The following is a 60,413-nucleotide window of genomic DNA, read 5'->3' on the forward strand; positions in this document are numbered from 1 at the left end:
CTCATTCACTTCGTTGTACGACAGAAACTAACACAGCATTGTGAAGCAATTATACTCCAATAAAGATGTATATAAATAAAAACAAAACAAAACAAAACAAAACAACGGAAGCATCAACTCTGTGTTTAATTATTTTGATGAAATAATTCACCAAGTAAGGATTATTTGAAATCTGCCTTTTCCTTAATTTCTGTTCACTATTTAATGCTGGAACATAGGGGTGGGAGTTACATATAAAGCATGACCCTTGCTCTCAGTGAGCTTGCAGTCCAGACAATATAGGACACGGGTTGCATAAGGACTGACGTTCTAGTTCTGGGGATGGAATTGGAAGCAGGGTCTTTTTTTCTCTAAATTGGAGTGGATCTTTACGCAGCCCCACGAGGTGCAGGTAAAACACCAATAAGCTTCAATGCCATCTCCAGCCCTTCTGGGAAGAGCAAAGCTTGTTGTCAAAGGAAAGGAAGAAGGACTAGTTCTGACAGCCTGGAGTCTCCGGGTGGTACCCAGTACACCACCCAGGGCACATCCTATTGCCTTGGGCTACCCTGCAGAGAAAGTCAGAGGGCCCTCTGTTTACTGCAGTCAGTGATGGAGGCCTGACCGTATCAAGAGAGGCCAGCTTTCAGGGCCTGGGCTGTGCAGCCACCATAGCCCACTAGTCCTATAAAAATACATGGCTGAAAGTCCCACGCTTACATTTCAAACATAATATTGGGGCCTACATTTAAGCTGCTATTTAGCAATCGAGTTTCATCAGCCAGCTTTTTGTCTCAATACATTTGGAGAACAGTCTGATGACTAAAGAAAGCAAATCTGAAGTCTTGTAACATGGTGTTTTAGGGAAGCTCCTGAAGGAGACAATCCAGGGACCGCTGCCAAGACACAGCCGGGTCAGAAAAACCATGCGGTGCAAGGCAGAGTGGAGTAAAGGCTAAAGAGAATTATAAGGTATGCGTTTGGGGAACACAGAGAGAGAAACGAGGAAGGTTGATTCTGGAACAATGAGAAGAGGCTTCATAAAGAGGGGAGCAGCTTTTGAGGTGGGTTCTGAAGGGTGGGTGGGATATTCACAGGCAAGTAATGGAGAAACATGATTCTTGCACTCGGGAACAGCCAGAGATGGAATAAAATGATACTAGGAGGAGGCAATTAGCCAAATCCGGACTGTAGGTCACTCTGCAGGAAATTTACCCTGTGTCTTCAGCGAGTCAAGGGTATGGAAAGAGGTGGTAGTGGAGTGAGGATTCATCTAGATTTAAAAAGACCTACTGCACCTCATTATAGCAGAATTCTCTGCCTTCCCTTCTTTCTTCTGCCTCCCCCTTCCTCCCTCCTCCCTTCATCCCCTCGTTCATGTATTTGACAAATATTCATTCAGCACTCACTATGCGACAGGCACTGGGTTAGTCAATCAACTCTGTGGATCCTACCCTCATGATGTCTCTCCAGTTGGTCCTTTCAGTTCCTCTCCCGCCAATCTTCTATCAATACCTTTTCCACAACCTGTAAAGCTAAGGTCAAAATTGATTTGGAATCAACAAATCCCACAGAGCCTGGACAGAGGCCATCTGCCCAGGGGAGGGCAGATGGCGTGGGACTTCACGGAAAGGGCTCCATAGAAGAGAGCTCACAGACAAAAATCATAAGACGTGGGGAAGTCACATGGCAAGAAAGACAAATAGAATGTTATACACCCCAGAGTAATATAAGCCCCTTTTTGAGAGAAATAGGGAACAAAAAAATTAAGTCTCTTTAAGAAAGGAAAATATTTTAATTTTTGTGAATTGTGAAAGACAATTTGTCTTTTCACAATTCACAATTTGTGAATTGTGAAAGACAATTCCTGTCCTGAGAGGAAAGGAAAGTCCCTGAAGACTTTTTTTTTTTTTTTTTTTTTTGCGGTACGCGGGCCTCTCACTGCTGTGGCCTCTCCCATTGCGGAGCACAGGTTCCGGACGCGCAGGCTCAGTGGCCACAGCTCACGGGCCCAGCCGCCCCGTGGCACGTGGGACCCTCCCGGACCGGGGCACGAACCCGTGTCCCCCGCATCGGCAGGTGGACTCTCAACCACTGCGCCAACAGGGAAGCCCTTTTGCCTATTTTTAAATCAGGATGTTTGTTGTTTTATTGTTGAGTTATAAGAGTTTTTTATATATTGTTGATACAAGTCCTTTATCAGATGTGTTTAAAATTTTTTCTCTCAAAAAAAGGGAACTGTGAGCAGATGCTCTTGCACCTAAATGTACATTTGTTTAATTGGGCATCATATGCAAATAATACCTTTGTTGAAAAGAGAAGGTGTTGCCACCAGTACATATTTGCTAAATGATAGGGTTGAGACAAAGTCTCAGGTGAGTGAGACTGCGATCTCTGGTGATAATTGTTTTTGGCTGTTTCCCAGCCATTCAGTGTAAAGCCATCAGAACTCTCTTGTTATCAGACTGTTTTATGATAAAAGCTTCTTTTGACCCACGTGAAATGTAAACCTGTATTGTTCATTTGGATGTCAATAATCATGAAACAGATTTTAGAGAAGTTTAAAAAGTCACAAAATACAGGTAAGAGATAGTAAATAGAAAAAAATGGTACTTGTTAATGACTGCAAATGTAAATAAACTTAAAACAAGTTATGTTTTCTCCTTTCTCTACTAAAAGCTGTTTCTGTTTCTACTAATACTTTAGGAAGTACATTATAATTTCTGGTATTTGAAACAGTAGCATGGTAAAGATAAGGCTTTCAACAATCTCAAAACCTAAACACAACAGGAAGCTTTGTTTATGTTTCAACCCCAATAAATCAAAACAAAGATAACAAAATAAATCAAAATCAAACTGATTGCTATCTGAGTAGCAATCAGTAATGGGATATGTACAAACACAGCTGCCGAACACCGCAATGTTAAACCTTATTAGTCATCCAGTAGCCTTATTATCTGTGTTAATATTAACATTTTTACTTTAGACTTATTTTGTGTGGAAGGATAAAACAAGTAGTTATATTATTTGATTTTAAGTTATAAATAAAGCTATGACAGCAAATTGTGAAAGAAAAGGAGTTAAAATTAAAGTTAGGAAGAGAAGCTACAAGTTTTAGCAGGTATGTCACAGAGCAAATGTAAAACTAAACCTTAAAAGTGTTCATGTGAACTCATGTATACAAAGGAGACCTTTCCTAACTCTGCCCTTAAATAGCCCAGCTACAGTTATCCCAATACTACACTCAACACAGATAATCTATTCTCCATCCTTATGCCTAATTTTCATATGCTAGTATAGTATATTCCTTCGTGTTCTGGTCAACTACATAACAGACCACCCTAAAACTTAGTGGCTTAAAGCAACAATCTATTGATACTATTATCTCTCACATTTCTGGAGGTTGACAGGTTCGGCTGAGTTGTTCTGACTTTGGGTCTTATAGGATGCAGTCAGGTGTGGCCTGTGGCTGAAGTATATATATCTTTGTTTTATATATATATATATATATATATTTTTTTTTTTTTTTTAATTTGTCTGTGCCACGAGGCTTGCAGGATCTCAGTTCCCCCTCCAGGGATTGAACCCGGGCCACAGCAGTGAAAGCGCTGAGTCCTAACAACTAGACCACCAGGGAACTCCGTGAAGTCATCATCTTTAAATATCTGACATCCGATGGGGAGTCTGGAACAGTGGGGAGCTGGTTGGGCATCTCTCTCGCCATACGGCTAGCTTGAGCTTCCTTACAGTATGGTGGCCTTAGGGTAACTGAACTTCTCATGTGGTAGCTGGCTTCACCCAGAGCGAGCATTCCAAGGCACCCAGGCAGAAGCTGCAAAAGTTCTTATGACAATCTTGGAAGTCCTACAGTGTCGCTTCTGCTGTACTCTATTGGTTAAAGCAGTCACAGGTCAGCTCAGATTCCAGGAGGTGGGAGACTAGTCTCCACCTCTCAATGTACCCTGCATATACAAAGAGAGAAGAAATGGATGGTTTCACAAAGCATGTTTCTACCATATGAATTAGTTCATGTGCAATTAAAGAATGATGTCAGTCTAACCTAGAAGTCAAGTTTGATCATATCAGATTTTTTCTAGGCAAGGGGAGCCAGAAGAGGAGGAGTAGAATTGGAACCTTCAGCAGGAAAGAAAACAATCCCACAATTCAGTGCTGTACTGGGAGTAGGAATCCTTTAGCTGTGTTTTGTGAACATTGAAAATGAGCACCTGCATCGGGCTCTCTGGGGAGGCCCAGAGAGGTGCACCCCAGCCTTGTGCCACTTTTGGCTCCTGTGCCTGGGAAGTTCCTGGCTTGGAGATGGTTTGGGCTGGATTGTCCCAGCACCCCCACCCCCACCCCCAAGCTCTGCTCTAACTAAACTGTGGCCAGCATTGCCACTCAATGTTTATGTGAATTTTTAATGTCTACTGTTGTAGCCTCTAGGCATGTCTAGCTGCCTGCCTGGGTGGTCCAAGGTGATTTCCAAGGTACCAGTGATTGTTTTTCTTAGTCCTTTGGTTACAAGGTTGCCTATTTTGAGTGGTCTCCCCAACTTTATTATTTTTAAATTTATTTATTTTATTTAATTTTGGCTGTGTTGGGTCTTCATTGCTGTGCGCGGGCTTTCTCTAGTTGCGATGAACAGGGGCTACTCTGTTGCAGTGCGCAGGCTTCTTATTGCGGTGGCTTCTCTTGTGGCGGAGCGGAGCACGGGCTCTAGGCACGCGGGCTTCAGTAGTTGTGGCTTGTGGGCTCTAGAGTGCAGGCTCAGTAGTTGTGGCTCACGGGCTTAGTTGATCCACGGCATGTGGGATCTTCCCGGACCAGGGCTCGAACCCGTGTCCCCTGCATTGGCAGGCGGATTCTTAACCACTGCGCCACCAGGGAAGCCCTCCCCAACTTTATTTATCCCATAAGCCCCATGACTTTTAATGTGCCATTTTGTAGAATGTGAGGTTTTTCAGTAATGCACATTTCACCTTATAGCAGACAAACCAGAACTATTTATTCTCCACTAAATGAAGGCAGGTCTCCTTGGAGAGAAGCTAATTTCATTCTTGGGGTAATAGTCTAGGCTGACTTGGAACATTTATAGCCAGAAAGTAATGATGCTTTAGAAATTCAGAAGAAGGACACAGAAACCAGCTTAAAGGGGGATGCATTGACCAAATTGCAACAATTTGAGTATCAAAAAATAAAAATAAAACAAAAAAATTATGGTAATTACAACATATTGAGTCATGAAAAGCCAGAGTCAATAACGAAATTCAAAGAAAAATAATGAGAATTTTCTTTTCAAGTAACGTGTTATATTTATTCAAAGGAGCGAAGATGTTATTATGTTTAAGCGTACGAATTGCCTCAGGATTGCAGATACATAGACACACAAAGGCAGACGAAATACTCGTCGGCAAAAGACTGAAAAGATTTCTAGCCCAGGTTCGGGATGTCCTTGTTCATTCTGGCAACCGAAGTACATTTGTTATATGTGAAATTATAGAGTCCACAGAGCCTTAAAACTCATTAACACTTTCATTGCCCACATCACCTAGAATTTTCAGATAGCAGTAGAACATTTGAAAAATATAAACTGGCTGACGTTTATGCAGAAACCATGTTCAGATAGCCACAGTTCTTGCCCTCAAGTTCTCATGAATATAAGATTTTTCAGGCAACAGAAAGATGGCACTCTCTCCCCTTTACTTATTAGTGGATAGGCTCGTGAGCCCTCCTGCTGTTAAGTCTGTGGCCTGCCACTTACTTTATTTGATGACATGGTAATCTAGTATAAAGCACTAGTGAAATTCACAGGCTATAGGAACCCCTTCTTCCCCTCTCACCTGCATCTCCCTTGGGTCTGAAGGTACTTCAAAGAAAACTTGTAGCTTTGAGTTGAATGGATTTTGTCTTTCAAATAGACTGGAAATATGGCGATATCTCTTAGCTTGCATTTATTTGCCGTTTGGTGGTTCTAGCGGTTATTCCTGGTTGTTACTCCCTGGATTTTCTCCTTTGCCCTGCATGGCCACTGAAAAGAACTGGATGAATCTTTCCTGAGGAGTGAGGGAGAGGCCTGAGGCCTTACACATTGAACCATTCTAGAGGGTTAGAGGAAAATTTTGTCAACATGAACCAAAACTGACTTTATTGAACCTGAAGGGTAGAAGATAACATTAAAAAGACAATTAAATGTGGCACTAGTTGCTCTTCAAAAAAGAAAAGATTTTAATGTTTCATACGTTGGGTTTGCAGCCATTAGTCTAAGTTGTATTTAATAGTTTTAGCAACATGTAAAGGTAAATTATGCCAGGGATTTTTTGAATGTTTCTTAGATGAAAATATGCTATTATGGAATTGTTAGGCTGATAAAAAATTGAGTTACTCTGCTAAAGAAATGCAAAAAGACTTATCTTAATGAAAAGTGTGATGTTTCAAAGGTCATTTGTGTAAAAATAGAACTAGAGACATAATCCAAATAAGTGAAACTACAACAGAGGGGGAAATTGGGGTAAAGGAGATCTATGGAACTTAGGTAGTTTAAAGTCTGAGTCAATTTGGGGGCAGACCCCAAAGGTGAGACATTTTGGAAATCTGGAAGTAGCAGGCCTCAAATCTCACTCCCATCAAGCCGTGTTAGCCAAGCCTACAGCAAGGCGTAGTGAGAGGGGTTTTAAAGTTTTGTTTTTACCAGTGCTTGCTGAGACACAGAGCTACTAAACTGCGATGCCTGTGATGTTGATGCCACATTACCAGAAGCTTTTGTTTTGGAAGTGTGAACAAAAACAAACAAAAATAGTCAAAACTGTATATACTTTTTTCTCAGTGCTGCTGAAATAGGCATTTTTCACTGTATAAAGTAACTGCTAACTCTGAGATGATATTTCGGCTTCGTAGACTCTATGCGGGCACTGAACTTCACCCAGAAGTTGGATGTTGGCCCATAGAAGAGTCTCTAGTAGATCTCAATCAAACCACGTGAAACTTCGTTTTCTCCAGAATGCACAGCAGTGCAGTGGGGGCCGAAGGAAGGAAGGAAGTGGTCTGTTCTACTTGGGAGGAATAAGCCAAGAAAGGCTCATGGAGGAGGTGACCTTAAACAGTGTCTCGAAAACAGCAGAGATATTTGCCAGGCAGATGAGGCAGGGCTTAGCAGAGAGGCCAGATGTGCCCCCAGATGTGAGGAGCAGGTGGGCAAGGCGTGGTGGGGTGACATAGTCTGGTGTGTCTGTAACTGTGGCTTTCAGGAAGGAGGTAGGGCACAGAGAGATAAATGCCACATGGAAAGTTGAATGGAAAGCTGGGCCGGGTCACTGACATCCTTGTGTATCACACTAAAGAGTTTGTTTTCATTCATTTATTTAATAAATCCATCTATCGAGAACCTAATAAATGCCAGGCCTTTAGGAGACAAGACACATTTTTGTTGTTGTCGCTCTCACAGAAGTAGGGGTACAGAAGGGGCAGACAGACATTAAATCAATAATCACACAAGCAATTATTTAACCTTGCTTGTGATAAGCTCTCCTCTGAGAAGGACAATGCCTGTGTAAGGAAAGAGTGTGCAACAGGGAAGTCTAACTTAGTCTAGGGGGTCTGGGAAGGTTTCCGTGAGGAAGTGACAGTTAAGGCTGGGACCCAGGTAGGATCTACTGAGCTAAAGGGGGGCTTGTTTGGGTGGGCTTGTTGGGTGGGGTTGTTAAGAGCATTTCAGGCAGATGTGAAGTGGGCAAAGGTCTGGAGACAGGGAGTTATGCGGTGTCTAGAAAAACAGAAAAGCCTGCAGCCATGTAGACCCTACTCAGGGGAGCCACGTCATCATACTTGGGTTTTAGGAACCACCCCCCTGGCTGTAGCTTGGGGATAATAAAGGCACGTAGGACTGGAGGTAAAGAGACCAGTTGGTGTGTTGTCGTCACAGATCTGGGGGGAGTGTCGAGGTGAGACTGAAGCTGGGGCTGTGTGGACCAAGAGGATGGAATGGACTTGACAGATGTTGAGGGGCCAGAAGTGGCTGCACTCAGTGCAGTGAAGAGAGGAAGACTCCTGGGTTTCTGGATGGAGCAGATAGTGAAATGGAACTCGGGGGATCAGACTGGGTGGATGGAGAGGATTAGGGGTTGCTGCTGAGTTGCACTGTAGGCATAGGCATTGCTTGGTTAGAAGTGCCCACGGGGATATCCAACAGGGAGCTGGATGTGAGTGTAAAGCTCCAGAAAGATTTCAGAGCCGGAGATACGGAAGCAGGAAACAGCAGCAATTAGGTGATGGTGGAAAAGCCATGACAAGTGACACCTCACATGGGGAAAGGACATTGAGTGAGGAGACAAGGATGTCCAGGACCAAACCCTGGGAAACGTAGATATTTACCAGGCAAACACAGAAAGAGGAGGTAGAAGGAGCCTGAGAGTGACCAGAATCGTAGAAGAATCAAAAGCAAGTACGTGCTGTATGGTCCCTATTTGCCCAAATCTCTTCTCCAAATTGACTTTCTCCCCCTCTCTGTCCTGCTCTGTGGCCTGGAAGGCTGACCGCTGTGGACTGCCCTCTGGCTTGCAGAGGTCAGCCACTGGGAGGCTGGAGGGTGAGGAGAGAGTTCAGGTGGTGATTCTCGTGGCTTCCTCCTACTGGACAATCGATTCCTGGTGGCTGTGTTCCTCTACCAAAGGCCACAGCTCCTGCTGTGCACCCGGAGCTGCAATTCCCCTTGTCTCTTCAGGCCTAAGTGTGGGGAAGGCTTCCCCCTATATATTACTAGCCTTTAGGTCCTTCACCTTCCCTTACTAATTTCCCTTCATCCTGTCCGGTTCTTTCCAAATGGTTCTTTCACTAAACTCTCTCTAGTCATCCCTGTGTCTTGCCGTCTGGGTCCTGCTGGGATCCTCACCTTTACAGAGTTGTGTCACAAAACTACAGAGAAAGAATGTCAAGTTGGGAGTGGCCGACAGTGTCCAAAGCTGCAGAGGTTTTACCTGATGAGACCGAAGAGTCCATGCATGTCCCATGGGAGGTTGTTGGTGACCTTTACTGGCATGGGTTAAAGGAACGGTGAGCTGAAACCTGACCACGGTGTGCTGGTGTGTCAACAGACAGTTGCTGACTATTCCTTGGAGAAGCCTAGCTATAAAGGAGAAAAGAAGGTGATATTCTGAGGGAGCAGCAGGGTGGTGTTTCCGTTCTTCAATGTGAATGTTGAAGGGACTTGAACATGCTTATAGACAGCCAACAACCATCAGGTTTCTCTGGGTCTGCATTTGAGTATAAAAATTAGAATCATCTTTTCCTAACTGCAACATCATCAGTGTTAAGTTTTAATGTAAAATTTATTAATTGGAACCTTTGATGTTCAAATATCTCAGTGCTTTCCTACCTAAATGATCTATGTCTTGTGAACGGTAGTTTTATATTAGAATTAACTAAACATAGGGAAGAATTTAGAGAATCAAATTCACTGATTCGGCTCTGAATGTTGAACCCAGTCTCTGTCACTGAAGTGCTCCCGTGTTCTTAGTGAACTGGTTTCATTTGGAAGCATCTGTAATAGTGGTACCTGGCTCTTGACACCATCTTCAAAATACCCCTCCCACCACCCCACCCCCTTTCACACTGAAGATCTGGTTCGTCACCAGAGGAGTGTAATAACTGTGTTTGGCTTATAACCTTTCTGGAATCACTGTCCTCAAGGGGACACACGAACCCCTCATCAGTGCCCATTCATGTTGTCCTCTTCAGAAACTTGTCGTGAGGGTCTTAAGTTTTTCCCCACAGCGATCTTGGAAGGAATATTGCTTTGAGCTGTGTCTACTCCCTGAACGTAAGGTTCATATTTACAAATGTCTGCATCTCCTTCACCACAGGCACTCTCATCAGGATCTGAGGGGACTTCAGCAGAACATGTTGGCGTTTGTGGTAAAACATCTACATTTGAAAACTCCAAGTCTCTAAGTGAGCATTGCCACTCTGCTGCCTTGGATTGAAGAGCTGTGACATAGTCGTCAATGGACATGCCTGGGATCTCATCACTGCAAGGACTGTTGCCCGGTGACCTGGGCAAGGTCAACGGATCCTCAAATATATTGGTGTTAGAGCCACTTTCCGGATGAGTCGCGTCCAAACCGTAGTCTGGATCAGAAATGAGAGTTTTTCCAGAATGATGTTCCTGATTCTCACATTTCCCCAGAATCTTCTGGAAGGCGATGCTGTCCTCAAGACTCTCTAATGACACGACATTGTCCCTCCTCTCCCCCGAGTCCTCATCCCCCAGGGGCTCGTTGGCTCTGCAGTTCTCCTCACCATGTGCCTCTGCGTCAGCCACACTTCTCCAGTCTTCTGAACTTGTTGAACTTAGAGTAAATAAAGACCCTTCGTCAGAATCGGTGTCCAGCTCGCACTGAGCGTCAGGCGTGTCCTTTTGTGCTAGTTCCTTGCTAGCAGGAGTCACATGCAGGTCATGACCCCACCCCGGAGCGAAGACGGGTGGGGACGGGTCCGTGGCTCCTGGGTCATTGAGCGTGGCCGCTCCGTAGTGGGCGAGGGGCTCTTCCTCGTCACCGGCGCCCTCGAGCCTTTGCTGCTGTGCGCTTAGCACATTCTCCTTAGAAAACTCCGAAGGGCAGTGTGGACTGCCCCCTCTCCCCTCCTTCTCTCCAGTCCTCAGAGCTTTCGTACGAGCCACCATTTGGGAGAGAGGCGTGGTCATTTCCCTGGGGATGGGTGGGCCTAATTCGTTGGAATCCTCACAGATTGAGCCAGGGCTTGTCTGTAACCTGGCAGCCACGGCAGGGATGCCCACTGATCGCTCACCGAGGGAAGCTTCCCCGGCCACAGTGTCATAATTTACTTCTCCAGGAATATCATACCTGTAGATGCAGTCCTGTCCCGCCGGCATTAGTTGGGTGTCATCAGCATTCGGCCATCCGCGGAGAACGGGCCGGGCTGCACCGTGATTTGGGAGCGCGTAATCCTTCCCGCTTCCTGCCCCGGTGTGGTCCCCGCATCGTTCTCCGCCCTGCCCGCCGCCAGCCTCCTTTCTGCTCGGCGCCAGCGTTCTCGCAGGAGTGACAGCCGCGGGTGGGGCTTGGTTCTCACAGAGGTTTGGATCGTGGAAAGTTTGGCGCAGATCCATCCTTGGCCGCTCCATGTTCCCTACAGCTTTGATCTCATCGTAGAAGCCCTGGTTTGAATACACGTTCCCTGAACCTGGACTTTTTTTCCGGCATCTCTGTTGCCACAGTCTGTCCACATAAGGCCTCGCAAAAGCCCCCAGGCAGAAAGCCACGAAGAACGTGATGGACACTGACAGACAGACGGCCAGGACCAGGTCCTGGGAAGCGTCCTCCCTTCTGCCAGCAGCTTGCACATCCCCGGTGCTCCTAACCCTTCCTGGCAGCCGCCTCTCCCTGTCACTGGTGTCAGAGCCCGCAGGGTCCTTCTTGCGCAGAGTGGAAAAGCGCACTTCCCAGGGCCTCTCAGCTGTGCTCGTCGCGAGGCTTCTCGTATGATTCAGATTAGTGCGAGGAAGGTGGGTCTCTCTGGACACGCGCCTTGTGGGCGTCCACCAGTATGCCTCCTCCTTCCCTGAGAGTGGGGGTAAAAGCACACGCTGAGTCGACACGGGAATGAGATTCCAGTGGTTTAAAAAGCATCTGTGGGCTTCCCTGGTGGTGCAGTGGTTGAGAGTCCGCCTGCCGATGCAGGGGACAAGGGTTCGTGCCCCGGTCCGGGAAGATCCCACATGCCGCGGAGCGGCTGGGCCCGTGAGCCATGGCCTCTGAGCCTGCGCGTCCGGAGCCTGTGCTCCGCAACGGGAGAGGCCACAAAAGTGAGAGGCCCGCGTACCGCAAAAAAAAAGCATAAATAAAAAAAAAAAACCATAAATAAATAAATAAAAATAATCTGTGAGTCCTCAGTCCTCGTCTAGCTAGATTTAAAGTGGGTATTACACGATTAGCAGCTTTACTGACTGATTGCTTCATCGGTTGTCGATGCCAACAGCATGTGGCAGGCTCTGTGCACGCTTACGTGAGGCTCTCAGGCTCGGGTCTGCTGCTCCCAGGCCCGGGAGACTGTGTTTCTTAGGCTTCCTGACTGACTGCTGCCCACAGGAGAAAGGAAGCCAGTCTGTAGGGACAGCCACATTGCTCCTCCTTTCTCCACAGCCTTCCCTTACTTACTGCACATTTACGAGAACATTCCACCAACCCTCTGCAAAAATCGGCCTTGGCCACACCTGTGTTTGCTATATCACTTCCTCACCATTCCTCGGTGCTGGCAAACGGCAAAAATATTCGGGTTTCTCTGCTGGCTCCTGACATTCTGCCCTCCACACTCGGAATGCCCGTGTGGCTCTCACAGGGCGATGAACCAAGTGTGGCTGACACCATTAAGACTTCTCTCTAATCTTCATGGATTTCTCCTAAACCTGGTAAGCGTGGCCATGTCTCTACTGAATAGCAGTCCTGAATAGAACAGAGGCCAGGACTCACTTTTTAAAAAATGACTCTTTTTTTTCCCCCCCCAGTTAAGAGTTTGAGAATTAGCCAAGATAGTTAATAGTGTGCGTGTGGTGGGGGAAGCTTTCCAAAATATTCAGTTGCAGTAACATATTCTAGCAGTTTGGGAGAGTGGCAGGGAACAAATCAAAGAAAAATATACTTTTGAAATATGTGTGTTTTGTGTATGTGTAGGATTATACTTTCAGAGGGTTAGCCAGCATTTTAAATAATTATGTTTCAAGTTTTAGAAGTCCTTTCTTTGATCAGTTATTTTATTAATATTTGGGATAAAAAATATGACATTTGGGGGCTTTAGGGAAAAATTCTCTCTTTGTGAAATTTCTGGTTTTGACCAAAGCCAGTGATTTCTGAGCTAGCTGAACTAGGTTTCTCTGACCACGTGAAGAAACTCGTTCATGAACTGAGGAGAACAGTTAGGTACCAATGATTTTTCTGTGATACAGCCCAAGGATGATTAATGCCATAGGTCAGCACTCTTGCTTCTGGGGGGACTGTCATTGTTTCAAATGAGACTAAATTTTTCATGTCTCTTTTCTGTTTAAATGGAACCATTTCTGAGAGAAGAGGCACTACTGACTTACCAACAGACTTGTTGCAAATTGCATTCCACTTTTTTCTCCAGGATTCAGAAATAACATTTTGGAAGACTTCCACGCTATAGTCACACTGCCACTGGTTAACAGCCAAGTCAGCCTCCAGGTGGGGAAGTTCCAGAGCCACGATCATCATCGGCAGAATGGCGGTCAGAGCATTGTTGCTGAGGTCTACAACCTGCTTGAGAAGAAACAAATTGAGGACAGTCTGTGAATAAAGACATGTGGAGACAAAATAAACTAGTTACAGATACTGTCTATATCTCTATGGAAGCCATACGAATTTAGCACTGATTTCAGAGTCAGAATACTGGGTTTAATTCTCTGCTCTGCCCCTAAGGACTCTGTGAGACTTGGCAAATTGTTGACTCTCAAGGAGCCTACCTCCCAGGGTTGTTCTGAGGATTAAATGTATGTGAAAACTTTAAGTATGGTGCCTGTATTAGATGCCCCATCACTTTCCCTTCCTTCTTTCCTATGAACTGTGATTTGTACTGTTCAATATAACCTAGACTCCCCGTTGTTGTCAAGGTCTGGAATTAGAGATCAGGTCTCGAATGTCTAGAAGCACTGTGATCTTGAACGTGGCAGGAGATACTGGATGATGAGGACAGAGAGCCCAGAAGAACTGTGGTTGACTAAAAGTGGCAAAGAGAGCTCTTTTGCATCAAGTATTATCTTAAAGGTAATAGTACATTTCTCTGCATCCATGGCTATTCAGTATAAGCAAAATGACTAATTTTCCTAGTCTCATCAGAAATGAAGGGGAAACTGGGGAACAAAAAGGACTCAGTGACTCTAAAAACACAGAGTAGGATCTGTGAAGCTGGATATGGCGGTGGTGTGATGTGGCCAGGACAGCATAGTTAGGTGTAGCTCTAGCTACCATTTGCAGAGCGTTGCTGTGTACCAGGCATCCTCCTGGGTGCTTTACATGCATTATGTCTATTCCTCCCAACAACTTTGTCATTTCCTCCTTTTTACAGAGGAGGAAACTGGGCTAGGTCACAGTATATCCCATATAATCCCTACTCCTGAGGCTTGGTACCAGGTGCGCAGAAAATAATGGAGGAACGAACGAATGAATGAATGAATGAGTGAATGGCAGAGCTGAGATCTGATCTGGCTCCGTAGCTGTGTGCCTTCCACTCCAGAACACAGCCTCTCGGAGCCTGAGCTCCCACTGCACTGGAGTGAAGGGATGCACAGAGGAGGCCCGGAGCGTGAGCCACCAGAGTGGGGTCATGGGGTTTGGGAGAAAATCATAAACGCAAACCTTGCTGAAAAGTAACAAAGAGGGCCATGGATGAAAACCATGGAGGCTGAATGTGATTCAGGTCAATTGTTTAATAAACATCAGGGAAAAAGCAGCACTGGAATCTTGGGTTATATAAATTCCTGAAAAGAGCTTTTACTCAGACAAATACTCAAACAGCACCATAACCAAGACTCAGTAGTGAGGGGGACCTTTGCACTGTTGAGTAACCAAGCACTCTTGACTCCCAAGGGAAGGCTGTCAAAAATAGGAAGTAGGAGACTGGGACCAGGAAGGAAAAAGAAACCCCCACAAAACTTTGCTTTGGCCTGGCCTTGACTAGGATCAATAGTTTTCTATGTACCCCCGCCTCAACAAAAGGGTGAAATATTCTAATGTTTTTTAGGGTATTTTCTTCTTAGTGCATGTCTGCATTTTTTTCCCCATCCTAGCAGCTGTTATATTATAAATCACGAAACTAAAAGCAACACAGAAGAGAGGACAGAGAGCTAATCAAATGATGCAGGAGGAATCATTTCTGAGAAAAAATTAAAACAGAATAGTCCAATTTGGCTAAAGAAGTGGCCATCCACTGTCATTTGAAAGGAGTGTACGTTATAGAAAGATTGGGAGAAGCATATAATGTTGCTAACGATCACTGCTCTAAGAAGAATGGCAGAGGAGAAGGAATGCTTATTTGAAATGCCAGTGAAACATTTCATTCTACCTCCACATGATGATGAATTTATGCTTTGAGAAATCTATCTGGTTTCTGAAAAGATTTCCACGTGGAAAGACATGTAATATAAAATGCAAGTATTAAATACGTCTCCTGGAAAAAAACCCAACTACATCCATGTTAATATTCGACTTTCTGGTACCAAATATGCTCATCATGTTCCCAAAGAAGTTTTTAGAGTTATTGCTGAACAGGCAGAAGGGTTAATAGAGAAGGAGAAATTGTATGATTCTGGGCGGCTCAGGTAATTTAGGATTACAGATGATTCAGAACATTCTTGGGCTTGTTTTTTAGTTTGCCTGTAGCATCTATGACCTGTGAGCTGCAGAAGACTTATAAAGCACAATGAAAATGCACAGGAAATAAAACAGGCATAGGGAAATTGCACATACAAATATAATCAGTATACAATATGCTAAATGAGGTTCCCAGGCAATCTGACGGCCTGTTTGTGGTGAACCGAGAGCACTGCCAAGTTAAGTGGACTTTCTCGTCTGCTCTGATAACTACGACGGCAGACAGGTCCCCAATAACCTGCCCCCATATTCACACCATCTGGGTCATCTCCTCCCCTTGAGTATAGGCAAGACCTGTGCCTCTCTTCTAACCGACAGACCATGGCAAAAGCAATGGATGTCCCTTCCACGATTACATTCCATAAGACTGTGATGTTCTTGCTAGCAGACTCTCTCCTTCGGGCTCTGAAGCGAGCTGCCATGCTGTGAACTGCCCTGTGGGGAGGTCCACACGGCACAGAACTGACGGCAGGCTTAGGCTGATAGCCAGTAAGGAATGGCGCCCGAAGCCCAGTAGCCCACGTGGAACTGAATCCTGCCAACAACCACATGAGCTTGGAAGTGGATCCTTCTTCAGCTGGGCCTTCAGGTGAGACTCCAGCCCTGGCCAACACCTTGATTGCAGCCTTCTTTCCCCCCTTTTATTATTATTTTATTAATAAACTTTTTAAAAATTTTTATTTTTTTTTTACATCTTTATTGGAGTATCACTGCTTTACAATGGTGTGTTAGTTTCTGCTTTATAACAAAGTGAATCAGCTATACATATACATATATCCCCATATCTCCTCCCTCTTGCGTCTCCCTCCCACCCTCCCTATCCCACCCCTCTTGGTGGTCACAAAGCACTGAGCTGATCTCCCTGTGCTATGCGGCTGCTTCCCACTAGCTATCTACCTTACGTTTGTAGTGTATATATGTCCATGCCACTCTCTCACTTTGTCACAGCTTACCCTTCCCCCTCCCCATATCCTCAAGTCCATTCTCTAGTAGGTCTGTGTCTTTATTCCCGTCTTACCCCTACGTTCTTCACGACATTTTTTTCCCTTAAATTCCATATATATGTGTTAGCATACGGTATTTATCTTTCTCTTTCTAACTTACTTCACTCTGTATGACAGACTCTAGGTCTATCCACCTCACTACAAATAGCTCAATTTCGTTTCTTTTTATGGCGGAGTAATATTCCATTGTATATATGTGCCACATCTTCTTTATCCATTCATCCGATAATAAACTTAAGAACAGCTCTAACTTCTCTCTCTCCCCCAAAGCAACTAAACCCAGCTAAAAGCGGGTGTGGCCTGGGGGGCAGAGGGCGCTAGGAGTCGTAATCCTCTTCATCCTCTGCCTCAGGTGCTGAGGGGCCCAGGGGGTGGGGTGCTGGGGGCAGAGGCAGAGTCGAGGTGAAGGGCATGAAGGGTGTCAGGGGGGCTCTGGAAGTGGGCAGGGAGGTGGCTGGCCTGGGATGGGGGCAGTGGTGTCTCTTCTTCCCCGTCAGTATCTGTATCCTCAGACATCCTCCTGCTGTGAGCCTGTCCCTGACAGCTTCTTGTCTTTGCCTCTACTTCGCATCCCACCATTCTTCCGGCTGCTGCCTCCTGACTTCCGGCCCCTGCGGGGACCCTTGTTCCCACCCATGTGGTTGTCTTCCCCATCCCCCTACATGTTAGGCACGGATGCCACCAGATCCTTCAAGAAGTCAAACTGCGGCTCCAGCTCAGTGCACTGCTTCCGGTGGGATGTGGTCACGGTCTTGGCGTTTCAGGACTGGGTCACCGGCAGGCTTTCTTCCACGGTGACTCCAGGAAAAGCTCGAGCGCCCGACAGAGGATGACAGGCACAGCCGCCGCCACCTTCCCAATCTCTTCATCCGTCTACACGATCTTCTTGATCCGGGCCGGTGGGAGCCACACGTTGTACCTCCTCTTGCTCGGCGTCTCGGGGCCTCTCTGGCTGCGCCGGGCACAGCGCCACTGCCCGCAGCCTCCCGGCCCCTGGGCCTGCTCGTCGCCCACCTGCCCTCCGTGGTTTGCCTGCAGCCTCTTGAGACACCTTCAGCAGAGGCCCCAGGCAAGCCTTGCCTGGATTGCTGACCTCAGCAATGGATAACTAATACACCTATCCATGATCATTATCTAGCCGTTCGTTCCTTTGTTTATTCAACAAGTGTTTGTAAATACATGGTATGTACTGGACATATGTTAAGCATTAGAAAACAAAATAGACATGATGTATGTCCTCAAAGAGCTCACCGTCTGGTAGAAGGGTTATGGGGATATAGGCATTAATGGCTAAGCCATACCTAGAATGAAATAATTTCAGTTTCCATACGCGCAATATGGAAAAAGCATAGTCTACTATACCTGTGTATAAAGGGAAACTAATTCAATCTGGAGACCCAGGGAAGGCTTCCTTGAGGAGTAGTAAGAGTTAGCTCTTCCAGGCAAAAGGATCAGCAATAGGGGAGGGCTTGGGGTGAAAACTAGGCAGGAATGCAGTCAGCAAGGGGAGGGTGGCTTGAAATGAGGCTGGGGGGGCAAGCAGGGGCCAGGCCCTTGTCGTGAAAGCTTACAATCAGATTTGTATGTTAAAATAGTAGAGCTGGGCTTCCCTGGTGGCGCAGTGTTGAGAGTCCGCCTGCCGATGCAAGGGACACGGGTTCGTGCCCCGGTCTGGGAGGATCCCACATGCCGCGGAGCGGCTGGGCCCGTGAGCCATGGCCGCTGAGCCTGCGCGTCCGGAGCCTGTGCTCCGCAACGGGAGAGGCCACAGCAGTGAGAGGCCCGCGTACCGCAAAAAAAAAAAAAAAAAAAAAAAGAGTAGGGCGTCGCAACCACTTTAGAATTTCTATACGTAGTCTACATTTATAAAGGGCTTACTGTATTCCAACTACTGTTCAAAGCACAGTCTATAGATTAAAACATTTAATTCTCACAAAACTCTATGAAGAAGGAAGCAACTTACCTCCCTTTTACAGATGAGAAAACTGAGGCACAGAGTGATTCGGTAACTTACCCAAGATCGTGTGGCTGGTGAGGGGCAGAGCCTAGGTTTAAACTCAGGCAGCTGGCTGCAGAGTCGACCTCCCTCACTGCTGCGTCACTAGTCTCCAAGAGAGGACGGGCTTGGAGGGCCATTCCGGTTGAAAGGGGCAGGGGCGAGGTTGGGCATTTGTCTTGCAGCTATGCTATGGCTAGTCCAAACTGGGATGTGCCGTAAGGGTAAGATAGTCTGCCCTCCATATCCGTGGTTTCTGCATTCTCAGATTCAACCAACCATGGACAGAAAATAGTTTAAAAAAAAAAAAATGCTGACTGTTCCAAAAAGCAAAACTTGAATTTGTCCTGCACAGGCAACTATTTACATAGCACTTACATTGTATTTACATAGCATTTACATTGTATTATTATAAGTAATCTAGAGATGATTTAAAGTATATGGGAGGATGTGTTTAGGTTATACGCAAGTACTATGCCATTTTACATAAGGGACTTGAGGATCCACAGATTTTGGTACCCATGGGGGTCCTGGAACCAATCCCCTTGGATACCAAGCATCAGCTATACACACAGGGCTTTGAAGACTTAGTATGAAAAAAGAGAATGGAAAATATCTCATTAATAATTTTTACATTGACTACATGTGTAAAAGATAATATCTGGATATATTGGGTTACAAAATATATTAGTAAAATTAAATTCACCTGCTTATTTTTACTTCTTAAATCTAGTTACCGAGAACATCTAAAGTTACATATGTGGCCCACATTATGCTTTATTGGATGATACTGGCCTATATAAAGAATGGGGGTGTGTGGTGCAGGTTATGGGGACAGGGGCTTCAAGCTTCGCCTAAGCCATCTCTAGGTCCTGGTGTTTCTAAAGGAGCACTGAGGGGAGATTCTACAATATCTCCCCATAGAGGAGGAGAGAGGAGGAAGGGGCTAGGAGGAGACGGGGCTGAAGCTGGCAAAGCTGGAGCAGGGCTCTAGGGGTTACTCACACTCCCAGCTGTCAGGACCTCGGTGAGATTCACTGCAGGGTGCCCAAGAGACAGGCACCATGCCTCCAAAATGTGACGTCGATCCCCCCAACCTGGCTCTGATGTTTAGAACTGCGTGTGGCACGTGGTAAGTGGGAGGCAAAGATGAGTTGGTATCATTATGATTTGTACCATTCTGTGCCCAATTTTGGTGTGGAAGCATCAGGGTCACTTGGCCTTCAGAGGCCCATGTGGTCCTGGGCTCTATGGGGTGTAGAGCCCATTTAGGCCCATATAGTCCCAAATTGCATAAAACCCGAGGGACCTTTGACTGACCTTGTAGTTCAGGGAGGGAGCCTTGCTAATAACTGAGATTTAATTTCTTGCCAACTGGTAATTGGAAGCTTGGAGTTGGGTTTAATTAGATTTAGGAAAAATAATGAACCAATCCTTGCTGCTGAGCCTACATGTTCAAATAAAATGTCCACATTCATGTCCACTACTGAGGCCTTGGATTTTTGAGGCAAGAGAGAGACTTCAGCTCTTTTAGGGGCATCTTAAAATAGACTTATATTTTTTGATTGGTAGCCAGTACTACTGGGCATGAAGAAACTCTTCAATGGAAGTATTCTTCTAATAGAATTGCCTATAGTTCTGCATATTAGAAATATTATAAACACTATTTTCTAACCTGTAATTTTTTTAGGTCCTTGAAGGCTTCTGGATGAATTCTGAATATCTTGTTGCTCTTTAAATGGAGGCTTTCTAGTTGCAGGCAGTTATGAAAATCAGACAAACCAATTTGCGTTATCCCATTGAATGACAGATCCAAACTCTGTAATGACTTCAGTTTCCACAGCCCTGTTAAAATTAAAAAGCAACTTGAAATATAAATTGGTGGTACTTACTGCAGCATTGTCTGTAATGGTGGAAAACTGGACACAACTTAAATGGTTCACGACAGAGAAATGGGCAAAGGATGGCTATATCAATACTACAAAATACTGTGTAGTCTTAAAAGAGAATGGGATAGATCAACCTGAAATAACTGAACAGGAAGGAAAAGTTAAGTTGCAGGAAAGTAGAGTATAATTCCAATGTTCTCGGGAAAAAAAGGCCACATGCAAACATACACACATGTTTCAAGCGAGCAGAGAAGAAGGCCTGGAAGGAGATGAACTAAGCTACCAGTGGTAGCTACACTTAGAAGTAGGATGGCGGAGGGAGGTGAAACTATGCTTCGATTTTATACACTTTTGAATTCTTCCTTTGAATGAACATGTACTAATTTTATAATAAAAGCATCAATCAAAAATCTAACCTTGATTGAATGAAACGGTAAATATGATACTTGCTTATTTGATTGAACTATGGGTAAAACTGGATGATCTTGTTATGGTTATAGAGGAAAAAAGTTGTTTTGATACTTTATTTACATGGATGAATTCTTCCCCTTTTAAGATGTCCTCCTTCTATTTTGTAGTTGTATCCTTTAACTACTTATCGTTGATATTATAACTATTTTTTAAATATTTTTTAAATATAAAATAGGGACCATGAGGGACCATGAGCTCACATCCCTGTACAGGTCAGGCAATTATCATGAAAATGTTAAGAAACTTCTTTCATATCAGCTTCTGTGTTGCATTATTTTTCTCAAGAAAAATATAATATTTTTTTAATATTTTTTTATAACAAAGGTAATATGTTAGAGCTAGAGGTTTTAGTTTCCGGCAAAATAATACAATTGAGTTTTGGTCTCTGCCTTTGTATTTCACTTGATTCCAGAAGTAACCATGAGGCCCATTTGGCACTGAAGGTAAAGGTTGAGAATGATGTACCAGCCGTAGCAGTCTTCCAAATCTGAGTTCCCATATGAGTCTCACATGGAAGCCCTGCATTTTTACATTTCCTTCTGCTCTGTTCTCAACACATAGTCTGCGTCTTTAACAAACGACTACATAGCAGATCAGGTTGGTTCAATTCCAGAAGGGTTTATTCCTTGTCTACTATCTGCAAACGATCAGTACTTACTGTAAGACTAATTATGCAGAGACATGATGACCTAAATGAAATGGCTGCACATCTATGTTCTCATTTGCTCATTTCAGCTGTGCAGACTAAGCAAGAGACCACAAGGACGACAACTCAGTCGAAATATTATGAGCATGGTACTTAGTGCTGAGGACAAAGACAGCGGACAAACTTTGCGTCTGGTTGCGTGATAAGACACACACACAAGAAAAAGTTGTTAGTTATATAAAGCAGTTTTACCCCCACTATTGACTGTAAAATAATTGTTGTTCGTCAGCCTCTCCATCAGATGATTAGTCCTTTCAGGGCAGAATTCACACTTTTGTGAACACTTGTAATGCCCAATATATAATATACATTCAATAGGCTAGAAGTCACAGTGTTTGACCTGCACAGAGATTTAAAAGTTGTTGAGCCAACATCAAAGATTCAGTACGAACATGTACATTTCTAGCTTTTCTTGAAAAATAAGTCTCAACCGGCACAAGATATTTGGCTGGAGCTGAATGAGGGCTGCCTGCTACGGATGGGGCATGCACTTATAGAAGAATATGATGTCTCTATCAAAAATAGGAAGACAAAGGATAGGCCAAGAAGCCTGCATGTTTAAAAAAATGAGAGAGGGCTTCCCTGGTGGCGCAGTGGTTGAGAGTCCGCCTGCCGATGCAGGGAACGCGGGTTCGTGCCCTGGTCCGGGAAGATCCCACATGCCGCGGAGCGGCTGGGCCCGTGAGCCATGGCCACTGAGCCTGCGCGTCCGGAGCCTGTGCTCTGCAACGGGAGAGGCCACAATAGCGAGAGGCCCACGTACCGCAAAAAAAAAAAAAAAAAAAAAAGAGAGAGCCAAGGCTGAGATTCAGCCGGCATATGCTGGTGAGAAATACTTCCATATTGGTTCATAAATAGCTGCTGCTGAGCCACTGTGTGTTGCCCCGCCGCGCTAGGCACTTTAGTCTATTCTCCCTTCCCCCTCCAACCCCCAGCAGGATTCTGCTTCATCATTACAGCCAGAAGGCATCCAACTTGGGAACCCAGGCTAAAGGCCTCTTGTTAAATATTTTGAATATAAGCTCTGGAGAAAATACATTTCTTTCTGGACTGAAGAATATTCCTACGTGTTTTAATACGCAAATGTATGGGTCTTGAGAAAAAAATGCAACACAGAAGCTGATATGAAAGAAGTTTCTCAACATTTTCATGATAATTGCCTGACCTGTACAGGGATGTGAGCTCATGGTCCCTATCATATCTAGTACTTAATTGAATTGAATAAGTACCCCGGGAGTTCAGTGGAGAGGGAGACCATGTCTAGTTTGGTCTCTATCAATGGACAGGGGGGTGTTGAAATCTCCAACTGTAACAGTGGATTCGACATGGAGCTGGACCTTGCAGGACCTTCTCAGGGACAGTCCCCTGTGTCCCTGGCCTCTCATTTGTAGAAAAGCTTTAGCCTCCTAGGGCTTCCCCAAGTTCCAAAGAGCAAATTCAATCACAGAAGTGACAAAATGTAGAAACAAAGGAAAACAGTCAAGCAAGACAAAATAATAATAGTTTATAAAAATAGAATGACCATATGGTCCAGCAATCCAACTCCTGAGAATATACGTGGACAAAACTATAATTCAAAAAGATACATGCCCCCCTGTGTTCATAGCAGCACTGTTCACAACAGCCAAAACATGGAAGCAACCTAAATGTCCATTGACAGAGGAATGGATAAAGAAGATGTGGTACATATATACAATGGAATACTACTCAGCCATAAAAAAGAACGAAATAATGCCATTTGCAGCAACATGATGCAACTAGAGATTATCATACTAAGTGAAGTAAGTCAGAAAGAGAAAGACAAATACGTGATATCACTTATATGTGGAATCTAAAATATGGCACAAATGAACCTATCTACAAAACAGAAACAGACTTGTGGTTGCCAAGGGAGAGTGGGGGAGGGAGAGGGACAGACTGGGGGAGTTTTGGGTTGGTAGATGCAAGCTATTACCTTTAGAATGGATAAACAACAAGGTCCTACAGTATCGCACAGGGAACTATATTCAGTATCCTGTGATAAACCATAATGGAAAAGAATATAAGAAAAGAATGTATATAAGTGTATAACTGAGTCCCTTTGCTGTACAGCAGAGATTGGAACAACATTGTGAATCGACTATACTTCAATTGAGAAAAATAATAGTTTAGCTATAAAAAGAAGTCAAAAAGACCTTTAGTTCCTCCTCAAGGGTATAGATAATATCCTGAGTCATAGTCTTGAGCTGTTTTGCAGATACTAAGACCCCACCAGGTGGAGGAAGTTAACTGCATGCTGACCCCATGAGCACATAGACCCCATGGTTGGAACCAGAAGGCTGATGATTCCTGAAACATCACCCTGTTTCTTTGCCATCAACCAATCAGAGAATTACGCATGAGCAGATCACACACCCTGTGACCCTCTCCCTCACCCTGTCTTTAAAAACTCTTCTCTGAAAACCATCGAGGAGTTCAGGCCATGTGAGCAAGAGTTGCCTGTTCTTCCTCGGCACCCTGAGGTAAATGCTGTCTGTGCTTTCCTTCACCACAACCCGGTGTCAGTAGATGGGCTTTGTTGCACATCGGGCCAGCAGACACAAGTTAGGTTTGGTAACAGATCTGCTCACTTCTCTGTACAGTTCTGTCAGGTTTTTCCTCACATATTTTGACAATCTATTGTTAGGTGTATTCACATTAGAATTATTATATCCCATTCAAGAACTGATCCCTTTATCATTAAGTAGTGCTTTCTTTATCCCTGAAGTCTCCTGTGTCTGAAATTAATATGGCTACTCCACCTTTCCTTAGATTTGTGTTTCTCTAATGGCGAATCTTTCTCCATCCCTTTAGCTAGCAGTTTTATTTGTAATACCAAAAAAGACAGCCCAAGTGTCTGCTGACAGGTAAATGAGAGTATCCACACAATGAAATTCTACTCAGAAATAACAAGGAATGCACTTTTAATACATACAACGACATGGGTGAATCTCAAAATAATTATACTGAATGAAAGAAGATACATCAAAAATAAAAGAATGTGTTGAACGATTGCATTTATATAAAATTATAGAAAATGCAAATGAATCGATAGTGACAGAAAGAAGATCAGTGGCTACTTGGGCAGGGGAGAGATGATGGGTGGGAAAGATCGACTGCAGAGAGGCATGAGGGAATTCTGGGGGGTGATGGACAGTTATCTTGATAGTGGTGATGGTCTCACAAGTCAGTGTGGTTCAGAGAGCCAGAGGACAGACCAGAGCACCCAGAACATGGAGAATCAGGGGTCTCCAACATTATACAGGCCTACAGAAGTATGAACTGTAGTGCAAGATTGTTGGTGAGCACTCTGAACTTTATACAAACTCTGAACAGTTGTAGAAAGAGAATGAAAATCACCTTCGGTTACTCATTGTACCAGAAATCAAGGAGGTGATGACTATTATAGCAAAGACTAGGATGGGAAACAGAATTAGATACTCAGGCTGATCAAATGGCCCTAAAGGAGAACTAACACTTTTTGAGCACCTGTTATGTACGAGGTACAATGAGAGATGTTTTATATATGTCATCACTCTGTGTGTTATAGTTTTTACAAATGCTATCTCTAACCCTCACATCAACCCTGTATATATCACTATCTCCAGTTAAAGATAAGGACCAGGAAGCTTTTATAGGTTAAGTGACTTGCTTAAGGTCAATACACAAGCAAATAGAGTAATACAAGGCGTATAAAAGATAAAGTAAAAGAGTAACTAGGAAGAGTGGGACCAGAACATGCCCAAGCATGGGGGGGATTTTGAACATGGAGAGTTATAAGAATATCCTCTTATTTGATTCCCTTGTTAATATCAAGCTAAGATCCCCAAGAAGAAGGGAAACTTCTGCACAAGGGAATTAAGACTGTGAAGTTCAGTTACTCCTTCCATGTGAAGATTTTCCTTTTACTTCCAATTTTAGAGAATTAAGGTGCAATGTTATTAAGAGAACTAGTGGAGTCCTGCAAATGACCTTTTTGTTTGGCGGTCTCTCAAGATGGAGTTGGAAAATTTGGGTAAACTCTTCTATGACACTTGGCTGTGGTTCTCAATAAGAGAATATGTTCTTTTACATATTTTGCATGGCGAATCAATGTTGAGGAGTATTCAGGTGAGTGAAAGAGGTTGCGAGGTGCATTAAGAGCTGGGGCTTGGACATCAGAGAGTACATTTTATGTTTTGAGAGAGTCCAATGTTGGGAGAGGCATATGGAGGCGCTTTTGTGGAGATGGGATTATTTATTGAACTGCTTTCTGATGATCACATAGGCAGGGATTTGATAAGCCTTTGCATTTAGAACGCCAGAGGCAGTTTCATTATTTCCAAGAAATTATCTCAGTGTCTATGAGAAAAAAAGGCCACAGAGGGCATGCCCAGACATTACACCATCTTAGAAACATTCCTTTGGACGCTGAATTTCTTAAGTGGTCTCCCAAATGTGATAATCTGATAACATAAAATGATGATATTCAAGGGTTATGGCTTCAAGTTCAAAGAGTATTAGGAATTGGAATGGAGTCTGGAATGATCCTGGATAAGATATTTGAGTCATAAAATCAGCCCCTTAATGTGGTCAAATTTATATAGGTGAGCCAAAGACCTTGACCTCTTAGCTTAATGATATACATTCATTTTGTTACTTTAGAACCTGAATTGGTTTTGAGAACATTGGTTATTGGTACTTCCATAATCCAAACAGTAATCAGGATGAAAGGTTTAATTCCCTACAAATGAAGAGTACAATATACTTTTTTTTCAACAATACGCTGGTTATGTTTTTTTCTCCTCCACCAGTTTCAAAAATCAGGTATTATTTCATCTCATTGACAACATATTTATCTCTTGGATTCTGGAATTTAGTATGTTAATGTGAGGCTGTCACATCTGGTCTTTCAACCTAACTGGAAACTCAGTAAGATGTTGGTGCTGATACATTTTCAGGCACTTTGTGGGCACTCCAGAAATACTGTTTGATGAAAGTGGGATCGTTTAACTGGAGACCAATCCCCTTGTTTTCAATTTTTTTAAACTGATTTTTCCATTATTAATGCTGTACTCCAAGAATATGGGAGGAATATGGTCATGAAGGTTAAATTCATGGCTGGCTTCTGTTTTGTGAATTGCATTGGCCAGTACCTCCTCTGGGTGTTTTCCCAACATGAAGCTTATTGGTAACATCACAGCTGATCAGCATCAAGAAAGGAAATCAGCTGACACTGAGCTGGTTAGTCAATGTGATCTTTCACCCTTACAAAAATGGGCTTTCCACAGTCAAAGCAACTTTTCACTGGCTCTATAAACTGTCACCATATTAAGATACATGAAACATGATTTATAAAGGTGCTATAGGCCAATTGCTTGACTGCTGCTTTCTGAGAAATCTCTAATCATTATCTTTAGATGAGTGCAAACACCTATGTAAATAGATACAAATGATTCTCTGCTTATGAATTATAGTGGGCTAGGAGTCACATCTACTGCAATAATTATTTAACATTTTAAAAGATAACTTGAGATTCGGACAAAAACAAATTTATCATTTGTTTCTAAAAGACTGTTATTCTCAATTTGTGCCAAGAGTAATAAGAACTAATATTTGCAAAGTACTTTAGAAGTTTATGAAGTACTTTTCACATTTTAATAGCTACTGTTTATGATGTCAAATACTGTGTTAAGTTAGGTTCTTAAGATACGTCTTTCCTTTAATCCTCACACTTCTGAGTAAATATTACATTATCTAGACATTTCCTTTAAAAAGGCGTAGGATAAAGGGATCAAAAAAGAACAAAGGTCAGGAATAGGATGGCATTTCAGGGAGCACCTCTCTTACCAGCTTTTTCCCTCGAAAATGGGATTTCAACGTCAGAGTTACCCAGCCATAGTCACAGAATCATAAAATGGGGACAGGACGCCAGAGGGGACTCTAGTCCCTAATAAGAACTGAAAGTGTATGATGATTACAGGGAAACAAACCCCAAAATGCTATGGAGAAAAGAACTCTGAATTACATCCAATTAGATTCAGGGCTTACAGTGGACCTCCATCATCAATCTGTTTCATTCATCTCTCCATTTGCTAGAATTCCATTAGAATTTCAGATAAAGGATTTACTCATTTCACATCTTTTTATCCCCTCCTTTGCAAGCTTAACATATTTCCTGATATTCTGGGAGGTAGAAGTTTAACTTGGGAAAGGAGGATGGGACTGCATCTGCATTTTATAGGGATATCTGGTCCTTACATGAAATGTATTCATCCTAACCTCCAGTTAGCTCTGGAGAATTCATCTGCCTTAAGGAGATATAGTCAGCGTTTCTCTATCTACTGTTATGGTGGGATAATATCTTGACATATTAAGCTTTTACCTGTCTCTCTTTTCCTTGTGTCCTTTCTCTCTGTTCAAGCAGTAAGTAAAAGCTCTGTGTTAATTGTTCCAGGGGAGGCACATGGCAAGGCAGAAAGCAGAGGCGAGCAGAGGCGACTACAAGTCTTTTTGGCTTTTGTTTTCCAAAGGCCTGAGTCTTTAGAGGAAAGGAATTTCTAGATCTAGATAGAGAGTTTTGAAGAAACAAAAGCACGTAAGAATTTTCTACAAACTGAAAGACTGAAAAGAAACATTCTCTGGCTAGAGGGGGTAAGGGACACACACACCACACACCACACACACCACACACACACACACACACACACACACACACACACACACACACACTTTGATGCCTTGTCAGGGTATAAGATTCTAGAGCTGCGGTATAAATCTAGGAAAAGATAAAGGAAAGCCCATGAAAAACTGATGTTAAGTGTAAGTACCCATACATCCCACCACAACTGACGCTAGCAAAATGGGGGCTCCGAATCAGAAACTGTGCTGAGTTATAAACAGTAGAAGGTTATATCTCTAGTACGCTTGAATTTGTGGGTTGAGATTCACATCTACCATACTCGTTAGAAAACACAGTTATATCATGTGGATATGTGTAGCTTTAATGATGTTCGTCAGAGTTATAGCAAACAAAATGGAAATAATCTAAATGTTGTTTGATTGAACAGATTATAATATATTAAAATTATTCAACTATTTAAAATATTATTTATGAGATTGCTTAATTATGTAAAGATGTTCAAAATATTCTGTGATATAAAATTATGTTATGAAATATTATGGACAGTAAATCCAATTTTGAAAGAAAAATATATATGTAGGCATAAAGAATAAACTTGAAGAATACATATTACATGAGGGACTTTAATGTTTCCCTTTAAATTTTTCTTTAATTCCTAATATTTTACAAAAAACAGGCATTCCTTTTGTAATAAGAACAATATGATAAAAATCATAAAATAAAACGCAATTAGTTTACACTTTGCACTGAAAATACTATACACTGCTTTTATGGGAAAGTTCAGGGAGAGAAGACTCCTGTCCTTCTCACACAATTCTGCTGCTGTGGTGACTGAAATAGTAGTCCCTTCACCTGCCAGGCTATTATAGTCAAAATTATGCTTAAAACAAGATACTGGAGAAAGAGCAAAAAATAAATGAAAAAACAAAAAAATAAAAGCATGAAATGAAAGAACTGAAAATGAGAAAAACTAAATATGCATAATTTGAGATGGAGAAAAATGAGAAAATCCTTACACTTTCTTTTTTTAGCATAAGATCTTATATAAAGTAAGTACTTAGCAAAGAGTGACCAAGACTGAAAATAGACAGGGAAAGGAAACTGTCTAGCACTCCTGAATATAAAAAGGAAGCTCTGGCTTATGAATCTGATACATTTTCTAAATAAAACATTGGTGGATTAGTTAAGGAACTCCAAAATGTAGATTATTGAGTGTTGGAATGGATGAGAATTTATATTTATAGGAGGGTATGTGGAGTTCTGATAAGGAGTCCTACTTTGATTTGATAATAAGGAAGTTTATATATAATATTAGCATATATGTAGTCTACATTTGGAGGAAAACCAGATAAGAAGGTGTAAAATGTATTCTGTAAAAATAAAAATTATAAATATGGCAACACTTAATTTGCATTGTTACATATTAAAAGTATCTGAACTACTTATTTCTCAGTGCTTTTCTGTAATTAGTAAAAAAAAATACATAAATCAAAGTAGGTAATTTAAAATCACACATTATTATTTAGTACTTAAATACTTCCTAGTATCTCTTGACAAATCTATATAAGATTAATGTAAGTTATAGCAATGGGAGATTAAATTACATTGACTTTAAATTCCACATATTATAACTTAAAATTCCACTAAGAAACTCCTTTTATTATATTTGCTCTGATCCAACTGCTTTACTTTCAGCTCTTTCCTTGAAACTGAAAACAAACCTGGAATTCTTATTGACATAAAACATTAGCTCTCCACATACTCATTGTTTCTTGGTCTAGTCCATCTTTTAAAGTTGTACTTACCCTTGGGAATGTCACTGAGTTTATTTCTTTGAAGAATGAGCAACTTTAGAAATGGAAGCCCATTTCTCAAGCTGCCTCTCTGGCGTTTCACCCACAAGGACTTGAAACTGAGTAGATCCAATGACACGGAGCGAATAGCGTTGTTGCTGAGGTTTAATATTTCCAAAGCACGAAAATGTGCAAGAGAGCTTAAGGTTATTTTCGATATGAGATTGTTACTGAGGTCCAGGTGTCTTATATTCCATTCTTCTTTTTTCATGTGAGTTTGTAAGAGAACCCTAAAGAAACTGGAACTTACATCCACTATGGCTGCCATCTGTGATATGTCCACAGGTGTTTCATGCTTTCCAGCAAAAGAACAATTTGTCAGAAGATATCCATTCCATTGGCACTCGGAATTGAATAAAATACTTTTTCTTGATGGGTTTGTCATTGTGTCAGTAAAATAAAGACCTATAACCATGGTAACGACTCTGAGACGTAGGTTTTTCATAATGCCTGGAGAAAGAAAAATTGACTTATTCAAAATAACTTATGTAAAAACTAATAGCAAATAAGCAGAAATTTTAATTTTCAATTTAAGATTCAGGAAAGTTATCTTGCCTTGATTGTCAATTTACACGGATGTTTGATTTCTTAGACAGTGGGGCAAAATGTAGCTACCAAAATGGTAAACAGCTATAGTGTAAAATTACATTTATGCCACAGTTTTAAAGAAAGAACCCCTCCTGATTTGTCAGAAAATGTGTACTCACTTGGACCTCACCTGTGTCTGCTTTTCCAGGATTACTCACCCTGCAGTCTGCTTTGGAATGAGGGAAACCTACCAAGATGAAAAACTTCTCTGCTTCCTTCCTGGTCTTCAGGACTGAGCAAAGTCTATTATCCTTATTTTACAGCACGGTAATCAGCCATGTGCTTTATCACATGAGTGACAAGCCATATCGTTACACCAAACCGTGGAACTGTATCGGTGGAAAGTTCAACTCATGAAAGAGACTCGATATTTTTTAATGACTAGAAGAACTACAAGCTTTGTCTCTGCGGCTTTTGTAGCTTTTCAAATCCACTTGAAACCATTTAGATACCTACGTTAAAAAAAAATCGGTTATAAAAAGGATGCTCTCCCTAGGACCCATGAAGATATAATTAGATACAGAAACTCAAGTATCTTTCTCACCAAAGATTCTTGAGAAGCAATTGAAAGCTTTAAAGCAAGTATCTACAAATCACAATGCCTGAATGTATGCACAAAAAACAATTTTAAGAGTAGATGAGGAGGGGTGGGATAGGGAGGGTGGGAGGGAGGGAGACGCAAGAGGGAAGAGATGTGGGAACATATGTATATGTATAACTGATTCACTTTGTTATAAAGCAGAAACTAACACACCACTGTAAAGCAATTATACTCCAATAAAAAACAACAGAAGAGTAGATGAATAACTTTTTTGTGATTTAATTACTAAATTAATTACTAAATTTAATGATTTAATTACTAAATTCCATTAAAAACTCAGTGTGTGTACAAATAACCACATTACTCGGCACGTAGGTTTACAGCAAATTGTCCCTTCCGTTCTGTTCCAATGGCAAATGGCACCATTCTAGTTCTCATCACTAATCTGCAATACTAGCATGGGCTTAACTGGTTTTCCTGTCACTGCCTTTCAATTTTCCTTCTTGCTTCATCCAATGAAATTCCAAAGGGTTACTTCCCCATAGTACTGTTTTCCCATATCATATCCTCATTCAGAAGCCTTAAAGGGCTCTGCAGTGCCTACAGTCCAAATCCCTCAGGTTGGCATCCCAGGCTTTGTATTATTTACCTGAGTTCATGAACTAGTTTTAAAAGTACATGTGGAGCAACTACAAGATGGGGCTTGTGCACCTCGGTATATATGTAGATCTCATGCAAAAATTAGCTTTTACTTCACTCCAATTCCAAGCCCAATGCCTTTTCCTCTCCTCAGTCCAAATCCTACATATGTCCTTCCAGATCCATCACAAACCCTATGACCTGAAGACCCTTCTTCCTGCTTTGGCCTCTATTTTGTTCAGAAATCTTTCAGTAAATATTTATTGAATGAATGAATGCATGCTAGTAACATTCAGTTTGACAGAATATCAGTACTGTCCTATATGGCTATCGCTTTGCATTGTGTCTGTTTTAAACAGCCCAAAAGACTATAAGCTCCCAGATGGTAAGGGCCATGTTTTCATACATACATACATACATATATAACTTCCCCCCATGTTTTATATTTTTAATAGTCTTTAGTCTGTCATAGGACTATGCTATCTATATATCTATATATAGGGCTATATCTGTATTATCTACGTATCATCTATTTATCTCATCTATGTATATTTTCCCCCATGTTTTATATTTTTAATAGTCTGCAGTCTGTCATAGGATTATGCTCTGCTTGGATAAATGAATGCATGCAATGGATGAAATTTACCATGTAACTTTTTAAACTTTGGTTTCATACAAGGTCAAATCTGCCATATTTTGAAAGGCATCTAAGTTCCCGTACACGTGGCTATGAACTGCAAAGGTGCCCTACAGCATGGAGGAAAGATTTATTTTTAAAGTGTGCCTCTTATGCAATACCAGAAATTCAATTAATTTGTAGAGTCAGAAAGATATTTGTTACCATATTCAAAGCTGCAATCATTACATATGTAATTATATAGCAAGCTAATGTAACAACGTCAGCAACAAAAAAAAGATTCATCATTCATAGGCACACTACAATACTGAAGAGAAACATGTGGTTGGAAAAAACTTCTTAAGGGGACTTAAGTAAGACCTTCACTGGCCTGATTCTTTCTAAGTTGAAGAGATTTATCTATAACTAACAGTTTTGAGTTCAAAACAGCTAGATAAGGATAATCTCATGGCATAAAGTGAAAGGTATTCGTTTGTAAATTTTAAAAAATATTATATATATACAAAACAAACTTATATGTATTAGGTAAGGAACACCTGAGAACTCTAGAAAAATTTTCTGAGGATATTGGAGACAATTACGTGGAATGTAAATCTTTAAATGGACATATTCAAGCTGAAGTATGAGGAAGCAGAAATACTGGGTGTGTCAGACAGTGAGACAGGGAGAAGGCAGTAGAAAAAACAAAGTAGAAAGGAAATGAAGAGTTCATTCCTATATAAAAGAAAGAGAAGTTACAATAGTTAGAAGAAAAAAAGCAGGAGAGGCTAGTTTTGCTAAGATGTAGAAAGAACACAACAGTAACACTGTTTCTAAGGCATACCTTTGGTCCTTAGGGATTTTTCAGATGGATCTCTCTCTGAATCAAGCCAGGTGGGGATTTTAGACTTGAGCCTTTGAGGCTCCACCCATCTGCCCTGGAGCCTGCCCTGTGGCAAACCTTCAACCCTTTCATCTCCAAGCTCTGGCCTCTTGCAGAGGTGACAGCAACAGACAACAGTGCACATTCCCCTGGGATACTGGGGGAAAAGCCAACAGAGAGAGGCCTTCTGCAATGCAGAGGGTAGGAGTTTCCAGACTGGGTCTGTACAACTTCTAACTTTGAGCTCGAGGATTCCAGAGAGATTTATGTATAAATACTGGCAGCGTCCAATTCTCAAGCTGTATTTACATTCAGCACGTTTATATGAGTAAGTAGAAACCTGCTACTATTTTAACAATTAAAAAATTAACAGCAAACAATTTTACAGAATCTTTATTGTAAACAGAGGTCATTAATAGTTATTACAAACTGAATCAACTGAAAGTCAAATTGGTAACTCGACACATTTATAGGTTTATTTTTCTATGGCATAATTTGTAATCTTTGCCCCCTCAGTGCTTTAAAAAAGATTACTAAAATTATCAGCATTTCAATGTTCTCTTTTTTTTTTTTTTGTCAAGTTTAGCACCGTAACATTCTCATGATCTTTAAAAAAACTCACTCCAAAACTAGGTAGAACTTCCACTTTTCATTCAAAACTATCACGTAGAACTTCCACTTTTCATTCAAAACTATCACACACAATTTGTTTTTTCAATGCAAAAAGAATACAAATAAGTATATTTTTAAATATTACAGAGCACACATACAGTCCCTACTGTGTATAGTTTTTGCATTCTTCCTACCTGCCCATTAGAGAGCCCCTAAGATACCTTGCTTTCATTTCATTTGTCCCCCATGTCATTATCATCCACCTCTGAAGGACTGTAGTTATTTAAACAAGCATGTGTCTGCCCCATCTCCGGGGATCCTGTCTTTGTCCTCTACCTCCCCCAAGTCTGTTGCTTGTCATATCAGCGCTTGATGGAGGGGAGGAATGACAGCAGAAGAGGCAAAGTTAACAATTCAGTTTATAGAAAAATAGCATCTGATGGTGAAAATGAGTAGCTGAGGCTTTACTGTTATGCTAAACAGGTCACAGGTAAAATGGACAGTTTGTTCTTGTTCTGCTTCCCAGGGAATTTCCCAGGTCTACATTTCAATGCAAAAGCAAAAGCTACCTGTGAAGTGTCCTAAATTACTATACCTGTTACCTTAACAATCAGTTCTGTAAAAACATCAAAATATTCTCTCATGTCCAAAGCACTTAATGGAGATGTATCAAAAACAAGTATTTCTCAAAGAGGAGTAAAAATAGATTATTTCATGAATTACATTCAATAAATAATACTTTGTAACATAGTGTTCTGTGGTTTTTGTAAAAAATATTTATCTAAACAAACTTTCAAAACAAATCTAAATAGAGCAGACAAGTAATGAATGTAAAATTTACAAATACACTGAGCATCTGAACGAATATTCCAATGGATTTTTTCTGAACATTATTCAGATATTAAATGATACTGAATATATTCATATGGGCTCTGAATATCACTACAACAAATAACACCCAGAGGTCATGAATTTCACTCTCTCTCTTTTTTTCTTCACTTAAAAAATAACTTCACTCAGTAGCAGGTAGTAAGTCAATCTCTACTTTAGTATACTTTAATGACTACTCATAATCTCTAAAGTATTTGGTTTTTCTATCAGACAGAACTTTGACAATATTGAATGCAAATTTTTTTTTTGTATCGATTTTCCTATCTATATCGTTCAAACTGGCAAGGACAGAATATTATACTTGAAGGCAGAATGGGGTTATCTCTTCTGCCTATTTTACAGCACACTACTTTGAGGTCTCTCTTCCTGATGTCGTGTGTATCTTAATAATACCAGCGAGTTCCTTTCAGGTCAAATATAAAACACCTTAAAAATCAACTGGCTTGAGGGTTGTAAAACATTATAATGGGTGGTGATGTTAGGAGCAGAGGTCAATCTCATACTTCCGTGAAAATTACTTATATTATCTCCTGCATTAGTACCCTTTAGTCCAGTGCTTCCTGACTTTTTTCAAGGTACGGCACATATTAAAAAGGGTAATATTTGTCTGGCTTGCTGGGGTAAATCCACCAGCCATTCTGGGCCAGCAGGACTCGTCTGGGGCATGGCCTCCCCATTTCCCACTGTGCTGCCCCGAGGGCTGAGGGTATACATATCTTGGCAACCGTTTTACCCATTCAGGCACCCCAGTTGGGAAACGGGGGTAACCCACAACTAGGCCAATTTGATCTCTCTATAATATATTTTAGAATTGGCTTAAGAAAATTTAAAATCTGACAGTGATTGGTCAGTTTTTTGACTGAGATTGATTTATTTCCTTTTAATTAGAGTAAGCATACCTGTTTTTTTGTTTCTTATCTGCCTAGGTAAGTCTGAATTAGTCTTTGTTCATCTTTGCAGAGTTTTAAATAATTAAAACTCCAGCGCAGATAGTGAAAAGAATGCGGTATTTAGAAACAGGTTCATCTAGGTTTGAGTCACACCTGAATTCCAATCCCAACTCTGCTATTTCCTCTGTAACATTAGGCAAGTTTCTTAACTTCTCTGAACCTCAGTTTCCTAATGGGTAAACTGGGATAACAACACCTGCTTATAGAGTTGTGGTGTGAATTAGAGACATTCCACGTGCAATGCCTAGGACAATGCCTAGCACTGTAAGATGCTCGATACATGACAGCTATCATCATTTAACAGTTAAAGCTGAGATGGTGCTTTAATTTCTACCACATTGTGAGCACAATATTTACCAATATTTAATGAGTATACATTCTATTAGAGTATTTTCTTCCTAGTGCAAAACTAAGGAACCATAGTTTCTTACTAACTCCCATATGTGAAGTTCTTTAACGACCTCACTTGCATGTGAGAATACGGCTGAAAGTCAATGCACTAAAAATCTGTCTCTCCGGGCTTCCCTGGTGGCGCAGTGGTTGAGAGTCTGCCTGCTGATGCAGGGGATGTGGGTTCGTGCCCGGTCCGGAAGGATCCCACGTGCCGCGGAGTGGCTGGGCCCGTGAGCCATGGCCACTGAGTCTGCGCGTCCAGAGCCTGTGCTCTGCAGCGGGAGAGGCCGCATCGGTGAGAGGCCCACGTACCGCAAAGAAAAAAAAAAAAATCTGTCTTTCCTCTTAGAAGCCAAAAGACAGAGCATGTAACATTTACTGATGGTGTACCTTTAAACGTCTTAAGTGGGTCTATCCCCATTAGTTACCAAAAGCTTACTTACAGTGAGTCTAAACAGTTGCTTCAGACCTTTAGCCTTTAGACAAGGAAAAGTGGCATTTTAAAAACACTTCTTTAAAGATTAATATTGATTGTATTCACTTCTCTTAATTGTTTTAGAGAACTGTAAATTGAAGATCAGTGCAACTTAATGAAATGTATTAAAATTTAGGCTCTCTGAGACTATTTTAAACATGGAGACTATATAATAGATACAGCAGTGCTCTGCAGATAAAATAATTACGAGTTATCACAAACTCTGTAAAAACATGATTTGCATGCCTACTCTGAAAAAAAAAAAGTCAAGTCACGATCTGAACCTACTGACGCCCTCTCGGGTTCTTCTAGTGAGTGTCTCCACAGGGGTTGTCTGAGGTCTGGCAGCCCATGTTCTGGCCCGTCACCTGTACTTTGAAGAGGGTTCCGTCAGCGCACATACAGAGCTTGTAGCGCACCCAGTCACCACCACCAAACTGGTCTCCGCTGGAGGAACTAGGGAGGCGAGTTGTGCTGACCACCACAGTTCCATTCAGGATGATGCTGTTTTCCTATCAGGAGAAAACTCATATATGGCCTGTTTGCATCCACAAGTAGGGCGAGAACAAGATTAATGAACAACACTCACTGAAATATTAGCAAGAATAGAAGGCAGCAAGAAAAAGTCATGACCGAAACAACAACAACGAAAACCCTAAACCAATCAAAATTCACCTAGTGACCTCTTAGTAACTGTTCACAATGTATATCAGTACACTTGTTAACACAATTTATTTCTCAATTAGTTAAAAATTATATCAAAATTCCTAAGTGCACAATAAGACGAATACTGATAAAGTCTCAGATCATTTTCATTTATTATTTCCTAAGAGAGTTTTGACCAAGTTGCTGATTGATACATTTCAGACGCTAAGAAGAAAAAGACTGTTTTTCTCCTAGAGAAAAGTAATTTGAATTTCCAATGTTTTTGTGTGACACCATAAATGAAGATTCAAACCATACAATTTTGAAGCCCAGGCACTCAAAGAAAACTGCCTGGAAGTTCTCTTCTTCAAGCCCACTATCCCAGGAACATTCTTGTATTGCAGACCCTCTCTTTTTTGGAACTCCTAACCCTCTCTCTCCTTTCTTCCCTTTTCTTCTTTTCATTCATTCAACAAATAATTATTAAAGGTCTCCTATGTGTCAGATACTATTCTAGGCGCTGGGGATGCAGTAGTCAACAGACAGGCAAAGTCCAAATCCCCATTTACTGGGGAGGGGCAGACAACAAACACCTGAAGAGGTAAAACAAACAGGACATCATCTGAGAAAAGCAAGTCAGGGTGAGTGGAGAGAGAGCGACCAGAGGATGGTCAGGGAAGGCCTCTCTGGTAAGGTCACAGTCTGATGGAAACTGGATGACATGAGGGACTAGGGCATGTGGGTAACTGGGCAGAGGAAAGCACATACGCAAAGGCCCCAAGGTGAGGATGTGCCTTGTGTTCTAGGAACAGAGAGGAGGCCAGAGTGGTTCAAGGACAGAGAGAGGGAGTCGACTGGTAGGTAGGAGATGAGTCAAAGAAATAACTAGGGGCCAGACATATAAGGCCAGGGTATGGACTTTGGCTTTTATTCTGAATCAGACGGGAAGCCATTTGGAAGGTTCTGAACAGAGAAGTGACGATCTTTTAAAAAGGATCGCTCTGGCTGCTGTACAGAGAACTGAATACAGGGGTGAAAGACGAAGCAGGGAGACCACTTTGGAGGCTATTCTAGCAGTGCAGGCAGGAAACGATGCTGGTTTACACCATGGTGTGGTGGTGGTGGTGAGAATCAGCCAGACTCTGTACATCTTCTGAAGGTAGAGCCCAGAGGCTTTGCTGACGAAATAATGGGTACAAGATGGGGACACTGAAAGAAATGCATGTTTGGGGAGGGAAGGAGGATATGAAGACTTTAGACTTGTTGAGTTTGAGATGCCTATTAGATATTGAAGTGGACAGGTAAGAAGGCAGCTGGATATGTGAATCTTACTTAGTTCAGAGGAGAAAGAAGGAGTTCCAAAGTTGAGAGTCATCAGCTTATAGAGGGTATTTAAAGCAACGAAAGTTGATGATGAAGTAATGGAAACGGCTGACTATGTAGTGATAGTATATGGAATTTTCAAATTTTGTTCTCACGCTGCCATCTTGTGGTTATGTAATTTTACTTTCTTTAAACTGCTAAAGTAGGTGTTTTTTTTTTTTAAATTGAAGTATAGTTAATTTACAATATTGTGTCAGTTTCAGGTGTACATCAAGGTGATTCAGTCATATATGTATTTTTTCAGGTTATTTTCCATTATTGGTTATTAAATTCTTGTTGCTTATCTGTTTTATATATAGTAGTTTGTATCTGTTAATCCCATTCTCCTAATTTATCCCTCCCTGCCTTCCTTTCCCCTTTGGTAACCATAAATTTGTTTTTAATGTCTGTGAGTCTGTTTCTATTTTGTATATAGATTCATTTGTACTGTTTCTTAGAGTCCACATATAAGTGATATAATATTTGTCTTAGCAGTTTTTTTAAAAAAGGAGTTTGATTGATAAAATTCTTTCTAATGACTAGCCATACACTTAAAAACTAACCTCTGATATTAGCTGAATTATAAAGCTAATTATCTTTTCAACACTGGTTTATTTTTTTTTAACTGTGGAGAAACTGATATGTGTGTATATGTATTTCAAAGTATGTCATATTAACAACAGGTAGAATTTTCAGGTGGAAAAACTTAAAAGATTTAGGTGACTTGCTAATGGTTATAAACAATCAATCACATCTCTTGCTGCTTTGAGTTTCTGATGCAGAGAACAACAGCCCCACTGTGACCATTCTTCAACACTATTATTCTCTCAGAGGAATGGCTTCTTTCTACAATGTATGCAAACAATACTCAGCACTACTATTGAGTTTCTGGCAAGAATCACATTTTATGTTCATGTTTATTATTTAGAGATCGGAACATATTCTTCAGGGGGAAAATATATTTATGAAAGTGAAAGAACTTAATTTTTTAAAGTTTTTTCCTTCAAGAACTATGATTAAATTTTTTAAAAGGAAAGAACTATTTTATAAGTCCTTAGGTTTAACTTTTGTCATTTAATGCTTAGTAGCACAAATTTAATTAGCTTTAATTAGGTAGCATAGAGCAGATGCCCAAAGACATTTTGAATAAATATACTTTGACCAGAATTGTGAGCAGGTAAAATGTTTTCGAACTTATGGCCCCCTTAAATGAAATATGTTACTTATTAAAGTTCAGATATAATCTGTGAGGCACAAAGAAAAGTTTACTTTTCAACAGGTATAATAAAGGCAAAATCTTTTTCTTTACAATTAATAATAGATGTATAATTAAAAATACATTTAATATATTTGCTAATTGATTTTCACATCACTAGACACAAAACCCACGAAGAGATGTGAAAAATCTTTAACTGAAAAAAACCCTATCAACTTCAGGGCATGCATACTGAGAATTCTCTTTTGGAAGCTTTTTGCTTGTTTGTTTGTTTGCCTTTTAAAATAACACAGGCATCATTATGCAAAAAAAAAAATTTAGAAAATAACAGGCAAACAGAAATAAAATGAAAATCATCTGTTACCCTGCTACCCATAACTAACCATTGTTGACATTTTGGCATACCCTTCTAGGTTTCTATAAACATACACATAATCTGAAAAATAAAGATGAGATATTTCACAGATTGTTCTATAACTTTCTTTCACTTCATAATCCATTTTGAACATCTTTTCATGTCCGAAAAATACAACTACATTATCATTTTTCATAACTCTTTTTCTACATAAGGACTTATGTACCCAAGGATCTAAAAATTCTCTTAAAATCGAAAAATACTCACAGCCTTTAACTCCATATTACCACCCATGCGAAATTCAATGGTTTTGCCCATAATGAATACTCCTTCATTTCCACGCACAATAGCACGCCCATCAACTTTTATATTTAAATCACTAGTAGCATTGCTGGTAATCTGAAGATTAAAAAAAAAAGTAGTGATGAAGAGTTTCTAAATTAAAGTGTGGATTATTATTAGAGATAGGGGAGGAGGCGTTTCAATGACAAAATATGAAAGCAAGTGTTTTAATTCACATTTCACACATGTAGAGATAAAGAGAGATGATTTGATAATGGTCACATAAACTAGTTGATGACAAATCTAGAACTAATCCTTTCTGCTGTTCTGGTCACTTCATTCATAGCATTTTATCAGTAAAGCTGCCCCTGCCCCCCACCTCACACACTTTGTAACTTTAGATAATAATTCTCTTCCATTAATAAAAGCAAGGAAAATAAATCATACCCTTTCAGTAGATGCTTTTTGAACATTCAAACTTTTCACTCCACTTGGCAAACGAAACTCATGAGTTTCATAGTCTGTGCTGAATAAGATATTTTGAGTCCTTGGGTCGAAAAACTGCACACCAATGTCACTTATGATAGAAGTTTTGTTCTTTTCTACACTGAGCTTTGTCGTCCCTTGCTGAAAAACAATCTTCAGAAAAACACTTTATCATGAATATGTTTTCGAACAAGACTGCATCCAAAATTCATCAAGAACATTCTAAAAAAACTCTACAATAGCAGGCTTAACGCCTAATGATTTTAACTGCCTCTCTCTGACTCCCTCCACCCACTTGGGAGAAGAGTCCTTTAAAACGAGGGCTTAACATGCTTATTTGCTGTAATGCTTGGCAGACACAGATGGTCGCAGAGCACAGGGACCCAGAGCTAAGACGGGCAGGGGCAGTAAGGATGCCTCCTTGAGGTTCTGGTCAGTTGAAAACCTACGTTATAGTAGCCACTTGACAGGGGTTGCCACTGACTAGACTGGCATATTCTCTTCCAGACTCCCAGAGAGTAGAGGGTATTCTAACCTGGGAAGGTGCTTTTTTAAATGGTTTCCTCATATGGAGGAGAAAAGAGTAAACTATGTATTCTTACAGTAATTATATCTATCCCAGAAAATGCTACCATGGGACAAAATCTAGAATATTAAGAAAGTATCTAACAGTAATAGATGGATGAGAAGACCAACAATATTATTAAATATATTATGAATTTTCTTTAAAGGAAAATATCCATTTCCAGTAATCACCTCTAGGTTTTTACGAAGAATTTTTCTCTAATGTTCCTCAATTAATGTGGTTACTTACAGGTTGGTTGTTGCCAGTGATGACTAAATTTTCATTTCGCCTTCCTCCTACTGTGCTCTTATAAAGAGGGTGTATAACTCCCATGTCAGACACTTGCTTAAATCGAAGCAGACCACTTTCATGAAACTCCATGCTGTCACAGCCATTTGGTCCAATGCGAATCACAGCCCAGATAACAAGTGTTACCTAAAAAAGAAATCAAGCCCACTGATAATAGGTAGCATACATTTAACATAATCAGTAAACAAATAGGAAAGGTAGTTGCTAAAGGATTAAACTTCCTAAAATGTTTCATCAGTGAGATGAACACATCAATTGGGTTTCCACTTACAAACAAAACCAATTTTATTTTTATCAAGGTATTACATACCAATAACTAAAAGTCAAAAAGTGCTAAAGGTGGGCTTCCCTGGTGGCGCAGTGGTTGAGAGTCCGCCTGCCGTTGCAGGGGACACGGGTTTGTGCCCCGGTCCGGGAAGATCCCACGTGCCGTGGAGCGGCTAGGCCCATGAGCCATGGCCACTGAGCCTGTGCGTCCGGAGCCTGTGCTCCGCAACGGGAGAGGCCACAACAGTGAGAGGTCCACATACCGCCAAAAAAAAAAAAAAAAGTGCTAAAGGTTCTATAATTAAAAAAAAAAAAAGATTAGTTTATTTCTTCTACCTCCACTATACCTCGTCCCAGAACAACCACTTTCAACAATCTTAGCCGTTTCGTCTAGAATTTATCTCCATATTTCTAAATAATAAGTAGATGTTATTTCTTCATTGATCAATTTTAGGTTGTATCTATCAATTTCCTATTTTAGCAGATGAGAATTTTAGCTCATTTATATTTCTTCTCCTCCAACTCCAATCTCAAGTTTTGGTTAAATCCATGTTCAGTATTTTCAGTATTACAACAATGTAAATATTGTTCACTGCTAAGGCAAATACTGCACTATGATGGCAGTTCCCTTCTTGTACTTTGTGTCTTTCAGAGTTTAATATTTGTCCTTCTTTCATTTGCTTAGTTTCTTTGAAAATCAGACTAAGTTTTTTCAAACTCTCCAACATTTCTGTAAAATGTCTCTCAATAAAATGTTCTAAAAGTCCAAACCTCCCAGAAAATGTATTAGCTCTATTTGCCTCTCCCAGGAAATCTTTCTGGAACGAACCCTCATCTTCTTGCTCCAGTCTGAGCTCCTGCCCTCTGGGTCTGTCGCACGGCTATAACCACGAGCTTTCCATTCACTTTCATGCTGGAACTTCCTTTCGTCTTTCTCCCATGCAGGATACCCAGTTTCCGGTATCCTTGTCTTCAACATTCTCGGTTTAGTACCTTCTTTTGGTAGAGCACATTGTCCCGTGGCTTCTTTCAAAAGAATGTATGTGAAATATTTTTTGAGAGTGTGCGTGGCTAAAACAATGTCTCTGTAATTCCTCACGTTTGACTGAGAGTTTAGCTTGGTATGCATTTCTAGATTTGAAATTATTTTCTCTCTGAATCTTGAAGGTCCTTGCTTTCTTGCCTTCTAGTTTCCAGCACTGCTTTTGACAGGGTCCGATGCCACTCTGATTTTGTGTTCTTTATACAAAACCCGTTTTTTTAATTCTCTGGAAGAGTTTAGGATCATCTCTTTATTCCTGGTCTTCTTAAATTTCACAGTAATAGCCTTGGTGTGAGTCTTTTTTTTTATACATATGCTGGATCCAGAATGGTAGTTTTCAACCTGTCCTAGGAATCTTTCTTGGTTTATTTATTTGATAACTTTCTTCCCATTGTGTTTTTTCTTCTCTCTTTCTAAAACTCCAATTAACAGAATGTTCCTGGATTCATTCTTTAATTTAGTTGAACTTTGTGGAAGATTTTCTTTTATCTTCCAATGTCTGTCTATCTATCTATCCATCCATCCATCCATGTATGTGTATTTCTATGAGTTCTTCCATATTCTTTAACTGCTTCTTTTTAATGGCACAGTATCCTTGTTTAATGGATGCAATATCCTCTGACTTCTCTGAAGCTATTGATTGTGTGCTTTAATTCTTTTAAGTTTCCTGTCATTTGTTGCATTTTCTCCATTTCCCTGAATGCCCACTTTCCCCATGGTTTGGGTGCTTTTGGTCTCAATCATTTCTCAATTCTGGGAGCTTTCCATAAAAATCTACTGATCCCTGGTGGCTCTGTGTTCATAGTTAACAGAGCGGTTATAAAAAGTTCAGGGAAAGTTCTCTGGGTGGGGTGGCACTTGTGACTGACAGGCTTCACAGTAGGGAGATTAGGTGGCTTTTTCACAGGGACCTGCCACGTGTATCTTCAGGTTTTTTCTCTATGTTCTTCGGTTTCTCCAGAGCAGGCTATTTTATCTCTTGCTGGGGGATGTAAGCCTGGTACAGGGAGCTGGAGCTGGAGGATGAGGATACGGGAGCCTCAGTGCTCAGGATACAGACTTTCCTGCCTTCAGTGTGGAAACCCATCCCTACCCTCCTCTTGGCAATATCCTCAGGCAGAAAGAATCCCCTCTGGTTCAGTGTGGGGTTAGGAGGGCTGGCTGCCTAACTGCTGCCTGGAAGGAGAGGGAGGCTGGGGATTGCATGCCTTCTTCTATGGACTTTTCAAACAAGCTCTCTGTTTTCAGTTCCCCCTTCACTCCTACTTTTCAAGGCACTTGTACTTCCAGTTCCTGAGGCTTTTCAGGATTCTGCAAGACACTTCCACCAACGCCCCCTGCAACCCTCTCCCCCAACACACAGTTTCTCTTCTCTAGTAAGTTATTTGCCACTCCTCCTCCTTTTTGTCTTCATATATTATGGTTCAGGATTTCGGTTGCCTCCCACTTTCTTCCAAGGTATTTCTGATTCTTGACATTGTCACCTAAGGATCAGCTTTTAAAGCAGAAGGGGATGAAATGTCTTTTTTTTTTTTTTTTTTTGCCATCTTAACCATAACTTTCCAAAAAAATAAATTTCTAAAATAAAATAAATTCAGAACATGTGCTCCTAGTAAAGCTATTTACAGTATCAGCTCTTTTTGATTTAAGTGAGGAATTAGACACAAATGTTTTGGATGTACATAAAATACAATGGACTGGTTTGAGAGTATTAGAAGTAAAAAAATACAGTAGTAAGTGAAATTACGTTAGAACTGCTGCATCCATGTTCATGATTGGTCTCAGGGATACCAATAATCACTCTCTGAAAATATCTATCCACACACATGCCAGAGGGGTTCAAATTTAACCCCTTTCTTTAATAAAGCAAATATCTTTGGAAAAGGCAACACACCAGTTCCTCACACCTTAGTGTAAACCAGTCTACCTCATATCCTTTCACTCTTTTATAACAGAGATTTAGGACTACAAAATATAACGCTTTACTGCCATCCAAGGTTTACAATTTTAAAATCTAGCTGAGGAGGCAAGAGCAAATTTTGGAAAAGTTGAATGAAAACAGGAAGGAGTATATTTTTAGGAGAGATGAAGGCAGTAAAATCATCTTGGCAAAGGTCTCTTCTATTGAGTTGACTCTAACCTTTTAAAAGTTGTCTTTTATTTTTATTTTATTTTTTAAAATTAATTAATTAATTAATCAATTATTTTTGGTTGCATTGGGTCTTTGTTGCCGGCGAGCGGGGGCTACTCTTCGTTGCGGTGTGCGGGTTTCTCATTGCGGTGGCTTCTCTTGTTGTGGGGCACGGGCTCTAGAACACAGGCTCAGTAGTTGTGGCGCACGGGCTTAGTTGCTCTGTGGCATGTGGGATCTTCCCGGACCAGGGCTTGAACCCGTGTCTCCTGCATTGTGGGAAGCCCTAAAATTTAAATCTTTTAAAGGAAAGAGTCTATGAACATTTTTTTCTAAATAAAATTAGTGCATGGCAATATTAACATACTAAGTTTTCATATAGAAAATATTCATTAAAATTCAATAAGAGATAAAACATATACAGGCATACTTCAGAGAAATTGTGGGTTTGGTTCCAGATAACAACAATAAAGCGAATATTGCAATAGAGCAAGTCCACACAAACTTTTTTGGTTTCCAAGTGCATATAAAACTTATGGCTACACTATACTGTAGTCTATTACGTGTGCAACAGGATTATGTCTAAAAAAACTATGTATAGGGAATTCCCTGGCAGTCCAGTGGTTAGGACTCGGCGCTCTCACTGCCGGGGTCCCGGGGTTCAATCCCTGGTTCGGGAACTAAGGTCCTGTACAAGCCATGCGATGCGGCTGAAAAAAACCAAAAAACCAAAACCCAAAAAAACCAATGTACATACCTTAATTAGAAAATACTTTTTTTGCTAAAAAATGCTAACCATCACCTGAGCGTTTAGCAAGTTGTAATCTCTTTGCTGGTGGAGGGTCTTCCCTTGACGCTGACGGCTGCTGACTGACCAGGGTGGTGCTCACTGATGGCTGGGGTGGCTGGGGCCATTTCTTAAAGTGAGACCACAATGAAGTCTGCTGCACTGACTCTTCCTTCCACGAACGGTTTCTCTGTAACATGTGATGCCGTTTGATAGCGTTTCAGCCACAGTAGAACTTCTCTCAAAATTGGAGTCAATCCTCTCAAATCCTGCCACTGCTTTATTTAATCTCTTTCTTTTTGTAGGGGGTATCTCACAGGTATGTCTATTCGTGCTCGAGGACAGCGGCACTGCTACAAGTGTGCATGATGTCCCACATTCCCACAATACAGCCAGACCGATGTCCCATCCAAGTAAAGCTGGTTAATGATGACCATGAGCAGGCGTAGGACTGGAAGCTTTCAAGGCTTTACTGCTTTTATCAGCACTCCTGACTTTATAAACGATGAAGCCCGTCAACCCCACTCTGACCCAAATCTCCTGGTAAACTTAGGTACAGCAGGGCTTCACGGAGATGCAAACATTCTTAAGGCTTGGAAGCAGCTCAGGCAGCCCCTGCCACTGCCTTATCAACTAAGTTTATGTAATAGTCTAAATTCTTTATTGTCATTTCAATAATCTTCACAGCATCTCCACCAGGAGTAGATTCCATTTCAAGAAAACACTTTCTTTGCTCATCCGTAAGAAGCAACTCCTTATCCTTTAAAGTTTTTTCATGAGATTGTAGCAATTTAGTCACATCTTCAGGCTCCACTTCTAATTCTAATTATCTTGCTATTTCTATCACATCTGCAGTTACTTGCTCCACTGAAGGCTTAAACCCCTCAAAGTCATCCATAGGGCTGGAATCAACTTCTTCCAAACTCCTGTTAACTTTGATATTTTGACCTCTTCCCAAGAACTGCTAATGTTCTTAATGGCATCTAGAATGATGAATCCTTTCCAGAGGCTTTTCAACTTACTTCACCTAGGTCCATCAGAGGAATCATAAACTATGGCAGCTATAGCTTTAAAAAATGTATTTCTTAAATAATAAGACCTGAAAGTCAAAATTATTGCTTGATCCGTGGGCTGCAGAATGGATGTTGTGTTAGTAAGCATGAAAACAACACTAATCTCATTGTACATCTCTATCAGAGCTCTTGGGTGACCAATGCATTGTCCATGAGGTGTAATATTTTGAAAGAAATCTTTTTTTTCTGAGCAGTAGATCTTAAAAGTGGGCTTAAAATATTCAGTAAACTATGTTGTAAACAGGTGTGCAGTTATCCAGATTTCGTTGTTCCGTTTATAGAGCACAGGCAGAAGTAGATTTAGCATAATTCTTATGGGCCCTAGGATTTTCCAAATGGCAAATGAGCACTGGATTCAACTTAAAGTCACTGGCTGCCTTAGCCCCTAACGGAGAGTCACCCTGTCCTTTGAAGCTTTGAAGCCAGGCACTGACTTCTCCTCTCTAGCTATGGAAGTCCAAGATGGCATCTTCTTCTAATAGAAGGCTGTTTTGTTTGCATGGAAAATTTGTTGTTTAGTGTAGCCACCTTCATTACTTATCTTAGCAAGATCTTCTGGATAAGCTGCTGCAGCTTCTACATCAGCACTTGCTGCTTCGCCTTGTACTTTGATATTATGGAGACGGCTTCATAGCATGAAACCTTAAACCTCATGAACCAGCCTCTACTAGCTTCAGACTTTTCTTCTGCAACTTCCTCACCTCTCTCAGCCTTCACAGAATTGAAGAGAGTTAGGGCGTTGCTCTGGATTTGTCTTTGACTTAAGGGAATGTTGTAGTTGGTTTGATCTTCTACCCAGACCAGTAAACCTTTCTCCATATCAGCAATAAGACTGTTTTGCTTTCTTATCATTCATATGTTCCCTAGAGTAGGACTTTTATTTCCTTCAAGAACCTTTCCTTTGCATTCGCAAGTTGGCTAAGTATTTGGCGTAAGAGGCCTAGCTTTCAGCTGATCTCAGCTTTTCACATGCCTTCCTCACTAAGCTTAACCATTTCTAACTTTTGTTTAAAGTGAGGGACACCTGCAACTCCTCCTTTCACTTGAACACTTAGAGGCCATTGTAGGGTTATCTCAGGGAATAGGGAGGTCCGAGAAGAGGGAGAGAAACGGGCAGCGGCCAGTCAATGGAGCAGTCAGAACGTACGCAACATTTATCAATTAAATCCACCATCTTACCTGGATGTGGTTAGTGGCAACCCCAAAACATTACAATAGTAACTTTAAAGATCACGGATCACAGATCACCATAACAAATATACTAATATTGAAAAAGCTTTAAATATTGTGAGAATTACCAAACTGTGACATGGAGACTGAAGTGAGCAAATGCAGTTGGGAAAATGGCACCGACAGATGTGCTTGATGCAGGGTTGCCACAACCTTCAATTTGTAAACAACGCAGTATCTGCAAAGTGCAATAACGCTAAGTGTGATAAAACACGGTATGCCTGTATAGAAAGCAGAAAGAGGGTCCTGAGAAAAATGATAGGAAGAGAGTCCATGATTTGACTAAAAGACAGAAGAAAAATTCCCCATGGTAATTAAGAATATTCTGTACTAAATACTCACAATTAAATTGATGACAGCCAGAATAAACAGGAGGATAATCACACAGATGGCTAAATTGCCCTTTCTCCCTCTCAGTCCCGTTTTATGCAGGCGATCTTCATCAATTGGAATATACCCGGCTTTAAAGTTACTGTTGTGCTCTTTATTGACATTCCTTCTTTCAACAGCCTTCTCACGCATGGACTTCTTTACAGGACCATTGGAACTTTGCTAAAAACAAAATACAACACAATGGAGCAGCTATACCCTCTCTTTTTGATGCATTTATTTGTTAGGTGCAAATTCATAACTAAAGGAAGCTGAATTGGATAGTGATATATTTTCCACCAATAAACCTCAAGTCGTGTTGAGCTGCAGGCTCCAAGTAAGGACATGACTGTGCTGAGAAGGGTCATAGAGCAGAACCTTCAGTGTGACCATCTGATAACATATTTCTACTGTCTGCTTTGAATAGTCCTACCGTCAGTAAACTGAACAGCTAGCTCATTTGGGGGAAGAGTTAACATACACATTCTACAGTGGGTAATCTTGTTTTAATTAATGATTTATAACGATTTGTTTAATTGTATATAGTTTTTCATTTATATGAAAATAATTTGGAAAGGCTAATACACTTTATTCATCACTCCAAATGGCTAAAGTTAACATTATCCTAGACAAGCAGTTTTCAAAATACGGGCTGGGAAGCCCTGGAGGGGTCCCCTGAACTCTTTCAAGTGTCTGGAGGGTGCAAATTATTTTCAAAATAACACTAAGATGTTATTTTCTTTTTTTACTCTTCTTCTCCCATGAATATGCAGATGACACTTGAACAACATGGATTTGAACTGCATGGGTCCACCTATACGTGGATTTTTTTTTGTGTGTGTGTGGTATGCGGGCCTGTCACCGCTGTGGCCTCTCCCGTTGTGGAGCACAGGCTCCGGACGCGCAGGCTCAGCGACCATGGCTCACGGGCCTAGCCGCTCCGCGGCATGTGGGATCTTCCCGGACCGGGGCACGAACACGTGTCCCCTGCATCGGCAGGCGGACTCTCAACCACTGCGCCACCAGGGAAGCCCTATACGTGGATTTTTTTCAGTAAATATACAGGAAAAAAATTTGGAGATTTGCAACAATTTGAAAAAACTTTCAGATAAACTGTGTAGCCTAGAAATATCAAAAAAATTAAGAAAAAGGTGCGTCATGAATGCACAAAATATATGTAGATACGTAAGTTTAGTGATATTTAGTATAAAATTAATAATGCTAGTTTTCTTACTGTTTTATAACTTTGCTTTCAAAGAATTACATTACTGTACAGTCTCTCTCTCTCATAACTGGAGAAATTGTGTATCAGCCTATCATCCCATGTAACTGGTTTTTTAAAAAAGATATTATGAATATGACTGTGATACTCTATGCCATAAAAAATCTTATTACGATGCTTTCATTAGTGTATAGGTTAGGCTACTGTGAAGGAATTGTACTGATTACACGAGGCTACTGTAAAGCAACCATACTGCTGCTTCTTCGTTATCAATGCATGAAACCTTATGCACGTAAATAAATATGAATTTCTTTTCCACATTATCTTTTCATTTTTGATGTCCAGTGTTAGTAATATGTATAACATCTACAGTGTTTTGTACCATATAAGACAATATTGATGTAGGTGCTGACAGATGATTCATCTTGTAAACAGACAACATAAATTTATGGTATCGATAAAGACAGTACAGTACTGTAAATGTATTTTCTCCTTCCTTATGATTTTCTTAATAACATTTTCTTTCCTCTAGCTTACTTTATTGTAAGAATACAGTATATAACAAATATAACATACAAAATACATGTTCATTGACTGTTTAGGTAACCAGTAAGGCTTCTGGTCAACAGCATTCTATTAGTTTAGGTTTTGGGGGAGTCAAAAGTTATACGTGAACTTTTGACTGTGTGGGGATCAGCGCCTCTAACCCCTGTGTCATTCCAGGGTCAACTGTACAGTGAAGCTTCCAGAGGCTACATGACCATATGTGATGACACCATTGCTCTAACAGCTAATGGAATGTGTGTTTGTATACTCCTGTGTTTATAAAATTTCCCAATTTAAATTTCTAATATGGTAAATATAAACAGATATAACCCACATAAACAAAAGCTCTTTGGGATTCTCAGTCATTTTTTTTTTTGCAGTACGCGGGCCTCTCACTGCTGTGGCCTCTCCGGTTGCGGAGCACAGGCTCTGGACGCGCAGGCTCAGCGGCCATGGCTCACGGGCCCAGCCGCGCCGCGGCATGGGGGATCTTCCCAGACCGGGGCATGAACCCGCATCCCCTGCATCGGCAGGCGGACTCTCAACCACTGCGCCACCAGGGAAGCCCCCTCAGCCATTTTTAAGAGTATCAAGATGGGAACTTCTCTGACAGTCCAGTGGTCAGGACTTTGCCTTCCAATGCAGGGGGTACAGATTTGATCCCTGTTCGGGAAGCTAAGATCCCACATGCCTCACGCCAAAAAACCAAAACAGAAGCAATATTGTAACAAATTCAATAAAGACTTTAAAAATGGTCCACATCTTAAAAAAAAAAAAAAAACTTAAAAAAAAAAAAAAACTTAAAAAAAAAAAAGAGTATAAAGAGAACCTGAGACCAAAGAGTTTGAGAACCTCTGACTTTCGACTATGGTTGAAAGACATTTTGGGTGATAATCTGGTACATCATGAACACAAAAGGAAGGAGTAGAATGGAATACTGCCCAATTTTCATATTTTTCAGAGCTCTGAGAAAATTAATTTATTGAATAGGCATTTATTAAGCACTTTATGCTTAAACACTAATACTATAAATAGGAATACAAAAGAAATATAGGACAAGATCCTTATCCTCCAGATACTACAAATGTGATTTGGGTACACAAAACAGTTAGCAATGCAATAAAATGCTCTGTATGTTCGGATGCCAAAATCAATAGTTGAGACAATACATCCTGTGGAGTTCATGGGAGAAGAGACAGGAGGGCTTGGAGTTGTCAGGGAAACCAGGAGGAGTAGGTGGGTCAAATCTGGCAACGAAGGCAGAATCAAGTTGGAAATGGAGAATAGGTTGTGAGTTTTTGGACATCTGGGTACAAACTCTAGTCTTTATGTCTGCTGATTTGGGAGTCACTGGAAATCTCTGAAGATGAATGACATACGTTTCAGGATGCTCAATGTGTGGGCATTTGTAGGAGACACGGGAAAGAGGAAAACGAGCAAGTAGGCTGTTGGGATGCTGTGGTAATGGAGGCCTGAAGTATTGAGGGCCTAAACTAAGGTGGAATGAAAAACGATAGATTTAAAATATACTTCAAGAGAAGAGTTAAGTGAATTTGTAGCAGGTTAAAAAAAAAGCCCCTCATGTTTAGTGAATGGTGACTATTTAAATATGGGGAATGAAGCAGGGAGACGATTTTACACATGTTGTATTTGAACTGATTGAGAAATAACCACCTGCCTTAAAGGCAATGGGAAGGATGGGATGGGGTATTAGGTCGGTCAGGACTAGAAATACAGATTTGAGAGTCTTCACCTTCAAGGTAAATTAAATCTATGAGACCACATCAGTTTGCTGTAAAAAACACTATAGAGGAAGAGAATAAAAAGCCAAGGATGTACCCGTGGAAAACTTTAAACGTGCAGGAACAGTGGAAAATGAGACATACAAGAAAACTACGATGTGCAGTGTTGCTGAACTTGTCAAGAAGTGCCTCTGTGACTTTCAAATACGAACTCTGAGCAGCAAATTGGTAAGTAGGGATAGTCCTGAAAGGATGCCAGCATGTATGCATTTATTTTCGAGTCCAGAAAGACAGAAGTGTTAACACAGAAGACTAAAGAATTATGTACTGTTGGAGGAAAATTGTGCTTGTTCTTGTTGTTGTTAGTATCTCTTCATCCTCTCCTCACAACATTTTGCAGGAAGACTTGTATGTTTGATGGCAGAGGGAAAGATGCCAAGAAGGGCAAAGGTCAAAGACCTCAGAGTAGGGCAGAATAATGAGGGAAATAAGATCTTTCAGGAGATAGGAAAGAAAAGTGATAGCACAGGAGAAACCAGTCTTAAAGGATGCGTTCCCACCTCATTGAAATGGTTCACACCAAGAAGAGAAAAAAAACCAAAATTCTTCTTTTCCCTGGGGATGTAATAGGCAAGGTCATCTGCCGAGAAAGAGTGGAGAGGGCAGCTGGAATCTTATTGTGGTGGCACGGGTAGCAGGCTGGTTGAGGGCTTATGGAAAATGGAAAAAGACAGGAATAATCATTGTGAGTAATGCGGCAGACAAAAATTTTAAAATTCTACAAAGCGGTAAGAAAGGCTCTGTAGAAGATAATTCAATCTACTCAACAGATTTAACACAAAACAAGTTGCCGAATACAGTTGTGTAGGTTGTATATCTGCATGGGGTACAACAGCTACGAGGGTGCATTGACACTCAAACATTTTAGAGTTGAACATGCATTTTGACAGCCGAAAGCAGTAAAATATCTTAGGGGAAGCGTGCTTGCTTCTCATGTTCACAGACACAGTATGGGTTTATGACAGTGCTGACAGGTGGGCAATTTAAAAATCTTAGCCAGAGTTTGAACATAGGTCTACATAACAGAGAGCCAGGGCAAAACTTACCCTCCTGAGATGCACTCTTTAATTTTCTCTGCCAATTCCTGTTCATTTGACGCACTTACCATTTATTGGAGTTACTATATGTCAGAGGCTCCGGACTACCAAGATGAGCAAGGTAGAGCGGCTACCCTCCACAAACTTACCTATAGGCCAGCAGAGTAGATGGACAGGGTCACTAGCAACTGCAGTTCAACACGGCAAGTGCTGTCGTACAGCAATGCACACAATACTGAAAGAGTGCGTAAGAGGAATGCCACTCGACTTAGCGAGCAGGGGCATCAGTTGAAGCTTTTTAAGAAAAGTTGGGGCTTCAGTTGAATCTTGAAGGACAAACAGGAGTTAGCCAAGCAAAGTACAGAGAAAGGCATTCCAGGCGGAGGGAACAGCATGGGAACTGGAGTATAAGTCATCTCTGCAAACTAATTTTGGTAGCTTTATGAGGACGGTGAAGAGGATGAGTATAGGAATGGGACAAAACTTGAGGTGAGATGTGGTTAGGGGCTACAAAATGAGTGGACGTAAGTATCACATCTAGAATGATGAATTTTATCCTGAAGGCAATGGGGAACTACTGAAGATTTCAAATAGGTCAGTGATATAATCAGATCTGCATTATAGCAAAACCAAACCAAAAAGAGATGAACTGGAATAGAAGAGTTTCGAGATGGAGATTTCAACAACAGGTTTCTCTAACAGTCCAAATGAAGGCTTGACTGAGCTTTGGCGCTGCAGATGAAGAGAATATTGGGGAGAAGCCTTAAGAGGTAGAACCGAAAGGACCTGATGATTGACTGGGTGTGAGTGTGACTTAGAGGCATCTAAGATGACTCCCAAGTAGGACCCGCTACATAATTTGTGGGGTCCAGAGCAAAAAGAAAATGTGAGGCCCTTTGCTCAAATATCAAGCTTGGGACAGCAGAGCATTAAACCAAATGTGGGTCCCTTCTGAGTTCCCTTGAGCCCGCCCTGCTCCCAAATTTGTGGCGAGGTGAACCAAGTTGAATGGATGGCTGTAACCCTTTTAATGGTGCATATGATCCAATCCAACATTTTTGAGTTTGGGGTGCCTGTGGAAAATTCAGTTCAGTTCAGGCTGGAGACATAAACGCCTAACCCTGAAGTAGAGATTGAGGAATGGATCAGATTGCCCAGTGCAGGTGTAAAGCAAGAAAAGAAGTTCAGTGGAACTTCAAGCGCATTAACAGGTGATGCAGATGAAAAAAGAACCATCTAAAATGGGCACTGATAAATCAGGAGGAAAGCCAAGGGACAATTTTAATCTCAACAACTTCAAGAAGCTTTGTCTCCTTTCAATTTCACTCATTCCTTTAGATTTTATTTTATTGTTAGGACCTGTAGCTTGCCTACCATCTTTAGCTGATTTTTCTGCATTTATCTGTCAGTTTGACTTTAAGCTTTGAAGGCAGATGTCATGTCTTTTATTTTTTATGTCCCTCAGAATGACTGTTCCAGTGATACCTATCTACTAAGTCTCTAAAAGCTGTTAATTGCCTAAGAAAATCTTTCCAGTTCTGGAAACAGAATGTTGGCTACTTGACTTGTGTATTTTTTCAGCAGTGTTGAAGAATGAGACTTTCCCAAAGAAACTATCATACCACAGTTTCTTTTTAAAAGGAAGTAACAGTTAAGGGGAAAAAGTGGCTATCAAAATTATATTTATTATAACAAATCACCCTAGTAACTACAGGTATGTATATATGTGTGTGTGCATGTGTGCCTATGTATAGCTTGCTTTTTGTAAGAAAATAGCCTTTTAAACTATTATTCTAAGTTACCCGTTTACAATGCAGATCAGGAAATACTTGATAAAGCATTTTAAAAAATGATTTTAAACCAACTGGATAGGAGACAGTTTTATATTGGTGACTGTCTCCAAACACCAAAGCGGGAGGAGAAACGTGGATGTCAGCATATGGGGATGGCACACACGAAGGGGCTGCAAGCTGACACCCAGGCAACAGCTGAGTGTTTCTTGGCTGGTGTCAGGGGAGGCTCTTGGATCGCTGGCTGGGGTTATTTTTGCCTGCATCTTCGCTGGCCACCGAGCAGGGCATGTCCCCGGCACGACCTGGCCCAGGCTCCCGGCTGCCACGGCCGCCTCCCGGGCCCTCAGGACAGCGACCCCTCCTCACCTCGCCGACGGACAGCCAGGCCAGGCCGAGGGCCGGGGCCGGCTCCCCCTTCTCCGCCCCGGGGCCCCTGCCTGGGGTCCCGCCCGGCCTTTGCCAGCATCTCGGACTGCGGACAGCTCCTCCCGCCCCGCCCCACCCCGCGGAGTCATCCCCGCCGGCCCTAGGCGGGCCCCGCCGGCATAACCCCGGCCTCCGCTGGCCCTCCAGCGCCCGGCCGCGGCGGGGCTCACAGACCTGCTCGGCTGCCGCCACCGCCGCAGCAGCCGCCGCCGCTGCCGCCGCCGCCGCCGATGCCGCCATCTTCCAGCGCTGGCCACCGCCGCCGCCGCTGCCACCGCTCTCCCCGCCGCGGCCGCACCCCGCGCGCCTGCGCCTGCGCCCTGGAGGGGCGGGAGGGGGGCCCAGCCCCTCACCGCCCCTCCCCACCTCCAACCTCGCCCCGCCCCGGCAGGGAGGTTCCGAGCCCGCGGCTGCCGCGGGGGCCCGGCGCCCAGGCGGTGGCCTCCGGGCGCATTTTCCCACGCGCCGGGATTGCTCGCGACGTCGGGCTGCCTCTGGATTCCTCCGAAAGGGCGCCCTCAAAATACGGAAGACGCCTCTCCCTTTGCCCTCCCTTCCCCATCACGAGGGGCTGGTGCCATCCCGAGTCCTCCTTGCTGAACGGGCCGGGATCTCCCTGGAGAGAGGAGAGTACGCGTGGACGAGGAAGGAGGTGGTGATAATGTGGCAAAAGTTAACAAGTTGCCGATTAGGTAGCGAAAATCTTGAAAACCGAGACCCCTTAAGAGGACATACAATCACTTCAGGGATGCTTCTTAGCTCTGGAGGGCCTGTGAAGTCTGATGCTTTTTTCTGTAGTATTGGACGTGGGTTGGAGATAGTGTCAATGTATCTCCTGGGGAACCCGATTTAACAGATATTTACTGCACACCAGGAAGCCACTCAGATACACAGGTAACTCGAGTAGACATTCCTTGTTCCCAGTCGAGTCAATATAATCCAATAATCCTCGTATTTAAAAAAAAAAAGAGGGCAGTGGCATTCAAGGTGCAAGAACCGTTCCAAGAACTGTTCCTCAGGTAGCCGAAACCAGTTCTAAGCACCTTTGGGCCCTAGGCCTGCCTAACTCAGCAGGAAGCACCAAAGAGACCTACGTACTGGTCAAGTTTTCCTTTCTCTGGGAACTAGGTCAGTTTTGCTTTTCGAAGACTGGAGCCGTTGTTTCGCTCTCTGCCTACTTCGGAGGATTGCCGTGAAGTTTAAGTTAGACACTCTCTCACGTGGTAAGTCCCTCATAATCTTTTCCTTTCTCTCCTCTGGTTTTGGCTAATGTCAGTACCTACCTGGTCATCAGTCTCTGCCTATCCTTTCCCAAATGCTGGAACCAATTGATTTGCATCTCTAGGCTCACTCCTGCCTGGATCTCTAGGGCAAACCTCATCTTAGGCAGGAAGACTATAAGTTATAGCCCAGTGCTTTGGGAGTCAGCAGTAAGTCTCTTTGAATAGTCTTGACTGTGGTCCCAATTATCCATTCAGATAACAGGGCTTTTGACTGATCCTTATTTCCTGTCTCCAATTCTGGTCCTGTAGTCCTTACTTCCTATGCTTTGCCTTTTTTCCCTCTGCTTGGAAAATCCTTCTCTTTTTTTCTGGCAAGCACACTTTTTTTTTTTTTTTTTTGCGGTACGCGGGCCTCTCACTGCTGTGGCCTCTCCCGTTGAGGAGCACAGGCTCCGGACGCGCAGGCTCAGCGGCCATGGCTCACGGGCCTAGACGCTCTGCAGCATGTGGGATCTTCCTGGACCGGGGCACAAACCCGTGTCCCCTGCATCGGCAGGCGGACTCTCAACCACTGCGCCACCAGGGAAGCCCAAGCACACTCTTATATGTCCTCCAAAAATCCATTCAAATGTTGCATTCTCTTTAAAGCCTTCCCAGGCGTATGTGCAGTTTTAGCTGGTCCGTCCCTTAACTCTGCTCCTGGTCTTCTACACGGACTTTAGATTGCATTGTATTCTATTTTGTTAACCTGTCTAATTTCATCTAAAAAACAGGGAGCTCTATCTGGAACGCCCGTATCTCACTCACTCTTTTATCTCCAATGCCTAACACAGTAAGGAAACTTAATAAATGTCTTAGAAATATACCTGATACCCCAGTTTCTAAGACCAGCAGCCCTGCCTTGATTTTGCCAACCTCTCTCGCACTTAGGTGGTGAGATACCTGATTTTCCTAATGCCAAATTCCCCTTAGGCTATCTGAAAAAAAAAAGTACCTTCTCTTGGATTCCTCCTTGCTGATCTCCAGCTCTGTGAAAGGACACCTCCTTGATGCCAATTCCTGTATAGTCTTTAAATTCACTCATAAGACCACAGCTTTGATGTAGGTCAGTCCCAAATGCATTATCTTCAAGCTTTTTTTTTCCTGAAATAATATTTTAAGTCCAATTCTCCCAGCACTCTTACGAGATAGGTCATGTTATCCCCATTTTACAAATGAAGAAATCAAGGCTCATAGAGGTTAAACACCTAACCAAGCTTTCAACTACTAAAGAGACAGGATTGAACCTAAGTCCACTTGACTAAAGTGTTTGCTTTTTCTACCATATCACATAACCTTTAAGTCTGCGCTTCCTTTTGCCTGTTACATATTATTAGCATTTAGAAGTGCAAAGCAGAACTCCGCAAGGCTAGAGTACTAGTCAGAACATAGAGACCATTATCCATTCATTCACATTACAGTGGGTTAAATAGTGTTCCCCCCGCAAAAGATATATCCAAGTCCTAATTTCCAGTACCTGCGAATGTGACATTTTTTGGGAATAGGGTCTTTGCAGATGTAATAAAGTTAAGGATCTCAAGATGTGATCACTCTGGATTTAGAGTAGGCTGTAAATGTAATGCCTGATGTCCTTATAAGAAGAGGTGAGGACAGAGACACACACATGGGAGAAGATGATGTGAAGACAGAGGCAGAGATTGGAGCCATGTGTCTACAAGGCAAGGGATGCCAAGACTTGTCACCAAAAACTAGGAGAGCAGCCTGAGACAGATTCTCCCTTAGAGGCTCCAGAAGGAACCAACCCTGCTAACTTCTAACTTTCAGAACTGTGAGAGAATCAGTTTCTGTTGTTTGAAGCCACCAAGTTTGTGATCATTTGTTATGGCAGCCCTTAGGAAACCATCCAAAAATTAAACTCAAAAACTTCCCCCCAATCTACTTTTCCTGTGTTCTCTTAGTGAATGACACCACCATCCTGTCAAAAACCTCAAAAGTCATTTTATACTATTTCTAGTGTGATCCTTCTACAGTACAAACCTGATCATGTCTCTCCTCACCCTGGTGCTTAAAACCCTCCAATACCTTGCATGATAAAAATCAAACTCTTTATGGTAATATATATACATATATATATATATATGTATATATATATATAGTCCTTTACTTTTTGGTTCCTGTCTACCTCTTTTTAGCCTCCTTTCCTGCCCCTTCCACAAACTCATCCTTCACTCCTGCCGTGTGCAGTATCTGCAGCTCCCAAGTATTTGTCTGAACATATCAAGTTCTTCATGTCTCTGTGCCTTTGCATATGTGGATATTTCTCTTTTTTATCTAGATATTCTTCAGCTTGTCCACTAAAACGCAGCTCAAGGGATATTTCTTTTGGGAAGACTTTTTTTTTTTTTTTTTTTTTTTTTTTTTTTGCGGTACGCGGGCCTCTCACTGCTGTGGCCTCTCCCGTTGCGGGGCACAGGCTCCGGACGCGCAGGCTCAGCGGCCATGGCTCACGGGCCCAGCCGCTCCGCGGCATGTGGGATCTTCCCGGACCGGGGCACGAACCCGCGTCCCCTGCATTGGCAGGCGGACTCTCAACCACTGCGCCACCAGGGAAGCCCTGGGAAGGCTTCTTTAATCTTCCTCACCATCATGAACTGCTGATTTCCGTGCCCCTGCCTGTGATCCTCAAGCATGCCTTTATTGTCACATTTCTTCCACTAAGCTGAAATTTATTTATTTGGCCATCTTTCTGGTCCATGAATTCATACCTCCCCAAATTCCAGTCATCTTTAGGCACCAACCTCAGTTCCACCTCTGCCTGACAATTACAGCCAATCATTATTATGCTCTTTTTAAAAAATAATTAATTGATTAATTTTTGGCTGCATTGGGTGTTCGTTGCTGCGCGCTGGCTTTCTTTAGTAGCGGCGAGCGGGGCTACTCTTCGTTGCGGTGCGCGGGCTTCTCATTGCGGTGGCTTCTCTTGCTGCGGAGCACAGGCTGTAGGCGTGCGGGCTTCAGTAGTTGCAGCACGTGGGCTCAGTAGTTGTGACGCACGGGCTTAGCTTCTCTGTGGCATGTGGGATCTTCCCAGACCAGGGCTCGAACCCGTGTCCCATGCATTGGCAGGCAGATTCTTAACCACTGTGCCACGAGGGGTATCCCTTACTCTCTATTTTTAACTGTATGGCACCAATTTGCTATGACACCCATTTGATACTTAGTAACACATTATCTTGTGTTATTTTACTTTTCATGCACATAGATTGTGCTCCTGGGTAGACTGTAAGCTCATTAAAATATAGGGATAATGTGTTACTACTTCTGTGTTGCCCCAAATCCTGGACATATTAGGAACCAAGTACATCATATGTACTTAGTAACTTTGATGGGTGACTATTGGATTAATTTTTTTCTATTGGGTAAAAAATATTACTGGCACCTAAGTGTTGCTGATATGTGCACATGCATTACAATTTCCTTTCTTCAGGGGGATGGAGGAGGAAGTAGAGGAAGGTCAGTGTTTCCATACAATTTTATATTTACCCTATTGTAACTTGTCACAATGAACTATGGTTGTGTCTCTCTCTCCTGAATAGATTGTGAGATGCTAGGGAGAAGGGACTGAGTCTAATTTTGCCTTAGGATTAAGGCAGTTGTTTCTGTCACACTAGAAATTCAGTAAATGTTTATCAAATGTGTCGAAAAGATCTATTTCAACATCCTT

General features: G+C 41.8%; 2 protein-coding genes and 2 pseudogenes across 5 annotated transcripts; all 4 read right to left on the minus strand.

Annotated features, from left to right (window-relative positions):
- Positions 1-5,266: 5,266 nt before the first annotated feature.
- On the minus strand, positions 5,267-30,378 carry LRRC66 (leucine rich repeat containing 66). Of its 2 annotated transcripts, none has more exons than XM_004326203.4 (4): positions 29,886-30,378; positions 20,050-20,219; positions 13,073-13,262; positions 5,267-11,553 (listed from the first exon to the last, which is right to left on the minus strand). In XM_004326203.4, exons 1-4 carry the CDS (start codon positions 30,376-30,378, stop codon positions 9,680-9,682), a joined length of 2,727 nt encoding a protein of 908 aa, XP_004326251.1. In that variant the 3' UTR covers positions 5,267-9,679. The 2 variants fall into 2 exon arrangements, with proteins under 2 accessions (XP_004326251.1, XP_033712888.1); XM_033856997.2 differs by having other exon boundaries at positions 13,073-13,265.
- On the minus strand, positions 13,221-18,514 carry LOC117312456 (dr1-associated corepressor pseudogene; annotated as a pseudogene).
- Positions 30,379-30,834: 456 nt separating the features above from the next.
- SGCB (sarcoglycan beta) lies at positions 30,835-56,001 on the minus strand. Of its 3 annotated transcripts, none has more exons than XM_073805237.1 (6): positions 55,641-55,799; positions 48,614-48,823; positions 41,682-41,867; positions 40,829-41,020; positions 40,367-40,498; positions 30,835-30,973 (listed from the first exon to the last, which is right to left on the minus strand). In XM_073805237.1, exons 1-6 carry the CDS (start codon positions 55,704-55,706, stop codon positions 30,896-30,898), a joined length of 864 nt encoding a protein of 287 aa, XP_073661338.1. In that variant the 5' UTR covers positions 55,707-55,799; the 3' UTR covers positions 30,835-30,895. The 3 variants fall into 3 exon arrangements, with proteins under 3 accessions (XP_073661338.1, XP_033712299.2, XP_073661337.1); XM_033856408.2 differs by lacking the exon at positions 30,835-30,973 and adding an exon at positions 33,578-37,033 and having other exon boundaries at positions 55,641-56,001; XM_073805236.1 differs by lacking the exons at positions 30,835-30,973; positions 55,641-55,799 and adding exons at positions 33,578-37,033; positions 52,711-52,860.
- Positions 45,506-46,866, minus strand: LOC109548784 (ATP synthase F(0) complex subunit j, mitochondrial pseudogene; annotated as a pseudogene).
- Positions 56,002-60,413: the final 4,412 nt, after the last annotated feature.

This window comes from Tursiops truncatus, chromosome 5, assembly GCF_011762595.2.
Source record: "Tursiops truncatus isolate mTurTru1 chromosome 5, mTurTru1.mat.Y, whole genome shotgun sequence".
Classification (NCBI taxonomy): domain Eukaryota; kingdom Metazoa; phylum Chordata; class Mammalia; order Artiodactyla; family Delphinidae; genus Tursiops; species Tursiops truncatus.

Bases quoted from the DNA above. Each gene is read 5' to 3' on its own strand.
- SGCB (XM_033856408.2), bottom strand. From the start codon at position 55,706: ATGGCGGCATCGGCGGCGGCGGCGGCAGCGGCGGCGGCTGCTGCGGCG. The intron at 48,824-55,640 runs GTCTGTGAGCCC...TTTTGTTTTTAG, and splicing joins CGGTGGCGGCAGCCGAGCAG to CAAAGTTCCAATGGTCCTGT. The intron at 37,034-40,366 runs GTGAGTATTTTT...TTCTCCTGATAG, and splicing joins GTAATATGGAGTTAAAGGCT to GAAAACAGCATCATCCTGAA.
- LRRC66 (XM_033856997.2), bottom strand. From the start codon at position 30,378: ATGAAAAACCTACGTCTCAGAGTCGTTACCATGGTTATAGGTCTTTAT. The intron at 13,266-20,049 runs GTTAGAAAATAG...TTTCTTCTCAAG, and splicing joins AGGACCTAAAAAAATTACAG to CAGGTTGTAGACCTCAGCAA. The intron at 11,554-13,072 runs GTAAGTCAGTAG...CCCCACTCTCAG, and splicing joins AATTTGCAACAAGTCTGTTG to GGAAGGAGGAGGCATACTGG.